The 72,089-nt window shown below is 39.8% G+C and overlaps 1 protein-coding gene and 2 non-coding genes across 3 annotated transcripts; 2 read left to right on the top strand and 1 right to left on the bottom strand.

Annotated features, from left to right (window-relative positions):
- Positions 1-40,236: 40,236 nt before the first annotated feature.
- Positions 40,237-40,340, top strand: LOC130958897 (small nucleolar RNA R71). The gene has a single exon (XR_009077999.1). It is a non-coding gene; the product is annotated as a small nucleolar RNA R71 (small nucleolar RNA).
- Positions 40,341-48,105: 7,765 nt separating this feature from the next.
- On the top strand, positions 48,106-48,209 carry LOC130958885 (small nucleolar RNA R71). The gene has a single exon (XR_009077988.1). It is a non-coding gene; the product is annotated as a small nucleolar RNA R71 (small nucleolar RNA).
- A 5,536-nt stretch (positions 48,210-53,745) lies between these two features.
- On the bottom strand, positions 53,746-56,396 carry LOC130956336 (WRKY DNA-binding transcription factor 70-like). Its single transcript, XM_057883373.1, has 3 exons — positions 55,825-56,396; positions 55,561-55,662; positions 53,746-54,285 (listed from the first exon to the last, which is right to left on the bottom strand). The coding sequence occupies exons 1-3, from the start codon at positions 56,235-56,237 to the stop codon at positions 53,874-53,876; spliced, it is 927 nt and encodes a 308-aa protein (XP_057739356.1). The 5' UTR covers positions 56,238-56,396; the 3' UTR covers positions 53,746-53,873.
- Between the last annotated feature and the right edge of the window lie 15,693 nt (positions 56,397-72,089).

The raw sequence follows: 72,089 nt of genomic DNA, 5'->3' as shown, positions 1-72,089 counted from the left end.
CTGTAGCTCAAGTTATGGTTGTTTGAGTACGAAGAGGTCAGGTTGGACAGCTTAGCAATTTCTTCAACTTCTTGTATTCCTTCCACTTTTGCATGCTTCCTTTCCTTCCTCTGAGCCATTCATGCCCTGTAATCCCTGAAATCACTTAACACACATATCACGGCATCTAATGGTAATAAAAGAGGATTAATATTAACAAATATAAGACCAAAGAAGCATGTTTTCAATCATAGCACAAAATCCGGAAGGAAAACGTAAACTCATGCAAATAGTATGAAAAAGTGGGTAAAGAGTTGATAAAAACCACTCAATTGAGCATAAGATAAACCATAAAATAGTGGTTTATCAGAAGCTTGCAAAAATGGAAGGAACACAAGAAATTGAGGAGATGACCAGCGAGAAGTGACGCATACGCGTCAGCAACGCGATCGCGCGGAAGAAAGGAATTCGTAGTGGCGCGGCTGCATGGCTCACGTGACCGCGTGGATTGGAAAAGCACAAGTGACGTGGAAGCATGAACGACGCGAACGCGTGGCAGGGAAAAACGCGAATGACGCGTCCGCATGGATGACGCGATCGCGTGACGTGCGCGATCTGTAGAATTACAAAAGTCACTGGCAAAGATTCTGGGCCGCATTTCAACCCAGATTTTCGGCCCAGAAACATAGATTAAAGTCAGAGAACTTGCAGAGACTCAAGAGGCTCTCATAATTCACGATTTTAGTTTTAGATATAGTTTTTAGAGAGAGAGGTTCTCTCCTCTCTCTTAGGTTTTAGGATTAGGATTCCTCTTAAAGGATTTACGATTTCTCTTAATCATTAGGATTGTTTCTTCAGCCACAGGTTCAATATTCCTTTTTCTATTTATTTTCTCTTCTATTTTTGTTTACTCTGAAGTTTTTATTTGTGTTTGGTTTATGTTGCCCAATTGGCTTATGGATATTGTCCATGTTAGAATTGACATTTTCATTCAATATAATTTGAGGGTTGTCAAACTCATTGTTGACCGAAAATTGGAATTCTTCAAGAATTAATTCGAGATCCAATAACTCTAACTTTTCCCAAGGAAAGACTGGGACTTGAGGATTCGAATTAATTCATTCACTTAACTTACCTTTATAGTTAGAGGTTAACAAAGTGGAAAAAAAATTCAATTCTTATCACAATTGATAAGGATAACTAGGATAGGACTTCCAGTTCTCATATCTTGCCAAGAGTTTATTTTATAGTTATTTATTTATTTTAATTGTCATTTGAATTACTTGTCATACTTCTTCCTTATTTCCAAAACCCCCAATTTTACCTTTTTCATAGCCAATAATAAGAACATACCTCCCTGCAATTCCTTGAGAAGACGACCCGAGGTTTAAATACTTTGGTTATCAATTTATTTAGGGGTTTGTTACTTGTGACAACCAAAACGTTTGTACGAAGGGATTTCTGTTGGTTCATAATCTATACTTACAATGCGACTTTATAAAATTCTTTACTAGCAAAAATCATAACGTCAAAATGGCGCCGTTGCTAAAGAGTTGCAAACGTGTCCCTTATTATTGGTTATTGTAAATATTTTTCAAAAATAAAAAATTTCCTTTTTTGTTAGTTTTTGTTTTTATTATCTCTCACTACTATGAACTCTCACCCCTTTGGCTATGAGTCTGGTTATAATTATGTTGCAGGAAGAGGAGATTACAATGAGAACATGCATCAAGATTGGGACAATCAAAGATGGGAGGAGCCACAAGGATTTGATCAACCCTCATGGCAACAACCACCTCCAATGGACTATCAACAACCATTCTGTGATGCATATCAAGGCAATGGCTATGGTGAGCGCTCTTTTGATTATCAACAACCACCATCATCAAGGAAACAGTGGAAAAATTTCATGCAACCCTTCACCAATTAAATCAAGCGATAAGTCAATTAGCTTCCCGACGTTCGGCACTCAAGGAACCCCCATGGCTTCATGTGGACAATCTAATGAAGAACGCAGCACGAAGGAGATACTAGAAACTCCAGTGGACAGTACGGAGCATGACTTTGTACTGGAACAAGTGGAGGAAGCTGGAATTATTGAAGATGAAGAAGTGGTTGAAGATTTAGGAGATGTAGAACCTGATGAGCGGATAATTTATACGCTTTTTGGCATTGTTTTTAGGAAGTTTTTAATAAGTTTAAGCTACTTTTAGGGATGTTTTCATTAGTTTTTATGTTAAATTCACATTTCTGGACTTTACTATGAGTTTGTGTGTTTTTCTGTGATTTCAGGTAAATTCTGACTGAAATTGAGGGACTTGAGCAAAACTCTGAAAAAGGCTGACAAAAGGACTGCTGATGCTGTTGGAATCTGACCTCCCTGCACTCGAAATGGATTTTCTGGAGCTACAGAACTCCAATTGGCGCGCTCTCAACGGCGTTGGAAAGTAGACATCCAGAGCTTTTCAGCAATATATAATAGTCCATACTTTGTTCAGAAATTGATGACGTAACTTGGCGTTGAACTCCAAGTACATGCTGCTGTCTGGAGTTAAACGCCAGAAAAACGTCATGATCCGGAGTTGAACGCCCAAAACACGTAATAACTCGGAGTTCAACTCCAAGAGAAGCCTCAGCTCGTGGATAGATCAAGCTCAGCCCAAACATACACCAAGTGGGCCCCGGAAGTGGATTTATGCATCAATTACTTACTCATGTAAACCCTAGGAGCTAGTTTATTATAAATAGAACATTTAACTAATGTATTTGACATCTTTTGATCACTTTAGATCTTAGGATCAGATCTTTGAACGCCTAGTCCTTAGACCTTGGGGGCTGGCCTCTCGGCCATGCCTGAACCTTTCACTTATGTATTTTCAACGGTGGAGTTTCTACACACCATAAATTAAGGGTGTGGAGCTCTGCTGTACCTCAAGTTTCAATGCCATTAAGATGATATCCTATTCAATTCTATTTATTCCTATTTCAAGATATACGTTGCACTTCAACCTGACGAATGTGATGATCCGTGACACTCATCATCATTCTCACCTATGAACGCGCGTGATTGACAACCACTTCCGTTCTACCTTAGGCCGGGCGCATATCTCTTAGATTCCCCAACAGAATCTTCGTGGTATAAGTTAGATTGATGGCGGCATTCATGAGAATCCGAAAAGTCTAAACCTTGTCTATGGTATTCCGAGTAGGATTCTGGGATTGAATGACTGTGACGAGCTTCAAACTCCTGAAGGCTGGGCGTGATGACAAACGCAAAAGAATCAATGGATTCTATTCCAACCTGATTGAGAACCGACAGATGATTAGCCATGCGAGTGACAGCCGCAGAGGACCATTTTCACTGAGAGGATGGGATGTAGCCACTGACAACGGTGATGCCCTACATACAGCTTGCCATGGAAAGGAGTAAGAAGGATTGAGTTGAAGCAGTAGGAGAGCAGGCGTCCTTGAGCCATACAGCATCTCCATGCACTTATCTGAAATTCCCACCAATGAATCTGCATAAGTATTCTATCCCTTTTATTATTTCTCTTTTATTATTAATTTTCGAAACCATAAACAAATCTAATCTGCCTAACTGAGATTTACAAGGTGACCATAGCTTGCTTCATACCAACAATCTCTGTGGGATCGACCCTTACTCACGTAAGGTTTATTACTTGGACGACCCAGTGCACTTGCTGGTTAGTTGTGCGGAGTTGTGAATTGAATTTTAGACACCGTAATATTGAGCACCAAGTTTTGGAGCCATTACCGGGGATTGTTTCGAGTTGGAAAAGAATGAATCACAATTTCGTCCACCAAGTTTTTGGCGCCGTTGCCGGGGATTGTTCGAGTATGGACAACTGACGGTTCATCTTGTTGCTCAGATTAGGTAATTTTTATTTTATTAAAAAAAATTTCGAAAATCTTTTCAAAATCTTCTCCCTATTTTCGAAAATTATTCAAAAAATTTTTTAATATGCATTCTAGAGTTTCATGAAGCATGTTGAAGCCTGGCTGGCTGTAAAGCCATGTCTAAATTCTTTTGGACTGAGGCTTCCAAACCATCAGCATAGAGGCAAGTTAATTTGATGATTTAGCTATTGTATGTCTGACCCAGATGCTAAAGCTTGGCTGGCCATTGGCCATGTCTAGTGTTTTGGACTGGAGCTTTCATTAAAAAGCTTGGCTGGCTATTGAGCCATGTCTAATTCCTGGACCGGAGCTTTAGTGTAACATTGCATGATTCCTGGAATTCTTGTTAAAAATTTTTTGAATTTCTTATTTTATTTTCTCTATAATTTTTTCGAAAAATCAAATAAAATACAAAAAAATTAGAAAATCATAAAAATAAAAAATATTTTGTGTTTCTTGTTTGAGTCTTGTGTCAAGTCATAAGTTTGGTGTCAATTGCATGTTCATATTCTTCTTGCATAAAATTTTCGAAAAATTCATGCATTCATAGTGTTCATCATGATCTTCATGTTGTTCTTGATGAACTTTCTTGTTTGATCTTCATATTTTCTTGTTTTGTGTTGTATGGTGTTTTTCATATGCATTCTTGCATTCATAGAGTCTAAACATGAAAAATTTCTAAGTTTGGTGTCTTGCATGTTTTCTTTTCTTGAAAATTTTTCAAAAATATGTTCTTGATGTTCATTATGATCTTCAAAGTGTTCTTGGTGTTCATCTTGACATTCATAGTGTTCTTGCATGCATCATGTGTTTTGATCCAAAATTTTCATGCATTGAGTATTTTTAGTGTTTTTCTCTCTCAAAAAAAAATTTCAAAAATAAAAAATATCTTATTTTTTAAATCTTATCTTTTTAAAATCTTTTTCAAAAATCATATCTTTTCCATTTTTTCATCATTTTCGAAAATTTCAAAAATCTTTTTCAAAATATTTTTCAAAAATCTTTTTCTTATATTTTATATCTAATTTTTGAAAATTAGCTAACAATTAATGTGATTGGTTTCAAAATTTTGAAGTTTGTTACTTTCTTGATAAGAAAGGTTCAATCTTTAAATTCTAGAATCTTATCTTGTAGTTTCTTGTTAGTTAAGTCATTTTAAAAATTAAATCTTTTTCAAAATATCTTTTTCTTAAAAATCTTATCTTTTTATCTTATCTTTTTCAAAATTTTATCTTTTTCAAAAATTTGATTTCAAAAAATATCTTCTCTAACTTCTTATCTTCTTATCTTTTCAAAATTGATTTTAATATTTTTTTTCAACTAACTAATTAACTTTTTGTTTGTTTCTTATCTTTTTCAAAACCACCTAACTACTTTTCCCTCTCTAATTTTCGAAAATACCTCCCTCTTTTTCAAAAATTCTTTTTAATTAATTAATTGTTTCAAATTTTAGTTTTAATTTTCGAAAATTACTAACCCAGTTTTCAAAATTATTTTCGAATTTCTCTCCCCCTCATCTCTTTCTATTTATTTTATTTATTTACTAACACTTCTCTTCACCTCTCTTCATCTCCAATCACTGCCTCTATCCTCACCATTGTGATTGGATTCTCCACTTTTATTTCTTTCTTCTTCTACTAACAATAAGGAACCTCTTTACTGTGACATAGAGGATTCCTCTTTCTTTTCTTGTTCTCTTCTTCCCTATATGAACAGGAACAAGGAAAAAGGCTTGCAAAAAAAAAAAAAAAGCTTCCACCTCTGAGTCATGGGAGATGAAAAGACTAATATAAGCCGTCATAGCTCAGTGGTAGAACATGTGGCTACAAATCAAGAGATCCCTGAGATACCTCAGGGGATAAGTTGTCCTCCACAAAAATATTGGAAGCAACTAAGGGGAGTGTTCATACCCTGACCGAGCTCTCCAAACTCGGGAAGTTCGCAGAAGGTCCGACCTCGTCCCAAAGGCCCACGCCTGAGGTCGGACCTCGGACAAATAAAGAAGAAGGCCCATCAAAAGGAACGAAGCCCAAAACCTAAAGGCCGAAAAAGGCCTAGGAAAGGCGGTTCCACAAAAGATAGAGATAAGACTCCCAAAGATAAGATAAGATAAGAATATCTTATCCAGGGAAGATCACGGCCAACTACTATAAATACACTGGAGCACCCAGGTATAACATACATTCTACATTCTACACATATCTGCTTGGACCCATGCTAACTTAAGCATCGGAGTGTCATTGCAGGTACAACCACCCGCCGCTCAGCGCATCAAGCTCGGGCCACGGAACCCTCACCTCGGGTCTCACCAAGACGACCGAGCTCCACGTTTCAGGTAACCCTCGGAACATTGGCGCCGTTGCCGGGGACCTGGAAGTCATCCCTTTACCATGGCGGACGATCCTCTCAACAATGACCACGCTGCTTCGGAACAAGAGAGGAAATTGACACCGGAGAACGACCGGACAGCCCTCTATCACCACGCACTCCAGGAGGAAACAAACAGAATCGCCCAAGTACATCACTCCCAAACAAAGATCCACAAAATCCCGAAAGAGAAAAGAGCTCGGAAATTCTAGAAGCAGTCCGGGCACAACAAAACCGACTGAAACAACTCGAAGAGGACATAAAGAAGCAAAAAGAAACCGAACAAGATCTGAGAAGGGAGGCTCGCAAGCGCAGAGAATTAGAAGAAAAACTACGGAAAATAGAGGCCAACCTGAAAGATCGAACAGAACGCGACACCACCCCCGAAGGCAATCATGATCCCTTCACAAAAGAGATCATGAAGGAGAAGGTACCGTGAAACTTCAAACCACCCGATATGGATCTCTACGACGGCACCACCGATCCAAGTCACCACCTCAGCAACTTCAGAAGCAGAATGTACTTAGTCGACGCCTCCGACGCGATTCGGTGCAAAGCCTTCCCCACCACTCTCACCAAGTCAGCCATGAGGTGGTTCGACAACCTGCCACCGAGATCAATCACCAGCTTCGAAGACCTAACTAAGAAATTCCTAACAAGGTTCTCCATTCAAAAGGACAAGGCAAAACATGCCCCCAGTCTACTCGGGATCAAACAAGGTAACCAAGAAACTCTCCGAGAATACATGGAGCGATTCAACAAAGCCTGCCTGGACATACAACACTTGCCCACTGAAGCAGCTATCATGGGATTGGCAAACGGCCTAAAGGAAGGACCGTTTAGCCAATCCCTCTCCAACGATACCCGACCTCCCTATACGAGGTGCAGGAGCGGGCAGAAAAATATATCAATATGGAGGAAACCTCCCAGCTAAGAGACTCTTCTAGGAAGGAATCAACCTACCCACTCCGAGATCGAGATCGAGAACAGAAGAAGAAAGAAGAACCCAACTCGGACAAGCCACGGAAGTACCACAACTATACCCCCCTCCGAGTCTCCCTGGTAGACATCTACAGAGAAGTATGCCACACCGAAAAGATCCCACCACCCCGACCTCTAAACACAAAAGAGCGGGGAGAGATCGGTCCGAATACTGCGAATATCACAAGCTCTACGGTCATTCTACCAACGACTGCCACGACCTAAAGAATGTTATAGAAAAGCTAGCCAGAGAAGGAAAGCTCGACAGATACATAGCAGAGAAAGGAGAAGAGACCAGGAAGAGAAGACGAGGAGACAATGAAGGTCGGGCCGAACAAGTCCCGCGAACCCCTGAAAGACACGTTCACATGATAATGGAGGTTTCGCAGGCGAGGAGCATCCAGATCCTCGCGAAAAAGACACCTCAAAGAAATCTATCATGTCCGAGAAGACAGTCCCCTGCCCGAGTTACCCACTATCTCATTTACCCGAGAGGATGCTCAAGGGATAATACCCGGGCACGACGATCCAATGGTGATCACCGTTATTCTAGCAAACGCCAACTTACATCGAACCCTGATTGACCAGGGAAGCTCAGCAGATATCCTATTCAAAGCGGCCTTCGACAAGCTCGGACTTGAGGAAAAAGAGCTAAAAGCCTATCCCACCGACCTATTTGGGCTAGGGGACACCCCGATCCATCCCTTAGGATACATCTCGCTACACACTACCTTTGGAAGAGGCGAGCAATCTAAAACATTAAGCATCGACTACATTGTAGTCGACGTCATTTCAGCATACAATGCCCTCATTGGGCGACCAACCTTAAACAGACTGGCAGCTATAGTCTCGACCCCACACCTCTGTATGAAGTTCCCTACCGCAAAAGGAATCGCTACCCTAAAGGGCGACCAAAAGCTAGCACGGCGATGCTACAACGAAAGCCTAAGCCTAAAAGGGAAAGAGATCAACACGATAGAACTCGGACGAGTTCAAGCCCGAGAAGATCTTCGGCCACAACCAGAGGGAGAAACCGAAAAAGTCCAGATTGGGAGCACACCTGAAAAAATAACAAACATAGGGGCAAATCTCGAGGCAGGCCTAAAAGAGAACTCCTAAACCTCTTAAGGGAGAATTCCGACCTCTTCGCCTGGAAAGCCTCCGACATGCCAGGCATAAACCCCGATCTGATATGCCACAAGCTATCAGTGTACCCGGGATCCCGACCTGTCCAACAAAGACGCAGGAAGCTCGGGCCCGAACGCATGCAAGCAATAGAAGAACAAGTACAAGCACTACTAGATGCAGGGTTCATTAGGGAAGTAAAATACCCCCTATGGCTCGCAAACGTGGTCCTAGTAAAAAAGCCAAATGGAAAATGGAGGATGTGCGTTGACTACACGGATCTCAACAAAGCCTGCCCCAAAGATCCATATCCGCTACCAAACATCGACGCCTTAGTAGACGCAGCCTCAGGCTATAGATATCTCTCCTTCATGGACGCATACTCGGGATACAACCAAATCCCGATGTATGGACCTGACCAAGAAAAGACCTCGTTCATAACCCCAAGGGCAAACTACTGCTACGTAGTAATGCCCTTCGGGTTGAAGAACGCAGGAGCAACCTACCAGAGGCTAATGAACAAAGTGTTCTCAGAGCACATCGGACTACAACTGGAGGTGTACGTAGACGACATGCTGGTAAAGACACAAGAAGACAGAAACTTGCTGACCGACCTCACCAGTGTCTTCGGCACCCTCAGAAAACAACATGAGACTTAACCCGACAAAGTGCACCTTCGCCGCAGAAGCCGGAAAGTTCTTAGGCTTCATGCTGACTCAAAGGGGCATCGAAGCAAACCCGGACAAATGCCAAGCAATACTCAATATGAAGAGTCCGACGTCTGTCAAAGAAGTACAACAACTGAATGGAAGGCTGGCCGCCCTATCAAGATTCTTGGCAGGATCAGCAATAAAATCACTACCTCTCTACTCACTCCTAAAGAAAGGGAAACCCTTCTCATGGACCCCGGAGTGCGAAAAGCCTTTCAAGAATTCAAGGAATTCCTCGGGCAGCCACCATCCTAACCCGACCTCTAAAAGGAGAAGAGCTCGTACTATACCTCTCGGTCGGACATCGAGCAATCGCTTCAGCATTAATACGAGAAAATGACCAAGGACAACACCCCATATACTTTGTAAGCAAAGCACTACAAGGGGCCGATTAAACTATCAGAAAATAGAAAAATTCGCCTACGCCCTAGTATTCACAGCTCGGAGGCTCCGCCCCTACTTTCAAGCCCACACCATCAAAGTCCGGACAAACCAACCCATGAGACACATCCTACAAAAACAGACCTGGCAGACGAATCCTACAATGGGCGGTGGAACTGTCCGAGTTCGACCTCCACTATGAAGCCCGGACTGCGATAAAATCTCAGTATCTAGCCGACTTCGTCGCGGAATACACTGAGACCCCTGGAACCCCACTCTCATGGAACCTGTACGTTGACGGGTCCTCAAACAAAACAGGAAGTGGAGCAGGGGTTATACTCGAAAGCGACCAAGGAACGCGGATAGAACTATCCCTAAAATTCGAGTTCCAGGCTTCGAACAACCAAGCCGAATACGAGGCCCTACTAGCAGGCCTAAAACTAGCCGAAGAGGTCGGAGCCCAGAAAATCACAATCTTCAGCGACTCCCAGGTCGTCACATCACAAGTCAATGGAAGCTACCAGGCCAAAGACCCGACTATGAAGAAATACCTGGACCAAACACAGGCACAATTACGCCACTTTCAGAAATACAGATCCAGCACATACCTCGGAACAAAATGCCCGGGCAGACGCCCTCTCAAAGCTTGCCAGCACCAAGCCCGGAGGCAACACAGAAGTCTCCTCCAGGAAACCTTACGATCTCCCTCCGTGCTAAGAGGGGAAGAAACGCTAAATATATCCGACCAACAGCAAGGATGGATGACCCCCATACTCAGCTACCTGAAGTCAGGAACTCTCCCCGCCGAAAGAAGGAAGCTAAAAGACTCACGAAAGACGCCCAGAATTATACACTAATTCACGACGTATATACAGAAGAGATTCGCAAACCCCCTCCTTAGGTGCGTCCCGACCTCAGAAACGAAGAGCGTCCTCGAAGAAGTCCACGAAGGCATGTGCGGGAACCATCTCGGAGCTCGGGCACTGTCCAAAAAAGTAGTCAGAGCCGGGTTCTACTGGCCGACCTTGCAAAGAGACGCAACAGAGTTTGTGAAAATATGCCCCCCTGCCAAAAACACGCCAATTTTCACAAGGCACCACCCGAAGACCTTATCAGCATCACTGCACCATGGCCCTTCGCAAAATGGGGACTCGACCTACTCGGCCCGTTCCCACAAGGACCGGGCAAGTCAATACCTCATAGTAGGGGTCGACTACTTCACGAAGTGGATCGAAGCTGAACCCTTAGCCGCCATTACGGCTCAGAAAAGCCGCAAATTCCTATACAAAAACATTGTCACAAGGTTCGGAGTCCCCTACTCCATCACAACAGACAATGGAACACAATTCACGGACACAAGTTTTCAGAAATTGGTGGCCGAACTAAAAATCAAACAGCAATTCACATCAGTCGAGCACCCACAAGCCAATGGGCAAGCAGAAGCTGCAAATAAAATCATCTTGGCCGGGTTAAAACGAAGACTCCAAGAGGCCAAAGGGGCATGGGCCGAAGAGCTCCCCCAGGTGCTATGGGCATATCGGACAACCCCACACTCTACAACGGGAGAATCGCCATTCCGACTAGCTTATGGAATGGAGGCAATGATTCCTATTGAAATAGAGGAAGGGTCACCTAGAACCATCTTCTACAACGAAAAAGATAACCCGCAGGCACAAAGGGAAGAACTCGACCTCCTCCCCGAGGTCCGAGAAAGAGCTCGGATTCGAGAAGAAGCCTTAAAACGGCGAACGGCCCTCAGATACAATCAAAAGGTAATAAAGCGAAGCTTCTCCATTCACGACCTGATTCTAATCCGAAATGACATCGGAACACAAAAGTCGGGAGAAGGAAAGCTAGCCGCAAATTGGAAAGGGCCCTACAAGGTAACAGAAGTCTTAGGGACAGGCTACTACAAAATATCCGACCTAGAAGGCAATGAGCTGCCCAGGACCTGGCACGCCTGTAATCTAAGACGGTACTACAGCTAGAAAAACTTAACCCGAGGTGTACTCTTTTTCCCTACAAGGGTTTTTTAATGAGACACCCGGTTAAGCAGGATACCCGACCTAAAGGGTAAACACTTTTGTAAATATTCTTTCTTTTTTAATACTAATCAAATCTCTCTATTTTCTCTTCCTCATGATGAAGCAAATCCTAGAAAGTACCCCACCAAGGCGCATTAATTTATGCTCGGCAAAACGCAAAAAATCATTTGCCAAAAGACCATACAAGGTCGGCAAAGATAAAGCGACGAGGTTCAAATTAATGTGAGAAGTTATAAAGTAACCCTGAAAATGGCTCGAAAAGCCAAATAAAAAAGAGGTTACAAAAATAACTTAAAAAGGCCGACCAAACGACGAAGTCGGACCCAACAAAGGGAAAAGTTATAAAGTAACTCTAAAATGGCTCAAAAAGCCAAATAAAAAGAGATTACAGAAATAACTCAGAAGAACCGACCAACGACAAAGTCGGACCTAACAAAAAGGAGGTACTCGAGCACCCGATGTCCGAGAAAAAGCTCGGCCCAAGAAAGAAGCCTTAAAACGGCAAGAACCAAGATTTCGAAAAACGCTTACTAAAAAGTTGCTTTACAAAAGCAACTAAAAAGTACAAGCGAAAAGAACGAAATCGAAAGAAGTTTCAAAACGCTAGCTAAAAAGTTGTTAATCGAAAACAACTAAAAGCACAAAAGCGAAAGTAAGAAGTCAAAACGCTAGCTAAAAGTTGTTAATCAAAAACAACTAAAAAGCACAAAGCGAAAGTAAGAAGTCAAAACGCTAGCTAAAAAGTTGTTAATCGAAAACAACTAAAAAGCACAAAAGCGAAAACAAGAAGTCAAAACGCTAGCTAAAAAGTTGTTATCCGAAACGACTAAAAAGCACAAAAGCGGAAACAAAAAGTCAGCGCGAACAAAAACACCGCATAATAAAGTTACTACAAGTAGCTAATAAAATAAAAGGTGTCCAAAGTGTTCAACAGAAACCATCCAAAACAAAGAGCCCATAGATCGGGCAAAACACCAAGAAGTACAAGACTACAGAGGATCGAGGCCCTTTCCGGACTCCACATCGACAGCAGCTGAAACATAGATATCGGGACTGCATCGACGGCAACGTCATCCCGGTTTGAAACCTCCACACCAGATCTATCCTCAGCCAAAGGTGAAGTCGGGTTCACAACCGGAACCTCGGGGTCGGACATCGGAGCCTTGTGGTCGGACACCGGAACCTCATCCTCGGCAGGAGCAGGAACAATCTTTCCCTCCACAACAATGTTTTCCGTACTGAATAAGCTCAGATCCAGGTCGGGAGCAAGAACCCGGACCTGATCCCTCAAATTCACAAACATAGCATCCATACCCTTGGCCACATTATCTTCCAGCTCGTAAAAATCATCCCGAGCATACTACAACTTCTCCTTCGTCTCCACAAGCTCGGCATACAGCTTAGTATAGTTCTCCGTCGCCACCCTCGCCATCTCCTCAGATGTCTTCGCCGCCGCCACAGCCGCGGTGGCCCTAGTTTTCTCTTCCTCCAAAGAGGCCTCCAGCTCAGTAATCCTGGCAGCCTTCAGTTGACTAATCTTATCAAACTCAGACCGTGCCTTCTCAAGTCGGGAGCTGGTCGCCCCAAGGGGAGCTTTCTTGAACTCCCGAGCAATAGCGGCATGAAGACTAGCCATCCGAACACAGCTCCGCGCCATATACTGAAAGTGATGCTCCATAGACGCATCATCAGTAGAAATAAAGGTCTGGGGGAGAATGTGCTGCTCAATCCAACCAAGAGCGTCAAAATCCTTATCATTGAAACCAGCAAGCTCTTGAGAGGTCTTCTGTTTCTTGGGGGAGGACCCGAGGTCGAAGACGGGGAAAGGTGACCGGGTCCGGAGGTCGGAGGATCTTGAGTTATAGCTCGGAACTGAGGAGTCGGAATGGTCTTCGACCGAGTCTGAACACCCACGGTAGTCTTCTGCGGAGAAGATCGGGCAGAAACCTCAGCCTCGATATTCCGAGCAGCCACAGACTTCTTCGACCGACGAAGAAACTTCATGGAATCCGCCTGAGAAGACATCTCTGCAGAAACAAAAAGAAAGGGATTATCACAAACAGGAATTCCACCAAAACAGGCAAAATACTAAAAGGATGAAGCTCGGAGAGGTCGGGAACTACCTAACTCGGAACGGAGAAGGCTTGGATCTCCCAACATTTTCTTCGTGTCCAAGTGAGGTGCCCGACCCCATAAACTGCTCAACACACCCGCAAAAGCCTGCTCTACCTCATCTAGACTCTCAAAAGTATACTTAACCGACACTACATTCTCCTGCCAACAAAGAGGAAAAGAAGGCTCCCCACTCTCATCTAGAAAGAAAGGTCGGACATCTCCAGCAGCCCGGACCTTGAAATAGTAGTTCATGAAATCATGAAACGACTCATCATACAAGGTACAAAACTTCTTCCCCTGGTTAGCCCTAAAAGAGACCCAAGACACCTTCCCAGCACCCGACCCCGGCTTCGTCAACGCGAACAGATAGGAAAAAAGAGAAACAGAAGGGGAGACGCCCAAAAACTGACACAAAAGTTGAAACAGCTTTAAAGACGCCCAAGAATTTGGATGGAGTTGCGTAGGGGCAAGGTTACAAGACCAAAGGACCTCGGACTCCAAGTCGGTAAAAGGAAGTCGTACACCCAGCTTAGAGAAAAAACAATCGTAAGCATAAAAGAATAGCTTCTCGGAACTTTCTAAAGGCGGGAAGCACACTCTCTCCTCGGACTCTGGGGCTACTAGCTCATAATCCCGTTCAGACTCCCTGTTCTCACAAATACTACACTCCCTACGGAACCTAACTAGATACTCAGAATCTACAACAGAAGGGACCCTTAGAGGAACAGGATCTACCCAACCAAGACCACTCGGAATCTTGGTCGACATTGCTTGAAACACCTTTCGAGACATAAAAATCTTGCCTACAAAGAAGAATACAACAGCAAGCCAAAAATCACATAAATAGGCAGACAGCAAAAAACCCATTCAGCAGAAGCAAGAAAACAAAAGTTCTTTTAGAAGAAAAATGCAGTAAACCCGAAAACAAAGTACCAAGAGAAAAGAGCCCCCCCCACATACAAACAACCAAGCAATGGCGGCGCCTCTTTCCGGGGCAACCCCAGCATATGTGCACAGCAAAAGTAAAGACAAGAAACAAACCTGGGAGAAAGGAAGAAGACGACGAGCTCCGATGCAAGAAGAACGAAAACAGCGGCGCAGAGGAAACCCCGAAAACAACGCACAGAAAGAATCGGAGAAGAAGAACAGAGAGAAAGAAGGAAGATGCTCGAAAGAGAGGCGGCGAAAAACCCAGAAAAAGGGAAAGGGAACAGAATAAACAAGAAAATGAGGAAAGGGGCAAATAAATAATGCCTTCACAGAGCCCGAACGGAAATCGAGGAGAAACGGTAAAAAGCAATAAATGCTGAAACGGCCATTTTCAAATTTTGAAAAGAACGACTATGCCCGAGCTCGACCTCTCAAAAGGACGAACTCGGACAGGGGCACTGTTCATACCCTGACCGAGCTCTCCAAACTCGGGAAGTTCGCAGAAGGTCCGACCTCGTCCCAAAGGCCCACGCCTGAGGTCGGACCTCGGACAAATAAAGAAGAAGGCCCATCAAAAGGAACGAAGCCCAAAACCTAAAGGCCGAAAAAGGCCTAGGAAAGGCGGTTCCACAAAAGATAGAGATAAGACTCCCAAAGATAAGATAAGATAAGAATATCTTATCCAGGGAAGATCACGGCCAACTACTATAAATACACTGGAGCACCCAGGTATAACATACATTCTACATTCTACACATATCTGCTTGGACCCATGCTAACTTAAGCATCGGAGTGTCATTGCAGGTACAACCACCCGCCGCTCAGCGCATCAAGCTCGGGCCACGGAACCCTCACCTCGGGTCTCACCAAGACGACCGAGCTCCACGTTTCAGGTAACCCTCGGAACAGGGAGGAACACCAAAATTACTATGAATCATTCAACAGAAGCAAGGAAGAGACATAGAGGAGCTCAAAGAGCACCATTGGACCTTCAAGAAGGCGCCACCCTCACTCAGGTGGATTCATTCCTTGTTCTTATTTCTTTCTGTTTTTCGGTTTTTAGTATTATGTTTATCTATGTTTTGTGTCTTTATTTTATGATCATTAGTATGTAGTAACTATGCCTTAAAGATTATGAATAAAATCCATTAATCCTTCACCTCTCTTAAATGAAAAATGTTTTAATTCAAAAGAACAAGAAGTACATGAATTTTGAATTTATCCTTGAATTTAGTTTAATTATATTGATGTGGTGACAATACTTTTTGTTTTCTGAATGAATGCTTGAACAGTGCATATGTCTTTTGATCTTGTTGTTTATGAATGTTAAAATTGTTGGCTCTTGAAAGAATGATGAACAAAGAGAAATGTTATTGAGGATCTGAAAAATCATGAAATTGATTCTTGAAGCAAGAAAAAGCAGTGAAAAAGAAGAAGCATTCGAAAAAAAAAGAAAAAAAAAGAGTATATAGAAAAAGAAGGAGCAGTAGAAAAAGCCAATAGCCCTTAAAACCAAAAGGCAAGGGTAAAAAGGATCCAAGGCTTTGAGCATCAATGGATAGGAGGGCCCAAGGAAATAAAATCCAGGCCTAAGCGGCTAAATCAAGCTGTCCCTAACCATGTGCTTGTGTCATGAAGGTCCAAGTAAAAAGCTTGAGACTAAGTGGTTAAAGTCGTGATCCAAGGCAAAAGAGTGTGCTTAAGAGCTCTGGACACCACTAACTGGGGACTTTAGCAAAGCTAAGTCACAATCTGAAAAGGTTCACCCAGTTATGTGTCTGTGGCATTTATGTATCCGGTGGTAATACTGGAAAACAAAGGGCTTAGGGCCACAGCCAAGACTCATAAGTAGCTGTGTTCAAGAATCAACATGCTTAACTAGGAAAGTCAATAACACTATCCGAAATTCTAAGTTCCTAGAGAAGCCAATCATTCTAAACTTCAAAGGAAAAAGTGAGATGCCAAAACTATTCAGAAGCAAAAAGCTACAAGTCCCGCTCATCTAATTATAATTAATATTCATTGATATTTCTGAATTTATAGTATATTCTCTTCTTTTTATCCTAATTGATTTTCAGTTGCTTGGGGACAAGCAACAATTTAAGTTTGGTGTTGTGATGAGCGGATAATTTATACGCTTTTTGGCATTGTTTTTAGGAAGTTTTTAATAAGTTTAAGCTACTTTTAGGGATGTTTTCATTAGTTTTTATGTTAAATTCACATTTTTGGACTTTACTATGAGTTTGTGTGTTTTTCTGTGATTTCAGGTAAATTCTGACTGAAATTGAGGGACTTGAGCAAAACTCTGAAAAAGGCTGACAAAAGGACTGCTGATGCTGTTGGAATCTGACCTCCCTGCACTCGAAATGGATTTTCTGGAGCTACAGAACTCCAATTGGCGCGCTCTCAACGGCGTTGGAAAGTAGACATCCAGAACTTTCCAGCAATATATAATAGTTTATACTTTGTTCGGAAATTGACGACGTAACTTGGCGTTGAACGCCAAGTACATGCTGCTGTCTGGAGTTAAACGCCAGAAAAACGTCATGATCCGGAGTTGAACGCCCAAAACACGTCATAACTCGGAGTTCAACTCCAAGAGAAGCCTCAGCTCGTGGATAGATCAAGCTCAGCCCAAACATACACCAAGTGGGCCCCGGAAGTGGATTTATGCATCAATTACTTACTCATGTAAACCCTAGGAGCTAGTTTATTATAAATAGAACATTTAACTAATGTATTTGACATCTTTTGATCACTTTAGATCTTAGGATCAGATCTTTGAACGCCTAGTCCTTAGACCTTGGGGGCTGGCCTCTCGGCCATGCCTGAACCTTTCACTTATGTATTTTCAACGGTGGAGTTTCTACATACCATAGATTAAGGGTGTGGAGCTCTGCTGTACCTCAAGTTTCAATGCCATTAAGATGATATCCTATTCAATTCTATTTATTCCTATTTCAAGATATACGTTGCACTTCAACCTGACGAATGTGATGATCCGTGACACTCATCATCATTCTCACCTATGAACGCGCGTGATTGACAACCACTTCCGTTCTACCTTAGGCCGGGCGCATATCTTTTAGATTCCCCAACAGAATCTTCGTGGTATAAGTTAGATTGATGGCGGCATTCATGAGAATCCGGAAAGTCTAAACCTTGTCTATGGTATTCCGAGTAGGATTCTGGGATTGAATGACTGTGACGAGCTTCAAACTCCTGAAGGCTGGGCGTGATGACAAACGCAAAAGAATCAATGGATTCTATTCCAACCTGATTGAGAACCGACAGATGATTAGCCATGCGAGTGACAGCCGCAGAGGACCATTTTCACTGAGAGGATGGGATGTAGCCACTGACAACGGTGATGCCCTACATACAGCTTGCCATGGAAAGGAGTAAGAAGGATTGAGTTGAAGCAGTAGGAGAGCAGGCGTCCTTGAGCCATACAGCATCTCCATGCACTTATCTGAAATTCCCACCAATGAATCTGCATAAGTATTCTATCCCTTTTATTATTTCTCTTTTATTATTAATTTTTGAAACCATAAACAAATCTAATCTGCCTAACTGAGATTTACAAGGTGACCATAGCTTGCTTCATACCAACAATCTCTGTGGGATCGACCCTTACTCACGTAAGGTTTATTACTTGGACGACCCAGTGCACTTGCTGGTTAGTTGTGCGGAGTTGTGAATTGAATTTTAGACACCGTAATATTGAGCACCAAGTTTTGGAGCCATTACCGGGGATTGTTTCGAGTTGGAAAAGAATGAATCACAATTTCGTCCACCAGAACCTCCATGGGAAAGTCCAGTCATAGAACCCCCTTCCAAGACATTTGAAATTGATGCTGAGGAGGGTGTACAACCTCCAAGGCATATCACAGTTGAAGACTTGGAAAAGGTTGATCAAGAGATGGAGATTCAAGAAGAAGAAGCACAACCTCCCATGCCCTTGGAAAGCAATGAAGAGGAGATTGAATTGGAAGAAAGCTACCAAGAGGAAGAGGTTGAAATTGAAGAAGCTTGCAAAGAGGTGGTAATTATCAGAGAAGAGCACAAGGGAGTGGAGCTTGCAATTTCATTAAAAATACCTCCCCCTAAGTTGCCATCATCCTTCACAACATTCAAGTGGGTAAAATTCATATCCCTTAGCTTTCTAATTTCACTTGAATATGGGCTACTGGAGATGGATGGTCAACTTAGAGCTCTTTGTGACATTAAGAGTAAGCGGAAGATGGCTAGTGGTAAGAATTGTCCTGCAAGGTTCATTATGGTTGGAAGCTTTAAGTTTAAACGCAAAGGTTGGTGTAAAGCTCAACTGAATGGGTCTAGGAAGCTGTTTAGTCGCTGCAGTAAGAATTCAGATCACTTTTCACCCGGCTGGAAAAATGCAGATCGAGACAAAAACGGGTGTAAAAGTAAGGTTTGGGATCCTGGAATTTGTTCTGACATTTGTCACCCCGGGAGCCTAAGAATCTGTTTGAAGCTTCTTAAGGGCTTTACATGCTTAGTTTGGGACCCCGGAGGCTACTGGAAGTACAAACATTGGTGGGGATTCCTGGATCAGTACAAGCATAAACCACCATAACAGGGAGCTCACCAAAGGTCCAACTTAAGGACTTTAACTAAAAGTGCTAGGTGGGAGACAACCCACCATGGTATGATCGTTCTTTTTCAATTTTATTTTGTGTTGTTTATTTATTTTATTTTATTTTATTTTCATTGAACCTGGAAGTTTTCATAGCATCTACATTAACACTGCATATTGCATACTGCATAATTGCATAAAAAAAGAAAGGAAAAACACGCACGCGACGCGGTAGCGTCGCTGACGCATCCGCGTCACTAGTGCGTTGGGAAGAAAAGAATTGAACAGAGAGTCACGCGAGAGCGTGGCTGGAGGCGCGCCATTAGCATATTTGACCCCACGCGACCGCGTCATGTGGAACTTTGGCCTCCCATGCGACCGCGTCACCCACGCGGCCGCGTGCCATGAAAATCAACGTCAAAAAGGTGCATGGCCGAAAGTTGTGCTGGAATTGGGCTGGACTCATGCTAGAAGCCCAAGCCCTCCCACGCGAACGCGTCCCCCACGCGGCCGCGTCGTCTTTTAAAAATGGCCATCCACGCGATCGCATCACCCACGCGACCGCGTCACCCAGATTTTTGGCAAAATGCAATTCCAACAGAGAGTTGTGCGAATGCGAGGCTGCACTCGCGCCACTAGCACAAATCAAGTGACGCGATCGCGTGACCCATGCGTCCGTGTCACCTGACCTTATTGCGCACCACGCGGCCGCGTCACCCCCGCGACCGCGTCGCCAGCGTCGCACACCTTAACCTAATATGCCAAAATATTTTATCTTTTCTTCCCCATTCCTAATTTTTTCTCCCTCCTTTCTTACTTACTTCTTCTTCCCTTCTTCCCCTTCTCATTCTTCTTATCTTTCATTTTCTTTTACTTAATTGCATACTTTCATTTATTGCATTATTTTCATTGGTGTTGGAATTTTATTTGGGTCATTGTTTTTTCTATATTTTTGTGGATTATTTGACAATTATATATTACTTTTTAAAGGGTTGCGTGTGGAAAGCGATCCAACACAAAACTCACCGGCAAGTGTACCGGGTCGCATCAAGTAATAATAACTCACATGAGTGAGGTCGATCCCACAGGGATTGAAGGATTGAGCAATTTTAGTTTAGTGGGTGATTTAGTCAAGCGAATCAAGTGTTGATTGGGTGATTTGTGTTTAACAGAAAGTAAATGACAGTAAATGTAAAGGGGAGAGGGAAAATTTCAGTAAAATAAAGAACAGAAGAGTAAAAGTGCAGAAACTTAAAGAGCAAGAAAGTAAATGACTGAAACTTAAAGTGCAAGAAACTTAAATTGCAGTAACTTAAATGGCAAGAAAGATAAATTGCTAGAAGATAAAAGGGAATTAAGGAGTGGGATTGCAAGACCTTAACAAAAGAAAAGTAAATTGCAATAATGAAGATAGCAGAAATTGAATTGGATGCAAACAGAAATTTAAACAGCAAGGAAATTAAAGTGCAGTAAAAGTTCACAGAAGAACCAAAAGTGATCTCAGGATCCCAAGGGCTTAGGTAGCAGAGCCTAAAACCCAATTTCCTTCCCAGATCTGAATTCACTAAACAATTGACAGAAAAATGAAAGAAGAAGCAAGAGAAGAATAGAATTTGGATTGAATTATGCAGAAAATTAAAGGCAAAGAGCTTGAATGGGAATTGGGACAGAATTTCCCCAATTTCACACACCCAATACTCAGGAAACAGAAGAGTAGAATTGCCCAAGAGAATTGAGGAAGGAGATTTTCCTTTGATCCTCTTAGTTCTCGGTCAAGTCTCTCAAGGAAGCTTGAAAGTAAAATTTCAAAGCCAAGGTAAAAGTGAAATTCAAAAGTGAGCATAAAGGTCCTAATTACATCAAACTAAGTCCTATTTATACACTTTCTATTCTTGGCTAATGGGATTTGGATGGGCTTTTGGGTTGGTGAAGAAATGAATTCAAATTAATTTTCAATTTGAATTTTTGGCCCAAAAGATTGCTTCCAGGAGGCTGCCCTGCCCTTGTGGAGGGCAGGGCAGAAAATTGATGCTAGGCACAAGAAGTTGGTGCGGCCATAGTGCGCATGGTGAAGAAATTGGTGCGCCAGAAGCTGCGTGGTGCGCATGAGGAGGAAATTTGGTGCGCCAGAGGCTGCCCTGCGCGCGCCAAGGGCAGGGCGGGAAGGTTGGTGCGCCAGAACGTGATGCGTGCGTGCGCTTGGTGCTGCCAGAATTGAGAAGCGCGCGTGCGCGTGCTGCATGCTGGTGCGTGGATGATGCCTGCCCGCGCCAAGGGCAGGGCAGGAATGGTTTTGTGCGCCAGGAAAGGAATGTTGCGCGCGGTTGGTGCGCCAGGAAGCAAATTTGGTGCGCCAACTTCAAATGCTGCCCTGCCCGCGCCAAGGGCAGGGCAAGGTTCCTTCCTTCAAGTCGTGGGTTCGATCCTGGGAGGAAGCAAACACGCTAGTTTTTCTTTTGATTTCTTGGCATGCTATTTGGTCTCAAGGCTTGGCTTCCTCATGGTTCTTGGTTCGACCCTTGTGGCTTGCATGGGAGCTATTTTCTCCTTGATTTTCTTCCTCATGGAGCCCGATCCTGCTCTCCACAAGGGCAGGGCAGATTTTGCTTCTCCTTGCTCCAAGGCACCATTTTGTGCTCTGCCCTTAGAGTGGGCAGGGCAGGGTTGCCTATGCTTGCTTGGTCACTTGATTCTGCCCTTGTGGAGGGCATTCTGCCCTTGTGGAGGGCAAGATTGCTTCCATTATGAGTTGCGGCACGCTTCTCCCTTGATTCGGCCACGCTTTTCTTTCCTCGGCTACACTTTCTTAGGCCACGCTTTTCATTTTCTTTTCTTTTCTTCACCTATAATAAACCAAACAACCACTCAAAGTATCACTAAATTCAAGAAGCTTATAAATCAATTATAATGCAATTAAAATTAGCTTAAACCTCATGATTTAACATTAATTTCATAGTGGTTGCTTGATTTAGAGAAGTTGTGCATTTTCACTCCAAATCACTTCCTTAGGATGCAAGAAAGTGTATAAATGCTAACAAAACAAGTGAAATTAGCTTGAAAAATGGGTATATGATGACTTGTCATCACAACACCAAACTTAAACCTTGCTTGTCCCCAAGCAAGCATCAAAACTAAGAGTAAATGATATGAATAAGAAAAGAACACAAATCCTTATTATGCAGATAGCAGAACTTCAATTTATGGAGCATTTATGCAGACAATGATACTCACTTATTGTTGTTGCTGCATAATATACATTTTGCATCAAAGGTTTGCTAAACTTGCTGTCATAAGACTCACCTTTTGATTACTCCCTTGGTAACTTTTCTTGGCTTACAATGCTTTAACAAGCTTTTATTCTTTAAGAGGTTTGGTGTTAAATGTTGCAGCTTAGCCTTTGGCTTCATTTTCTTTTATTTTGCTCAACATCTTTCCACCACAGACACTTAGCTCACTAATTCTTCTTAGGATCATTGATGCCCAGCATCTCTTTGGATCACTAAGTGCTTTGTATCTAAGTTGCTCTTTATTGTGGATTTTCAATTGGCCATCCCAAATCAGTTGATCTAAGTGACCGGGTTTCAAGATACCCCTTAGAATTTACTCATCCAAGCAGATCTCAGTACAAGAACACCACAGGCATTTGTCCTAAGGTTCAAACCATTGGTGTCCAACCTTTATTCTTTGTTTTTCTTGCCATTTTGGCTTTTTCTTTCTCTTTCTCTTTCTGTTTTTGTTACCAAGGGTGCTTCATTATAGATAGGAGTCTTTGTAACAGCAAGCTAACTTACAATTGAATGGGAATGATATTATGCAACATTTATTTCATGAGGTATGCATTTAATCATACACATGTGCCACCACCAACTTCCATTCATACTCATGCAACATTGGATTTTTTTACTTTTCAATTCAAACCAAACTCTTTTATTCAAGCATATGGGAAACAAAGCAATATTTAAAGCTAAGTGATGGATACAAGCATTGTGCAGATTTAGCATTTTTCACAAACAATTTCACTTGTGGCTAAATGAACACTTTAGCAAGAAATACAATGGCTTCCAGATTTGAAACATCACACAGCAGCAAGGATTAGGTTCAGATACAACCTTTGAAGTTGCATCCCTTTGATTTTTCTTTCTGCTATGTCCTCTTTGAGTTATAATGCATAATGTCTTCAAATGTTGGCTTCTATCCTGCATAGTTCTCAAAGTTGCTTGATTCTCAAGCCCTTAATTACATGGTTAGTAAGCATAGTACTGAGTGTGGCTCTTGGATTGATTTTTGGTGTATGAACACCAAACTTAATTGTTTTGCCACTGTCTCAGATGTACCAAATTAACCATTAAGTGAAACCATGTATTCTTGCTGAAGGTTAATGGAATTAAAGCTAGAAAACAATTTAACAGTTGAATAATTTGTTTAATTGCTTGGAGCTGGAATCATGCAAGAGGTGAGAATGTGTTTTTAAATGATATTTTTGGTGGAACACCAAACTTAGAAGTTTTCATTCCCCCTCAATTTGTTTTGGTGTGCAACACCAAACTTAGCTCCTTGCAATGCACAACAATTACTCAACATTTTTATTGAAAAACTATGAAAAGCAATTACCTCAGGTTGGGTTGCCTCCCAACAAGCGCTCTTTATTGTCATTAGCTTGACATCTTCATTGTTGTTTCAAGAGGGATTCAGGTTCTGGACCTCCTTCTCTTTGTTCCATTGCCCTCCTAGGTACAATTTTGTTCTATGACCATTTGCAGTGAATTGATTCTTTGTTGCTTCATCTAATAATTCGATGCTCCCATAAGGAAAAACCTTAGTTACCAAATATGGACCAGTCCATTTAGACTTAAGCTTGCCAGGGAATATCTTGAGCCGTGAGTTATACAAGAGAACTCGTTGTCCAGGTTTGAATTCTTTCTTCAAAATCTTCCTGTCATGCCATCTCTTAGCTTTCTCCTTGTATATCTTGGTATTTTCATAAGCTTCTAGCCTAAACTCATCTAGCTCATTCAGCTGTAACAATCTTTTCTCTCCTGCTGCTTCAGAATCCAAATTTAGAAGTTTGGTGGCCCAAAAGGCTTTGTGCTCAAGCTCTACAGGGAGATGACAAGCTTTGCCATATAACAGTTGGAATGGAGACTTCCCTATAGGAGTTTTAAAAGCTGTTCTGTATGCCCAAAGTGCATCTTCCAACTTCCTAGCCCAGTCCTTTCTTGTGCTACCAACTGTTTTTTCCAGGATCTTCTTTAGTTCCCTGTTTGCCAATTCTGCTTGACCATTAGTTTGGGGATGGTATGGTGTGGCTACCTTATGAATAACTCCATATTTGTGGAGGAGTTTCTCCATCTGTCTATTACAAAAATGGCCACCACCATCACTGATGAGACCCTTGGGTACTCCATATCTAGTAAAGATATGCTTCTTCAAAAATTGAAGAACAACTTGTGCATCACAGGTAGTTGTGGCTATGGCTTCCACCCATTTTGAAACATACTCCACTGCTACTAAGATATATCTAAATGAATAGGAGGGAGGAAAGGGTCCCATGAAATCAATGCCCCAAAGATCAAACAATTCTACTTCCAAAATGAAGTTTTGTGGCATTTCGTTCCTTCTTGTTAGTCCTCCTGCTCTTTGACATTCATTACATTGGTGGACAAACTCCCTTGCATCTTTGAAGATGGTTGGCCAATAGAAACCACTTTGTAGAATCTTTGCTGCTGTTCTGTCTGGACCAAAGTGTCCACCATAAGCTGAGCCATGGCAATGCCATAATATATCTTTTGTTTCACTTTCAGGAATACATCTCCTGATTATTCCATCAGAGCATCTTCTGAACAAATAGGGTTCATCCCACAAGAACTTCTTTGCTTCATTGATTAGTTTCCTCACTTGTTGCTTAGTGAATCCTTGTGGTATCTTTCTCCCTACTTTGTAGTTTGCTATATCAGCAAACCATGGTGTTTGTTGGATTTGCATGAGATGTTCATCTGGAAAGCTTTCATTCACAGGTAATGAAGCTTTTTGAATTGTCTCTGGTGGCAGCCTTGACAAATGATCAGCAACTAGATTCTCAGTGCCTTTTCTGTCCCTCACCTCAATGTCAAATTCCTGTAAGAGCAGAATCCATCTGATAAGCCTTGGTTTAGCGTCCTGTTTTGACATCAAATACTTGAGGGCAGCATGATCAGTATAAACCACAATTTTAGATCCTATCAAGTATGATCTAAACTTATCAAATGCATAAACCACAGCTAACAATTCCTTCTCTGTTGTGGTGTAATTTTTTGGGCTTCATTTAATACTTTACTTGCATAATATATGACATGATGCAAGTTTCCCTTTTTTTGTCCAAGTACAGCACCAATTGCAATTTCACTTGCATCACACATGAGTTCAAATGGTAAGTTCCAATCAGGAGGTGTGATAATTGGTGCTGTTATGAGTTTCTGTTTTAAAGTTTCAAAGGCATGCTGGCAATCTTTACCAAAAACAAAAGGTTGATCAATCATCAAAAGATTACTCAAAGGTTTGGCTATTTTAGAAAAATCTTTGATGAACCTTCTATAAAAACCTGCATGCCCCAAGAAACTTCTGACAGATTTCACATTAGTTGGTGGGGGGAGTTTTTCTATTATTTCCACTTTTGCCTTGTCAACCTCTATTCCTCTTCTTGAAACTTTATGACCAAGAACAATCCCCTCAGGTACCATGAAATGGCACTTCTCCCAATTCAAAACCAAATTAGTTTCTTGGCACCGTTTTAAGACAAGCGTTAGATGGTTTAAACAAGTATTGAAAGTGTCACCAAAAACAGAGAAGTCATCCATGAAAACCTCTAAAAATTTTTCAACCATATCTGAGAAAATGGAAAGCATACACCTTTGAAAAGTGGCTGGGGCGTTGCATAATCCGAATGGCATTCTTCTATAAGCAAAACTCCAACAGGGCATGTGAATGAAGTCTTCTCTTGGTCTTTTGGATCCACCACTATCTGATTATACCCAGAATAGCCATCAAGGAAGCAATAGTAAGCATGGCCAGCCAACCTCTCAAGCATTTGATCAATGAAAGGAAGTGGGAAGTGATCTTTGCGTGTGGCATCATTCAATCTTCGATAGTCAATACACATCCTCCATCCTGTCACTGTTCTGGTGGGAATGAGTTCATTCTTCTCATTAGTAATGACTGTCATCCCTCCTTTCTTTGGTACCACTTGGACTGGGCTTATCCATGAGCTATCGGAAATGGGATATATGATTCCTGCATTCCATAACTTCATCACTTCCTTTTGGACAACTTCCTTCATTGCAGGGTTTAGTCTTCTTTGAGGTTGAATTACAGCTTTAGAATTGTCCTCCAAAAGAATCTTATGCATGCATACTGTGGGGCTAATGCCTTTCAAGTCGTCAATGGTCCACCCTAAGGCATCCTTGTGGGCTCTGAGAACATCAAGAAGCTCTCCTTCTTCTTTCTTTGTCAAGGATGAATTGATGATAACCGGGAGGTTTTCTGAAGTCCCAAGAAATGCATATTTGAGATGAGAAGGTAATGGCTTCAATTCTTGCTTTTGCACCTCTTCTTTCTTGCTTGGTTCCACTCCTGTGTTTATGAAAGCTTCAGCCACATGTTCCTCTATTGTTTCTTGACTGTCTTTTTCTTGCTCATGTTGACCAATGTCTAACATTTCTTCCACCAAGCTTTCTATCATATCCACCCTTAAATGATCTTCCTTCTCTGAGGGATGCTGCATTGACTTAAAAACATTGATGATCATTTGCTCATTGTGTACTCTGAAAATCATTTCTCCTTTTTCCACATCAATAATGGCTCTTGCAGTTGCTAGAAATGGTCTGCCCAAGATAATTGAATTGTTGCCTTCCTCATCGGTGTCAAGGACTACAAAGTCTGCAGGGAAGATAAACTCTCCAACTTTTACTAGCAAATTCTCCACAATCCCATTTGGTACCTTGATTGATCTATCTGCCATGACTAGTGACATCTTGGTGGGTTTGAGTTCTTTTATGGCGAGCTTTTTCATCATGGATAAAGGCATCAAGTTGATACTAGCTCCAAGATCACAAAGGGCTTTATCCAAGGATAGTTTGCCTATAGTGCATGACACTACAAAACTCCCTGGATCCTTGAGTTTTGGTGGGATTCCCTTTTGGAGCACGGCACTACATTCCTCATTAAGCATCACAGTTTCCTTCTCATTCCAATCCCTTTTCTTATTGATGAGCTCCTTTAGAAACTTAGCATACAGGGGCATTTGCTCCAAAGCCTCTGCCAAAGGTATGTTGATCTCCAACTTCTTGAAAGTTTCAAGAAATTTGTGGAAGTGCTGGTCCTTTGTTTCCTTGTGAAATCTTTGTGGGTAAGGCAGTGGTGGTGTTGAGCTCTTCACCACTTGATGCTGTTCTGGAATTGATCCCTCCATGATTTGCTTGCCTTTCTTTAAATTCTGTGGCTTGTTATCTTCCTCTGTGACCTTTTCAGAAGCACTCTTGCTTATCTTATCTTGGTTGATGGTTTCATCCTTCTTTGTTGGCTCAGTGTCATTCTCCATAAGCTTCTTTGTTGCTTCTTGGTCACCATCTGTCAACACCCTTCCACTTCTCAGTTGCACCACCTTGCATTCTTCCTTTGGGTTGGGAATGGTATCACTAGGTAGTGAACTTGATGGTTTCTCAACAGAGATCTTCTTAGAGATTTGGCCAATTTGCCTCTCTAAGTTCTTCATGGTAGCTTCTTGATTCTTGGTGGTCAGTTCTTGGTTTTTCATCAGTTTTTCCATGAGCTGTTCTAGATGGGTGATTCTCTGTGAGTCTTGTGAGGTGGGTTGATTTTGGGGTGTTGATGGCTGAAGATAAGTGTTTTGGTTAGCAGGGTGGTTATTGGGTGGATATTGGTTAGAATTTGGGTAGTTGTTTTGTGGTTTTCTATATGAGTTTTGGTTAGTGTTTGGCTGAGGGTTATGGTTTGTGTTTTTCCAATTGTTTTGGCTTGTGTTTCTTTGCCATGGTTGTTGGTTTTGATTATGGTTGTCTCCCCATCTAAGGTTGGGGTGGTTCTTCCAAGATGGATTGTAGGTATCTCCATAGACTTCATTTGTTCCAGGATTTTGGGTGTGCATGTATTGAACCTGCTCTTGTTGTTGTTCCTCTTGAGTTTCTTCACTTTGCACCCAAGTGGTTGGAGGTTGGCTTGTGGTGCTCACTGCTGCCACTTGCAAGCCATCAATTCTCTTAGCCATTTGCTCAAATTGTTGTTGAATCTGTTGCTGCATCATTTTGTTTTGAGCTAAGATTGAATCAACTCCTTCCAACTCCATGACTCCTCTTCTCTGTGATGGTTGGCGTTGTCTTTGATGAGCAAAGAAATATTGATTGTTGGCCACCATATCAATGAGGTTTCGAGCTTCCTCTGTGGTTTTCATGAGTTGTAAAGAGCCTCCGGCAGAGTGATCAAGAGCCTCTTGAGCTTTAAGAGTGAGGCCTTCATAGAAGTTTTGTAGCTTGTCCCACTCAGTGAACATCTCTGGTGGACACTTCCTCAATAGAGCCTTGTATCTCTCCCATGCTTCATATAAGCTCTCGGCCTCCAATTGAGTGAATGTTTGAACCTCTGTCTTCAACCTTAGGACTCTTTGAGGGGGGTAGAATTTGGCAAGAAACTTGCTCACCAAGTCATCCCAAGTGTTGATGCTTTCTTTTGGAAAGGTCTCTAGCCATTGAGTTGCTTTATCCCTGAGAGAGAATGGGAAGAGTAGCAACTTGTAGCTATCAGGGGGCACACCATTTGTCTTCACTGTGTCACAGATTCTCAAAAAGGTGGACAAATGCTGGTTTGGATCCTCCAAAGGCCCTCCTCCAAAAGAACAATTGTTTTGCACCAGAGTAATGAGTTGTGGCTTGAGTTCAAAGTTGTTTGCATTGACATTGGGAGGAAGAATGCTACTCCCACAATGCTTAGCATTTGCAAATGTGTATGAGGCCAGGACTCTTCTCTGATGTTGATTGTTGTTGGCTCCTTCTTCAGGTTGAGTGGTATCTCTCTCCATGTCTTGGAATTCCTCCTCAGATTCTTCTTCTTCTCCAACAATGTTCTTCCCTCTTTCTGCTCTTCTGATTCTCCTAAGAGTTCTTTGATCAATTTCGGAGATAATGGGGGAAGCTCTTCCTATACCTGACATACAAACACACAACAATAAACACACAAACCCAGAAAATTGACAGAACTTCAATCTATTGCTAGAATGAGGTTTTGGTTAGTTTAAGCAAAGTTTCAAACAGTTAGTGTGTTAGTGAAAGTTAGAATAACAGAAAAGAAAAAGTGCTTAATCTAGACCTCCACTTCACTTAATCATTGTCAATCTATTTCAATCCCCGGCAACGGCGCCAAAAACTTGATGTGTGGAAAGCGATCCAACACAAAACTCACCGGCAAGTGTACCGGGTCGCATCAAGTAATAATAACTCACATGAGTGAGGTCGATCCCACAGGGATTGAAGGATTGAGCAATTTTAGTTTAGTGGGTGATTTAGTCAAGCGAATCAAGTGTTGATTGGGTGATTTGTGTTTAACAGAAAGTAAATGACAGTAAATGTAAAGGGGAGAGGGAAAATTTCAGTAAAATAAAGAACAGAAGAGTAAAAGTGCAGAAACTTAAAGAGCAAGAAAGTAAATGACTGAAACTTAAAGTGCAAGAAACTTAAATTGCAGTAACTTAAATGGCAAGAAAGATAAATTGCTAGAAGATAAAAGGGAATTAAGGAGTGGGATTGCAAGACCTTAACAAAAGAAAAGTAAATTGCAATAATGAAGATAGCAGAAATTGAATTGGATGCAAACAGAAATTTAAACAGCAAGGAAATTAAAGTGCAGTAAAAGTTCACAGAAGAACCAAAAGTGATCTCAGGATCCCAAGGGCTTAGGTAGCAGAGCCTAAAACCCAATTTCCTTCCCAGATCTGAATTCACTAAACAATTGACAGAAAAATGAAAGAAGAAGCAAGAGAAGAATAGAATTTGGATTGAATTATGCAGAAAATTAAAGGCAAAGAGCTTGAATGGGAATTGGGACAGAATTTCCCCAATTTCACACACCCAATACTCAGGAAACAGAAGAGTAGAATTGCCCAAGAGAATTGAGGAAGGAGATTTTCCTTTGATCCTCTTAGTTCTCGGTCAAGTCTCTCAAGGAAGCTTGAAAGTAAAATTTCAAAGCCAAGGTAAAAGTGAAAATTCAAAAGTGAGCATAAAGGTCCTAATTACATCAAACTAAGTCCTATTTATACACTTTCTATTCTTGGCTAATGGGATTTGGATGGGCTTTTGGGTTGGTGAAGAAATGAATTCAAATTAATTTTCAATTTGAATTTTTGGCCCAAAAGATTGCTTCCAGGAGGCTGCCCTGCCCTTGTGGAGGGCAGGGCAGAAAATTGATGCTAGGCACAAGAAGTTGGTGCGGCCATAGTGCGCATGGTGAAGAAATTGGTGCGCCAGAAGCTGCGTGGTGCGCATGAGGAGGAAATTTGGTGCGCCAGAGGCTGCCCTGCGCGCGCCAAGGGCAGGGCGGGAAGGTTGGTGCGCCAGAACGTGATGCGTGCGTGCGCTTGGTGCTGCCAGAATTGAGAAGCGCGCGTGCGCGTGCTGCATGCTGGTGCGTGGATGATGCCTGCCCGCGCCAAGGGCAGGGCAGGAATGGTTTTGTGCGCCAGGAAAGGAATGTTGCGCGCGGTTGGTGCGCCAGGAAGCAAATTTGGTGCGCCAACTTCAAATGCTGCCCTGCCCGCGCCAAGGGCAGGGCAAGGTTCCTTCCTTCAAGTCGTGGGTTCGATCCTGGGAGGAAGCAAACACGCTAGTTTTTCTTTTGATTTCTTGGCATGCTATTTGGTCTCAAGGCTTGGCTTCCTCATGGTTCTTGGTTCGACCCTTGTGGCTTGCATGGGAGCTATTTTCTCCTTGATTTTCTTCCTCATGGAGCCCGATCCTGCTCTCCACAAGGGCAGGGCAGATTTTGCTTCTCCTTGCTCCAAGGCACCATTTTGTGCTCTGCCCTTAGAGTGGGCAGGGCAGGGTTGCCTATGCTTGCTTGGTCACTTGATTCTGCCCTTGTGGAGGGCATTCTGCCCTTGTGGAGGGCAAGATTGCTTCCATTATGAGTTGCGGCACGCTTCTCCCTTGATTCGGCCACGCTTTTCTTTCCTCGGCTACACTTTCTTAGGCCACGCTTTTCATTTTCTTTTCTTTTCTTCACCTATAATAAACCAAACAACCACTCAAAGTATCACTAAATTCAAGAAGCTTATAAATCAATTATAATGCAATTAAAATTAGCTTAAACCTCATGATTTAACATTAATTTCATAGTGGTTGCTTGATTTAGAGAAGTTGTGCATTTTCACTCCAAATCACTTCCTTAGGATGCAAGAAAGTGTATAAATGCTAACAAAACAAGTGAAATTAGCTTGAAAAATGGGTATATGATGACTTGTCATCACATGCATGTTCAATTTAATACTTTTAAATAGCTTATTTACCGTGCATGCTATGTGTTTGTGAAAATGCTCGTATGGCATTGTGCACTATTTTTAAGATTTCTTTTAATCTACTACTATAAATGCCTGCTTTTCACGAATTCCCTTTACTATTTTATTAATTAAATATAATTGTTAATACAAACGTTATTGTTAGTTTCTCATGACTAACAATACATTAAAGCTTTTGATGCTTGATCTATGCTACTCATGCCCTTGCCGGCATGCTAATAAACATCTTGCATCCAATACTCCCCCCTGCCTTGCTATATTTCCATTGATGAACTGATCACATGGAATCGCGACCATGTCTTTCATTCACTATTTTTTACTTGGCATGATTATCACTCGTACCGCCCTCCTCTTTGCTCCATCCCTTTGACTTCATGTCCCTTTCTCTTCTCCCTTTTTCAGGCTGGCCACCAGAACAGGTAAAGAGAAAGCTTCTACAACGAGCAACAGCTGAGGAACCACAACACCCACCCACCTATACCTCTCAGCATGCACCGAGGATGGTGCAATCTTTAAGTGTAGGGAGGTCGATATCGATCTCCACGGGTTAGTTAGTCCCTTCTCAACACCAATTTTTGTTTTTCATTGTTGCATTTGCATGTTTGATTGCATGTTTGTTTTTTGTGCATATTTTACCACTTGGTTAAAGTAATATTTTCTTTTTCAAGAAATTTTTATAGTATTTCACTAATTTGAATAAAACTTTTTGAAAAACTTGTTTGAAGAAATATTATTTTGAAACATAGTTTAGAGCTCGAACACACAAAACCAGTGAGATTTTGAGCCTATTTGATTGGATGCATTTTATCAACCAATATTTTATTTTTGGTGTGTGTTTTTCTCTCTAAAATTGTGATATTTGTCTTGCTTAATTCTATATTTCCATTGTTTGATGTATGCATGCACTGATATGATTGAGGTCTTTGTTTCACTAAGCTTACATACCCATATGGCCTTACCCTTTCATTATCCTTTGCAAACCAATTTGAGCCTAATATACCCATTTGTTCTTTACTCTAGCTCATTACTGACTCTAAGCGGAAAACAATAATGTCCTTAATTTGAATCTTTGGTTAGGTTAGACTAGTAAAAGTGCTTATGATTTAAGTGTGGGGAAGTTGGGTTTGAAAATATTTGGTTTAAATAATTGGGTGTTGTATATTTTAGTGAAAATGTGCAAAATAATGGTTGAGCACATGTTATTGCACTCAATACTTTAATTATATGCATTGAGAAAAAAAAATGAAAAAGAAAAAAAAAGAGCAATTAATAAAAGGGGACAAAATGCCCCAAAATAAATCAATGCATATGAGTTGTACTCAAAACTTGGAATGCATAAATATGTAGTAAACACAGTTGATGGGAAGTTTGATTTTGTATTTTAATTAAATGGATTGTCTTGAGTTAGGTGAAAAGTTTATGTTAATTAAGGATTCAGATTTTAGTCCACTTGGCCAAATACAATCCTACCTTGACCCTAACCCCATTACAACCCTTAAAAGACCTCTTGATTTGTGTATTGGTGCATTAAATTTTTTGTTGATTGTTAGATGAAGAGCAAGCTATAGAAAGCAAGATTAGTAGAGAATTGAGAGAATTGACACTAGACACTTGAGAGTTAGAATGATATACACTACTAGTAAGGGTTCAGTGCTTAATTCTATGTTCCCTGCTTTTATGAGCTATCTTCTTCTTGCAAGTTATTTATATTGTATTTTGTGATTTGAATTAGTGAAATTCAGTTCATATTTATTCTTGAAAGATTTATTTACTTTTTCACCAAGTAGGTAGAATCATTTTATCATGTAGTTGCATTCACATTCATAGGTTGCATTGCATGAGTCTTGCCTTTCCCTACTCATTTATTTGGTCTCCTTGAGTTTAGCATGAGGACATGCTAATGTTTAAGTGTGGGGAGGTTGATAAACCACTATTTTATGGTCTACAATGTGTTTAATTGTGTGGTTTTATCATGGTCTTTACCCACTTATTCATATAATTAGCATGCATTTATATTTCCTTCCTAAAATTATTACATGATTGAAAACATGCTTCTTTGGTCTTAATTTAGCTAATCTTAATCCTTTCTTATTACCATTCGATGTCTTGATCTGTGTGTTAAGTGTTTCAGGCTTTATAGGGCATGAATGAGTGAGAGATTGGGAAGGAAGCTTGAAAAAATGGAAGGAACACAAGAAATTGAGGAGATAACCAGCGAGAAGTGACGCGTACGCGTCAGCGACGCGACCGCACGGAAGAAAGGAATTCGCAGTGATGCGGCTGCATGGCTCACGCGACCGCGCGGATTGGAAAAGCACAAGTGACATGGAAGCATGGACGACGCGAACGCGTGGCAGGGAAAAACGCGAATGACGCATCCGCATGGATGACGTGATCGCGTGACGTGCGCGATCTGCAGAATTACAAAAGTCGCTGGCAAAGATTCTGGGCCGCATTTCAACCCAGTTTTTTGGCCCAGAAACACAGATTAAAGTCAGGGAACTTGCAGAGACTCAAGAGGCTCTCATAATTCACGATTTTAGTTTTAGATGTACTTTTTAGAGAGAGAGGTTCTCTCCTCTCTCTTAGGTTTTAGGATTAGGATTCCTCTTAAAGGATTTAGGATTTCTCTTAATCATTGGGATTGTTTCTTCAGCCACAGGTTCAATATTCCTTTTACTATTTATTTTCTCTTCTATTTTTGTTTACTCTGAAGCTTTCATTTGTGTTTGGTTTATGTTGCCCAATTGGCTTATGAATATTGTCCGTGTTAGAATTGACATTTTCATTCAATATAATTTGAGGTATTCCAGATATTTATGATTTCAGTTTAGCTTTCTGGTGGGCGAAATCGTGATCACTACAACTTCGCACAACTAACCAGCAAGTGCACTGGGTCGTCCAAGTAATAAACCTTACGCGAGTAAGGGTCGATCCCACGGAGATTGTTGGTATGAAGCAAGCTATGGTCACCTTGTAAATCTTAGTCAGGCAAACTCAAATGGTTATGGGTGATATGCGAATAAAACATAAAGATAAAGATAAAGGTACTTATGCAATTCATTGGTAAGAACTTCAGATAAGCGAATTGAGATGCTTTGTCCCTTCCGTCTCTCTGCTTTCCTACTGTCTTCATCCAATCCTTCTTACTCCTTTCCATGGCAAGCTGTATGCAAGGGTTTCACCGTTGTCAGTGGCTACCTCTCATCCTCTCAGTGGAAATGTTCAACGCACCCTGTCACGGCACGGCTATCCATCTGTCGGTTCTCAATCAGGCCGGAATAGAATCCAGTGATTCTTTTGCGTCTGTCACTAACGCCCCGCCCTCAGGAGTTTGAAGCACGTCACAGTCATTCAATCATTGAATCCTACTAAGAATACCACAGACAAGGTTAGACCTTCCGGATTCTCTTGAATGCCGCCATCAGTTCTAGCCTATACCACGAAGACTCTGATCTCACGGAATGGCTGGCTCGGTTGTCAGGCGAGCAACCATGCATCGTGTATCAGGAATCCAAGAGATATTCACCCAATCTAAGGTAGAACGGAGGTGGTTGTCAGTCACACGTTCATAGGTGAGAATGATGATGAGTGTCACGGATCATCACATTCATCAAGTTGAAGAACAAGTGATATCTTGGAACAAGAACAAGCGGAATTGAATAGAAGAACAATAGTAATTGCATTAATACTCGAGGTACAGCAGAGCTCCACACCTTAATCTATGGTGTGTAGAAACTCCACCGTTGAAAATACATAAGAACAAGGTCTAGGCATGGCTGTGAAGCCAGCCCCCAAATGATCTAAGAACTAGATGTCCAAAGATCAGAAGATGAAAATATAATAGTAAAAGGTCCTATATATAGAGAACTAGTAGCCTAGAGTGTACAGAGATGAGTAAATGACATAAAAATCCACTTCCGGGCCCACTTGGTGTGTGCTTGGGCTGAGCATTGAAGCATTTTCGTGTAGAGACTCTTCTTGGAGTTAAACGCCAGCTTTTGTGCCAGTTTGGGCGTTTAACTCCCACTTTGGTGCCAGTTCCGGCGTTTAACGCTGGAAATTCTGAGGGTGACTTTGGACGCCGGTTTGGGCCATCAAATCTTGGTCAAAGTATGGACTATCATATATTGCTGGAAAACCCAGGATGTCTACTTTCCAACGCCGTTGAGAGCGCGCCAATTAGGCTTTTGTAGCTCCAGAAAATCCACATCGAGTGCAGGGAGGTCAGAATCCAACAGCATTTGCAGTCCTTTTCAGTCTCTGGATCAGATTTTTGCTCAGGTCCCTCAATTTCAGCCAGAAAATACCTGAAATCACAGAAAAACACACAAACTCATAGTAAAGTTCAGAAAAGTGAATTTTAACTAAAAACTAATAAAAATATACTAAAAACTAACTAGATCATACTAAAAACATACTAAAAACAATGCCAAAAAGCGTATAAATTATCCACTCATCACAACACCAAACTTAAATTGTTGCTTGTCCTCAAGCAACTGAAAATCAAATAAGATAAAAAGAAGAGAATATGCAATGAATTCCAAAAACATCTATGAAGATAAGTATTAATTAGATGAGCGGGGCTTTTAGCTTTTTGCCTCTGAACAGTTTGGCATCTCACTCTATCCTTTGAAATTCAGAATGATTGGCATCTTTAGGAACTCAGAATCTAGATAGTGTCATTGATTCTCCTAGTTAAGTATGATGATTCTTGAACACAGCTACTTATTGAGTCTTGGCCGTGGCCCAAAGCACTCTGTCTTCCAGTATTACCACCGGATACATACATGCCACAGACACATAATTGGGTGAACCTTTTCAGATTGTGACTTAGCTTTGCTAGAGTCCCCAATTAGAGGTGTCCATGGTTCTTAAGCATACTCTTTTTGCCTTGGATCACAACCTTATTTCTTTCTTTTTTTTCTTTCTTTTTCTCTTTCTCCCTTTTTTTTTTCTTTTCGTTTTTTTTTTTGTATTCACTGCTTTTTCTTGCTTCAAGAATCATTTTAATAATTTTTCAGATCCTCAGTAACATGTCTCCTTTTTCATCATTCTTTCAAGAGCCAACATTCATGAACCACAAATTCAAAAGACATATGCACTGTGCAAGCATACATTCAGAAAACAAAAAGTATTGCCACCACATCAAAATAATTAAACTGTTATAAAATTCAAAATTCATGCAATTCTTCTCTTTTTCAATTAAGAACATTGTTTATTTAAGAAAGGTGATGGATTCATAGGACATTCATAACTTTAAGGCATAGACACTAAGACACTAATGATCATAAGACACAAACATGGATAAACATAAGCATGAAAATTCGAAAAACAGAAAAATAAAGAACAAGGAAATTAAAGAACGGGTCCACCTTAATGATGGCGGCTTGTTCTTCCTCTTGAAGATCCTATGGAGTGCTTGAGCTCCTCAATGTCTCTTCCTTGTCTTTGTTGCTCCTCTCTCATGATTCTTTGATCTTCTCTAATTTCATGGAGGAGGATGGAATGTTCTTGGTGCTCCACCCTTAGTTGTCCCATGTTGGAACTCAATTCTCCTAGGGAGGTGTTGATTTGCTCCCAATAGTTTTGTGGAGGAAAGTGAATCCCTTGAGGCATCTCAGGGATTTCATGATGAGTGGGATCTCTTGTTTGCTCCATCCTTTTCTTAGTGATGGGCTTGAGGTCATGCCTTCTCAGTTGAACCGGCTTCCCTCTTGAATCTCTCTTCCATTGAGCGTCCTCTTCACAAATGTCTATGAGGACTTGGTCCAACCTTTGATCAAAGTTGACCCTTTTTGAGTTTGAAAGGAACCTCAGGGATCACCTTCTTCATGGCCATGACTTCATAGAAGTGGTCTTGATGCACCCTTGAGATGAATCTCTCCATCTCTCCTGACTCGGAGGTGGAAGCTTTTGCCTTCCCTTTCCTCTTTCTAGAGGTTTCTCCGGCCTTGGATGCCATAAATGGTTATAGAAAAACAAAAAGCAATGCTTTTACCACACCAAACTTAAAAGGTTTGCTCGTCCTCGAGCAAAAGAAGAAGGAGTAGAAGAAGAAGAAAATGGAGGAGATGGAGGAGGCTAAGTGGTTCGGCCAAAGGGGGAAGAAGTAGTGTTTAGGGTGTGTGAAAATGAAGGAGTGAAGATGGGTTTATATAGGGGTGAGGGGAGGGGTAGGGTTCGGCCATTATGGGTGGGTTTGGGAGGGAAAGTGGTTTGAATTTGAATGGTGAGGTAGGTGGGGTTTTATGAAGGATGGATGTGAGTGGTGAAGAGAAAGATGGGATTTGATAGGTGAAGGGTTTTTGGGGAAGAGGTATTGAGGTGATTGGTGAATGGGTGAAGAAGAATGAGGGTGGTGGGGTTGGTGGGGATCCTGTGGGGTCCACAGATCCTGAGGTGTGAAGGAAAAGTCATCCCTACACCAAATGGCATGCAAAAATGCGTTTTGAGCCAATTCTGGCGTTAAACGCCGGGCTGGTGCCCATTTCTGGCGTTTAACGCCAAGTGCTTGCCCTTTTCTGGCGTTTAACGCCAGTCTGGTGCCCCTTTCTGGCGTTAAACGCCCAGAATGGTGCCAGACTGGGCGTTAAACGCCCATCTGCTAGCCTTACTGGCGTTTAAACGCCAGTAGGTTCTTCCTCCAGGGTGTGCTGTTTTTCTTCCTGTTTTTCATTCTGTTTTTGCTTTTTCAATTGATTTTGTGACTTCTCATGATCATCAACCTACAGAAAACATAAAATAACAAAAGAAGATAGATAAAATATAACATTGGGTTGCCTCCCAACAAGCGCTTCTTTAATGTCAGTAGCTTGACAGAGGGCCCTCATGGAGCCTCACAGATACTCAGAGCAATGTTGGAACCTCCCAACACCAAACTCAGAGTTTGAATGTGGGGGTTCAACACCAAACTTAGAGTTTGGTTGTGGCCTCCCAACACCAAACTTAGAGTTTGACTGAGGGGGCTCTGTTTGACTCTGTCTTGAGAGAAGCTCTTCATGCTTCCTCTCCATGGTGACAGAGGGATATCCTTGAGCCTTAAACACAAAGGATTCTTCATTCACTTGAATGATCAATTCACCTCTGTCCACATCAATCACAGCCTTAGCTGTGGCTAGGAAGGGTCTGCCAAGGATGATGGATTCATCCATGCACTTCCCAGTCTCTAGGACTATGAAATCAGCAGGGATGTAATGGTCTTCAATCTTCACCAAAACATCCTCTACAAGTCCATAAGCTTGTTTTCTTGAATTGTCTGCCATCTCTAGTGAGATTCTTGCAGCTTGCACCTCAAAGATCCCTAGCTTCTCCATTACAGAGAGAGGCATGAGGTTTACACTTGACCCTAAGTCACACAGAGCCTTCTTGAAGGTCATGGTGCCTATGGTACAAGGTAGTGAAAACTTCCCAGGATCTTGTCTCTTTTGAGGTAATTTCTGCCTAGACAAGTCATCCAGTTCTTTGGTGAGCAAAGGAGGTTCGTTCTCCCAAGTCTCATTTCCAAATAACTTGTCATTTAGCTTCATGATTGCTCCAAGGTATTTAGCAACTTGCTCTTCAGTGACATACTCATCCTCTTCAGAGGAGGAATACTCATCAGAGCTCATGAAAGGCAGAAGTAAGTCCAATGGAATCTCTATGGTCTCATTTTGAGCCTCAGATTCCCATGGTTCCTCATTGGGGAACTCAGTGGAGGCCAGTGGACGTCCATTGAGGTCTTCCTCAGTGGCGTTCACTGCCTCTCCCTCCTCTCCAAATTCGGCCATGTTGATGGCCTTGCACTCTCCTTTTGGATTTTCTTCTGTGTTGCTTGGAAGAGTACTATGAGGGAGTTCAGTAACTTTCTTGCTCAGCTGTCCCACTTGTGCCTCCAAATTCCTAATGGAGGACCTTGTTTCAGTCATGAAACTTTGAGTGGTTTTGATTAGATCAGAGACCATGGTTGCTAAGTCAGAGTGGTTCTGCTTAGAATTCTCTGTCTGTTGCTGAGAAGATGATGGAAAAGGCTTGCCATTGCTAAACCTGTTTCTTCCACCATTATTGTTGTTGAAACCTTGTTGAGGTCTCTGTTGATCCTTCCATGAGAAATTTGGATGATTTCTCCATGAAGAATTATAGGTGTTTCCATAGGGTTCTCCTAGGTAATTCACCTCTTCCATTGAAGGGTTCTCAGGATCATAGGCTTCTTCTTCAGATGAAGCATCCTTAGTACTGCTTGGTGCATTTTGCATTCCAGACAGACTTTGAGAAATCAAATTGACTTGCTGAGTCAATATTTTGTTCTGAGCCAGAATGGCATTCAGAGTATCAATCTCAAGAACTCCTTTCTTCTGATTAGTCCCATTGTTCACAGGATTCCTTTCAGAAGTGTACATGAATTGGTTATTTGCAACCATTTCAATTAGTTCTTGAGCTTCTGTAGGCGTCTTCTTCAGATGAAGAGATCCTCCAGCAGAGCTATCCAAAGACATCTTGGATAGTTCAGAGAGACCATCATAGAAAATACCTATGATGCTCCATTCAGAAAGCATGTCAGAAGGACATTTTCTGATCAATTGTTTGTATCTTTCCCAAGCTTCATAGAGGGATTCACCTTCCTTCTGTCTGAAGGTTTGGACTTCCACTCTGAGCTTACTCAATTTTTGAGGTGGAAAGAACTTTGCCAAGAAGGCATTGACTAGCTTTTCCCAAGAGTTCAGGTTGTCTTTAGGTTGTAAGTCCAACCATATTCTAGCTCTGTCTCTTACAGCAAAAGGGAATAGCATAAGGCTGTAGACCTCAGGGTCAACCCCATTAGTCTTGACAGTGTCACAAATTTGCAAGAATTCAGCTAAGAACTGATGAGGATCTTCCAATGGAAGTCCATAGAACTTGCAATTCTGTTGCATTAGAGAAACTAATTGAGGCTTAAGCTCAAAGTTGTTTGCTCCAATGGCAGGGATAGAGATGCTTCTCCCATAGAAGTCGGGAGTAGGTGCAGTAAAGTCACCCAGCACCTTCCTTGCATTGTTTGCATTGTTGTTGTTTTCGGCTGCCATGTCTTCTTCTTTGAAGATTTCTGTTAGGTCCTCTACAGAGAGTTGTGCCTTAGCTTCTCTTAGCTTTCGCTTCAAGGTCCTTTCAGGTTCAGGGTCAGCTTCAACAAGAATGCCTTTGTCTTTGTTCCTGCTCATATGAAAGAAAAGAGAACAAGAAAATATGGAATCCTCTATGTCACAGTATAGAGATTCCTTGAGGTGTCAGAGAAAAAGAAAATTAGAAGGAAGAGGTAGAAGAATTCGAACTTAGTCAGATAGAGTTCGAATTGTGCATTGAGGAGGAGGATTGGTACTCCATGAATAGAAGGATGTGAGAAGAGGGGAAGAAATTTTCGAAAATTAGGTAAAAGATTTTAAAAACATTTTGAAAAACTTGAATTGATTTTCGAAAACTAAGAATGGAGAAGAAATCAAGTAATTTTAGAAAAAGATTTTGAAATTAGAATTTAAAAAGATATGATTGAAAACTATTTTGAAAAAGATGTGATTAAAAAATATGATTGAAAAGTTATGCTTTTAAAAAGATATGATTGAAAAGATATGATTTGAAAAAAATTTTAAAAAGATTTGATTTTAAAAATTAATGACTTGGCTAACAAGAAAAGATATGATTCAAACATTAAATCTTTCTCAACAGAAAAGGCAACATACTTAAAATGTTCAATCAAATCATTAATTGTTAGCAAGTATCTTTGAAAAAGGAAAGAAATTGATTTTGAAAAAGGTTTGACTGAAAAGATATGATTTGAAAAAGATTTGATTTTGAAAAACTTTGAAAACTTGAAAAAAAATTGATTTGAAAACAAAATCTTCCCTCTTGTGCCATCCTGGCGTTAAACGCCCAGAATGGTGCACATTCTGGCGTTTAACGCCCAATGCACTACCTTTTTGGGCGTTAAACGCCCAGCCAGGCACCCTGGCTGGCGTTTAAACGCCAGTTTGCCTTCTTCACTGGGCGTTTTGAACGCCCAGCTTTTTCTGTATAATTCCTCTGCTGTATGTTTTGAATCTTCAATTCTCTGTATTATTGACTTGAAAAGACACAAATTAAAATATTTTTGGATTTTTAATAATGAGGAATAATCAAAATGCAACTAAAATCAAATAACAATGCATGCAAGACACCAAACTTAGCAGTTTGTATACTACTGACACTAACAAAATGAGAATGCATATGACAAACAACAAAAATACTCAAGACAAGAGAATTTAAAGATCAGAGCAAGGAAATCATCAAGAACATCTTGAAGATCACTTAAGACACATGAATGAATGTAAGAAGAACAGAAACATGCAATTGACACCAAACTTAATATGAGATACAAGACTCATACAATATTTTTGGTTTTTATGATTTTGTAATTTTTTTTTGGTTTTTTTTTTTCGAAAATTAAGTGGAAAAGAAAATAAAGATATCAAAATTCTTAATGAGAATTCCAGGAATCATGCAATGTTAGTCTAAAGCTTTAGTCTAAAGAAATTAGACATGGCTAGCCAAGCTTCAGCAGGACATTGCATTCAAGAGCTAAATTGATGAGAATCAATCAGCTTTGGTGATGATAAGAACATCACCTTGAAACACTAGAATTCATTCTTAAGAACTCTGAAAAATACCTAATCTAAGCAACAAGATGAACCGTCAGTTGTCCATACACGAAACAATCCCCGGCAACGGCGCCAAAAACTTGGTGGGCGAAATCGTGATCACTACAACTTCGCACAACTAACCAGCAAGTGCACTGGGTCATCCAAGTAATAAACCTTACGCGAGTAAGGGTCGATCCCACGGAGATTGTTGGTATGAAGCAAGCTATGGTCACCTTGTAAATCTTAGTCAGGCAAACTCAAATGGTTATGGGTGATATGCCAATAAAACATAAAGATAAAGATAAAGGTACTTATGCAATTCATTGGTAAGAACTTCAGATAAGCGAATTGAGATGCTTTGTCCCTTCCGTCTCTCTGCTTTCCTACTGTCTTCATCCAATCCTTCTTACTCCTTTCCATGGCAAGCTGTATGCAAGGGTTTCACCGTTGTCAGTGGCTACCTCCCATCCTCTCAGTGGAAATGTTCAACGCACCCTGTCACGGCACGGCTATCCATCTGTCGGTTCTCAATCAGGCCGGAATAGAATCCAGTGATTCTTTTGCGTCTGTCACTAACGCCCCGCCCTCAGGAGTTTGAAGCACGTCACAGTCATTCAATCATTGAATCCTACTCAGAATACCACAGACAAGGTTAGACCTTCCGGATTCTCTTGAATGCCGCCATCAGTTCTAGCCTATACCACGAAGACTCTGATCTCACGGAATGGCTGGCTCGGTTGTCAGGCGAGCAACCATGCATCGTGTATCAGGAATCCAAGAGATATTCACCCAATCTAAGGTAGAACGGAGGTGGTTGTCAGTCACACGTTCATAGGTGAGAATGATGATGAGTGTCACGGATCATCACATTCATCAAGTTGAAGAACAAGTGATATCTTGGAACAAGAACAAGCGGAATTGAATAGAAGAACAATAGTAATTGCATTAATACTCGAGGTACAGCAGAGCTCCACACCTTAATCTATGGTGTGTAGAAACTCCACCGTTGAAAATACATAAGAACAAGGTCTAGGCATGGCCGTGAAGCCAGCCCCCAAATGATCTAAGAACTAGATGTCCAAAGATCAGAAGATGAAAATATAATAGTAAAAGGTCCTATATATAGAGAACTAGTAGCCTAGAGTGTACAGAGATGAGTAAATGACATAAAAATCCACTTCCGGGCCCACTTGGTGTGTGCTTGGGCTGAGCATTGAAGCATTTTCGTGTAGAGACTCTTCTTGGAGTTAAACGCCAGCTTTTGTGCCAGTTTGGGCGTTTAACTCCCACTTTGGTGCCAGTTCCGGCGTTTAACGCTGGAAATTCTGAGGGTGACTTTGGACGCCGGTTTGGGCCATCAAATCTTGGTCAAAGTATGGACTATCATATATTGCTGGAAAGCCCAGGATGTCTACTTTCCAACGCCGTTGAGAGCGCGCCAATTGGGCTTTTGTATCTCCAGAAAATCCACTTCGAGTGCAGGAAGGTCAGAATCCAACAGCATTTGCAGTCCTTTTCAGTCTCTGGATCAGATTTTTGCTCAGGTCCCTCAATTTCAGCCAGAAAATACCTGAAATCACAGAAAAACATACAAACTCATAGTAAAGTTCAGAAAAGTGAATTTTAACTAAAAACTAATAAAAATATACTAAAAACTAACTAGATCATACTAAAAACATACTAAAAACAATGCCAAAAAGCGTATAAATTATCCGCTCATCACAACACCAAACTTAAATTGTTGCTTGTCCTCAAGCAACTGAAAATCAAATAAGATAAAAAGAAGAGAATATGCAATGAATTCCAAAAACATCTATGAAGATCAGTATTAATTAGATGAGCGGGGCTTTTAGCTTTTTGCCTCTGAACAGTTTTGGCATCTCACTCTATCCTTTGAAATTCAGAATGATTGGCCTCTTTAGGAACTCAGAATCTAGATAGTGTCATTGATTCTCCTAGTTAAGTATGATGATTCTTGAACACAGCTACTTATTGAGTCTTGGCCGTGGCCCAAAGCACTCTGTCTTCCAGTATTACCACCGGATACATACATGCCACAGACACATAATTGGGTGAACCTTTTCAGATTGTGACTTAGCTTTGCTAGAGTCCCCAATTAGAGGTGTCCAGGGTTCTTAAGCACACTCTTTTTGCCTTGGATCACAACCTTATTTCTTTCTTTTTTTCTTTCTTTTTCTCTTTCTCCCTTTTTTTTTTCTTTTTGTTTTTTTTTTTGCTTCAAGAATCATTTTAATAATTTTTCAGATCCTCAGTAACATGTCTCCTTTTTCATCATTCTTTCAAGAGCCAACATTCATGAACCACAAATTCAAAAGACATATGCACTGTGCAAGCATACATTCAGAAAACAAAAAGTATTGCCACCACATCAAAATAATTAAACTGTTATAAAATTCAAAATTCATGCAATTCTTCTCTTTTTCAATTAAGAACATTGTTTATTTAAGAAAGGTGATGGATTCATAGGACATTCATAACTTTAAGGCATAGACACTAAGACACTAATGATCATAAGACACAAACATGGATAAACATAAGCATGAAAATTCGAAAAACAGAAAAATAAAAAACAAGGAAATTAAAGAACGGGTCCACCTTAATGATGGCGGCTTGTTCTTCCTCTTGAAGATCCTATGGAGTGCTTGAGCTCCTCAATGTCTCTTCCTTGTCTTTGTTGCTCCTCTCTCATGATTCTTTGATCTTCTCTAATTTCATGGAGGAGGATGGAATGTTCTTGGTGCTCCACCCTTAGTTGTCCCATGTTGGAACTCAATTCTCCTAGGGAGGTGTTGATTTGCTCCCAATAGTTTTGTGGAGGAAAGTGCATCCCTTGAGGCATCTCAGGGATTTCATGATGAGTGGGATCTCTTGTTTGCTCCATCCTTTTCTTAGTGATGGGCTTGAGGTCATGCCTTCTCAGTTGAACCGGCTTCCCTCTTGAATCTCTCTTCTATTGAGCGTCCTCTTCACAAATGTCTATGAGGACTTGGTCCAACCTTTGATCAAAGTTGACCCTTTTTGAGTTTGAAAGGAACCTCAGGGATCACCTTCTTCATGGCCACGACTTCATAGAAGTGGTCTTGATGCACCCTTGAGATGAATCTCTCCATCTCTCCTGACTCGGAGGTGGAAGCTTTTGCCTTCCCTTTCCTCTTTCTAGAGGTTTCTCCGGCCTTGGATGCCATAAATGGTTATAGAAAAACAAAAAGCAATGCTTTTACCACACCAAACTTAAAAGGTTTGCTCGTCCTCGAGCAAAAGAAGAAGGAGTAGAAGAAGAAGAAAATGGAGGAGATGGAGGAGGCTAAGTGGTTCGGCCAAAGGGGGAAGAAGTAGTGTTTAGGGTGTGTGAAAATGAAGGAGTGAAGATGGGTTTATATAGGGGTGAGGGGAGGGGTAGGGTTCGGCCATTATGGGTGGGTTTGGGAGGGAAAGTGGTTTGAATTTGAATGGTGAGGTAGGTGGGGTTTTATGAAGGATGGATGTGAGTGGTGAAGAGAAAGATGGGATTTGATAGGTGAAGGGTTTTTGGGGAAGAGGTATTGAGGTGATTGGTGAATGGGTGAAGAAGAATGAGGGTGGTGGGGTTGGTGGGGATCCTGTGGGGTCCACAGATCCTGAGGTGTCAAGGAAAAGTCATCCCTGCACCAAATGGCATGCAAAAATGCGTTTTGAGCCAATTCTGGCGTTAAACGCCGGGCTGGTGCCCATTTCTGGCGTTTAATGCCAAGTGCTTGCCCTTTTCTGGCGTTTAACGCCAGTCTGGTGCCCCTTTCTGGCGTTAAACGCCCAGAATGGTGCCAGACTGGGCGTTAAACGCCCATCTGCTAGCCTTACTGGCGTTTAAACGCCAGTAGGTTCTTCCTCCAGGGTGTGCTGTTTTTCTTCCTGTTTTTCATTCTGTTTTTGCTTTTTCAATTGATTTTGTGACTTCTCATGATCATCAACCTACAGAAAACATAAAATAACAAAAGAAGATAGATAAAATATAACATTGGGTTGCCTCCCAACAAGCGCTTCTTTAATGTTAGTAGCTTAACAGAGGGCCCTCATGGAGCCTCACAGATACTCAGAGCAATGTTGGAACCTCCCAACACCAAACTCAGAGTTTGAATGTGGGGGTTCAACACCAAACTTAGAGTTTGGTTGTGGCCTCCCAACACCAAACTTAGAGTTTGACTGAGGGGGCTCTGTTTGACTCTGTCTTGAGAGAAGCTCTTCATGCTTCCTCTCCATGGTGACAGAGGGATATCCTTGAGCCTTAAACACAAAGGATTCTTCATTCACTTGAATGATCAATTCACCTCTGTCCACATCAATCACAGCCTTAGCTGTGGCTAGGAAGGGTCTGCCAAGGATGATGGATTCATCCATGCACTTCCCAGTCTCTAGGACTATGAAATCAGCAGGGATGTAATGGTCTTCAATCTTCACCAAAACATCCTCTACAAGTCCATAAGCTTGTTTTCTTGAATTGTCTGCCATCTCTAGTGAGATTCTTGCAGCTTGCACCTCAAAGATCCCTAGCTTCTCCATTACAGAGAGAGGCATGAGGTTTACACTTGACCCTAAGTCACACAGAGCCTTCTTGAAGGTCATGGTGCCTATGGTACAAGGTAGTGAAAACTTCCCAGGATCTTGTCTCTTTTGATGTAATTTCTGCCTAGACAAGTCATCCAGTTCTTTGGTGAGCAAAGGAGGTTCGTTCTCCCAAGTCTCATTTCCAAATAACTTGTCATTTAGCTTCATGATTGCTCTAAGGTATTTAGCAACTTGCTCTTCAGTGACATACTCATCCTCTTCAGAGGAGGAATACTCATCAGAGCTCATGAAAGGCAGAAGTAAGTCCAATGGAATCTCTATGGTCTCATTTTGAGCCTCAGATTCCCATGGTTCCTCATTGGGGAACTCAGTGGAGGCCAGTGGACGTCCATTGAGGTCTTCCTCAGTGGCGTTCACTGCCTCTCCCTCCTCTCCAAATTCGGCCATGTTGATGGCCTTGCACTCTCCTTTTGGATTTTCTTCTGTGTTGCTTGGAAGAGTACTATGAGGGAGTTCAGTAACTTTCTTGCTCAGCTGTCCCACTTGTGCCTCCAAATTCCTAATGGAGGACCTTGTTTCAGTCATGAAACTTTGAGTGGTTTTGATTAGATCAGAGACCATGGTTGCTAAGTCAGAGTGGTTCTGCTTAGAATTCTCTGTCTGTTGCTGAGAAGATGATGGAAAAGGCTTGCCATTGCTAAACCTGTTTCTTCCACCATTATTGTTGTTGAAACCTTGTTGAGGTCTCTGTTGATCCTTCCATGAGAAATTTGGATGATTTCTCCATGAAGAATTATAGGTGTTTCCATAGGGTTCTCCTAGGTAATTCACCTCTTCCATTGAAGGGTTCTCAGGATCATAGGCTTCTTCTTCAGATGAAGCATCCTTAGTACTGCTTGGTGCATTTTGCATTCCAGACAGACTTTGAGAAATCAAATTGACTTGCTGAGTCAATATTTTGTTCTGAGCCAGAATGGCATTCAGAGTATCAATCTCAAGAACTCCTTTCTTCTGATTAGTCCCATTGTTCACAGGATTCCTTTCAGAAGTGTACATGAATTGGTTATTTGCAACCATTTCAATTAGTTCTTGAGCTTCTGTAGGCGTCTTCTTCAGATGAAGAGATCCTCCAGCAGAGCTATCCAAAGACATCTTGGATAGTTCAGAGAGACCATCATAGAAAATACCTATGATGCTCCATTCAGAAAGCATGTCAGAAGGACATTTTCTGATCAATTGTTTGTATCTTTCCCAAGCTTCATAGAGGGATTCACCTTCCTTCTGTCTGAAGGTTTGGACTTCCACTCTGAGCTTACTCAATTTTTGAGGTGGAAAGAACTTTGCCAAGAAGGCATTGACTAGCTTTTCCCAAGAGTTCAGGCTGTCTTTAGGTTGTAAGTCCAACCATATTCTAGCTCTGTCTCTTACAGCAAAAGGGAATAGCATAAGTCTGTAGACCTCAGGGTCAACCCCATTAGTCTTGACAATGTCACAGATTTGCAAGAATTCAGCTAAGAACTGATGAGGATCTTCCAATGGAAGTCCATAGAACTTGCAATTCTGTTGCATTAGAGAAACTAATTGAGGCTTAAGCTCAAAGTTGTTTGCTCCAATGGCAGGGATAGAGATGCTTCTCCCATAGAAGTCGGAAGTAGGTGCAGTAAAGTCACCCAGCACCTTCCTTGCATTGTTTGCATTGTTGTTGTTTTCGGCTGCCATGTCTTCTTCTTTGAAGATTTCTGTTAGGTCCTCTACAGAGAGTTGTGCCTTAGCTTCTCTTAGCTTTCGCTTCAAGGTCCTTTCAGGTTCAGGGTCAGCTTCAACAAGAATGCCTTTGTCTTTGTTCCTGCTCATATGAAAGAAAAGAGAACAAGAAAATATGGAATCCTCTATGTCACAGTATAAAGATTCCTTGAGATGTTAGAGAAAAAGAAAATTAGAAGGAAGAGGTAGAAGAATTCGAACTTAGTCAGATAGAGTTCGAATTGTGCATTGAGGAGGAGGATTGGTACTCCATGAATAGAAGGATGTGAGAAGAGGGGAAGAAATTTTCGAAAATTAGGTAAAAGATTTTAAAAACATTTTGAAAAACTTGAATTGATTTTCGAAAACTAAGAATGGAGAAGAAATCAAGTAATTTTAGAAAAAGATTTTGAAATTAGAATTTAAAAAGATATGATTGAAAACTATTTTGAAAAAGATGTGATTAAAAAGATATGATTGAAAAGTTATGCTTTTAAAAAGATATGATTGAAAAGATATGATTTGAAAAAATTTTTAAAAAGATTTGATTTTAAAAATTAATGACTTGGCTAACAAGAAAAGATATGATTCAAACATTAAATCTTTCTCAACAGAAAATGCAACATACTTAAAATGTTCAATCAAATCATTAATTGTTAGCAAGTATCTTTGAAAAAGGAAAGAAATTGATTTTGAAAAAGGTTTGACTGAAAAGATATGATTTGAAAAAGATTTGATTTTGAAAAACTTTGAAAACTTGAAAAAAAATTGATTTGAAAACAAAATCTTCCCTCTTGTGCCATCCTGGCGTTAAACGCCCAGAATGGTGCACATTCTGGCGTTTAACGCCCAATGCACTACCTTTTTGGGCGTTAAACGCCCAGCCAGGCACCCTGGCTGGCGTTTAAACGCCAGTTTGCCTTCTTCACTGGGCGTTTTGAACGCCCAGCTTTTTCTGTATAATTCCTCTGCTGTATGTTTTGAATCTTCAATTCTCTGTATTATTGACTTGAAAAGACACAAATTAAAAATATTTTTGGATTTTTAATAATGAGGAATAATCAAAATGCAACTAAAATCAAATAACAATGCATGCAAGACACCAAACTTAGCAGTTTGTATACTACTGACACTAACAAAATGAGAATGCATATGACAAACAACAAAAATACTCAAGACAAGAGAATTTAAAGATCAGAGCAAGGAAATCATCAAGAACATCTTGAAGATCACTTAAGACACATGAATGAATGTAAGAAGAACAGAAACATGCAATTGACACCAAACTTAATATGAGATACCAGACTCATACAATATTTTTGGTTTTTATGATTTTGTAATTTTTTTTTGGTTTTTTTTTTCGAAAATTAAGTGGAAAAGAAAATAAAGATATCAAAATTCTTAATGAAAATTCCAGGAATCATGCAATGTTAGTCTAAAGCTTTAGTCTAAAGAAATTAGACATGGCTAGCCAAGCTTCAGCAGGACATTGCATTCAAGAGCTAAATTGATGAGAATCAATCAGCTTTGGTGATGATAAGAACATCACCTTGAAACACTAGAATTCATTCTTAAGAACTCTGAAAAATACCTAATCTAAGCAACAAGATGAACCGTCAGTTGTCCATACACGAAACAATCCCTGGCAACGGCGCCAAAAACTTGGTGGGTGAAATCGTGATCACTACAACTTCGCACAACTAACCAGCAAGTGCACTGGGTCGTCCAAGTAATAAACCTTACGCGAGTAAGGGTCGATCCCACGGAGATTGTTGGTATGAAGCAAGCTATGGTCACCTTGTAAATCTTAGTCAGGCAAACTCAAATGGTTATGGGTGATATGCCAATAAAACATAAAGATAAAGATAAAGGTACTTATGCAATTCATTGGTAAGAACTTCAGATAAGCGAATGGAGATGCTTTGTCCCTTCTGTCTCTCTGCTTTCCTACTGTCTTCATCCAATCCTTCTTACTCCTTTCCATGGCAAGCTGTATGCAAGGGTTTCACCGTTGTCAGTGGCTACCTCCCATCCTCTCAGTGGAAATGTTCAACGCACCCTGTCACGGCACGGCTATCCATCTGTCGGTTCTCAATCAGGCCGGAATAGAATCCAGTGATTCTTTTGCGTCTGTCACTAACGCCCCGCCCTCAGGAGTTTGAAGCACGTCACAGTCATTCAATCATTGAATCCTACTCAGAATACCACAGACAAGGTTAGACCTTCCGGATTCTCTTGAATGCCGCCATCAGTTCTAGCCTATACCACGAAGACTCTGATCTCACGGAATGGCTGGCTCGGTTGTCAGGCGAGCAACCATGCATCGTGTATCAGGAATCCAAGAGATATTCACCCAATCTAAGGTAGAACGGAGGTGGTTGTCAGTCACACGTTCATAGGTGAGAATGATGATGAGTGTCACGGATCATCACATTCATCAAGTTGAAGAACAAGTGATATCTTGGAACAAGAACAAGCGGAATTGAATAGAAGAACAATAGTAATTGCATTAATACTCGAGGTACAGCAGAGCTCCACACCTTAATCTATGGTGTGTAGAAACTCCACCGTTGAAAATACATAAGAACAAGGTCTAGGCATGGCCGTGAGGCCAGCCCCCAAATGATCTAAGAACTAGATGTCCAAAGATCAGAAGATGAAAATACAATAGTAAAAGGTCCTATATATAGAGAACTAGTAGCCTAGGGTGTACAAAGATGAGTAAATGACATAAAAATCCACTTTCGGGCCCACTTGGTGTGTGCTTGGGCTGAGCATTGAAGCATTTTCGTGTAGAGACTCTTCTTGGAGTTAAACGCCAGCTTTTGTGCCAGTTTGGGCGTTTAACTCCCACTTTGGTGCCAGTTCCGGCGTTTAACGCTGGGAATTCTGAGGGTGACTTTGGACGCCGGTTTGGGCCATCAAATCTTGGGCAAAGTATGAACTATCATATATTGCTGGAAAGCCCAGGATGTCTACTTTCCAACGCCGTTAAGAGCGCGCCAATTGGGCTTTTGTAGCTCCAGAAAATCCACTTCGAGTGCAGGGAGGTCAGAATCCAACAGCATCTGCAGTCCTTTTCAGTCTCTGGATCAGATTTTTGCTCAGGTCCCTCAATTTCAGCCAGAAAATACATGAAATCACAGAAAAACACACAAACTCATAGTAAAGTCCAGAAAAGTGAATTTTAACTAAAAACTAATAAAAATATACTAAAAACTAACTAGATCATACTAAAAACATATTAAAAACAATGCCAAAAAGCGTATAAATTATCCGCTCATCACTTTCTATATTCTTGGCTTTGGTTGATTAATTGGTAACTCTTGAGTTGTCAAACTCATTGTTGACCGAAAATTAGAATTCTTCAAGAATTAATTCGAGATCCAATAACTCTAACTTTTCCCAAGGAAAGACTGGGACTTGAGGATTCGAATTAATTCATTCACTTAACTTACCTTCATAGTTAGAGGTTAACAAAGTGGGAGAAAAATTCAATTCTCATCACAATTGATAAGGATAACTAGAATAGGACTTTCAGTTCTCATATCATGCCAAGAGTTTATTTTATAGTTATTTATTTATTTTGATTGTCATTTAAATTACTTGTCATACTTCTTCCTTATTTCCAAAACCCCCCATTTTTACCTTTTTCATAGCCAATAATAAGAACATACCTCCTTGCAATTCCTTGAGAAGACGACCCGAGGTTTAAATACTTCGGTTATCAATTTATTTAGGGGTTTGTTACTTGTGACAACCAAAACGTTTGTACGAAGGGATTTCTGTTGGTTCAGAATCTATACTTACAACGTGACTTTATAAAATTCTTTACTAGCAAAAATCCTAACGTCAGATACTCAGACAGTGATTGGGGGACATGTTCGGATAGTAGAAGATCAATATCTGGGTATTATTTTTTTTGGGAACTTCAATTGTATCTTGGAAGAGTAAAAAACAAAATACAGTTGCAAGTTCATCATGCGAAGCGGAGTACAGGGCATTAGCAATGGCAACTAGGAAAGCTCAGTGGCTGACCTACATCTTGCAAGACTTGAAAGTGAAGTTGGAGAAGCCAATAGCCATATATTGCGACAACCAATAAGCATTACAAATTGCAGCAAACCCAGTCTTCCATGAGAGAATAAAGCACATTGAGATGGATTGTCATGTAGTTAGAGATAAATGGCAAAAAAATGTTATCAAATTACTTCCAATCTCCACTGCAAACCAAACTTCAGACATATTTTCAAAGGTCCTAGCTCCAAACATTTTTGAGAGATGTCATAGCAAGCTTGGAATGGTTGATTCTGCCAATTCCAGCTTGAGAGGGGCTATCACATGAGGAGTCAGATTAATTAGCAAGTTAGTTACACACTTTGCAGTTTGAAAAAGTTTGTTATACAGCTGTTAATAGTGGTGAACGGTTAGTTAGCAGATTTAGCTAAGAAAGTATATATAGTAGATAGAGTAATTAGAATTTTGAGTTTTTGCTCTTGTAAGTCTCATTTTTCTTGCCCTAGTTAGAAGTAATTTGCTTTTGACTTAGGCCTTTCCTCTGTAAACTTTCCTCTGTTCTTGAACCTTCTCTCTCTCTGAACTAACATTTCCACAATGCTGTACGTGAAAATGAGAGCGCGATACAGAATTTAGGATAAACTGATTTACAATAAAGTGAAAGTCATTAAAGAGATATAGTATACTTGATTTAGGAAAAGAAATTTCTTTCTCTATGTTAGGAAAATAATAATTTGGAAAGAGAAAATTTTTTATTAATATTTTTAAAAATTATACAATTATCTATTTTAAATAATAACTCAATTACAAAATGATTTTATTACTATGGTTAAAATATTAATTCTAATTAAATTGAAGTAACTCAAGTTATTAGTATAGTTAATAATCAGATTAAAAAAGTAAATTACATGTTAATTTAAAGATGATTAGGTAGAATTTATCAAAAAAAAAAAGAAAAAAAAGAAAATGTCATTTCTAAAATTAGAAATGCACGGGTAAAGTAGGTAAAAAAGCTTTCGATATAGTAATAATTATTTAATAATAGATCTTTCTTCAAATAAAGTGACGACATATATTATATCATCTTGCATTGAAACTGATTGATGTGGGAATGATCAAATTAAAATGACTGTCGTATATAGTACATGCACGAAACTTGAAGCTTAAAGCTTAATAATACACATATATAGTCAAGATTAGGAAATAAAATATAACTAATTATAGCATATGACTTTCATCATGATGATGATCATCAAAGTGGAACCCGGTGGTGCAAAAATTATAAGAAAATGCGCCAAAGTTAGCATAAGTAGGAGGGTTGGTTATCTCGATATCCTTCAACTCAGACCAAAGGTTTGCATCCAATTTTTCTGCAATGATTATTTCACCACTCGGAGTGTCCTCTTGTTTGGGATATTCTTGTTTGATTATAGCATTCGTTGGTGGGGTTTGATGATGGTCTTGTGGATTCAAAAGATATGCTGTCATTTGTGGAGCTTTGAGAGTTTCTTTGCAAGTGTGACGACCAATGCAGGTAATTTGATACAAAACTGGATTATCTTGAATCTTTTGAACTTGTTTTGTTGCTTTGCAACCTTGATCATACTTCCGAGTGCACCTATAATAACTCCTGCATATTATTATATCACAACTGAAATATTTAGAATTTTGGGATATTAAGAGGCAAGTTAAGTTTTTGTAACAAAAATATGAGATAATTAATTAAAAAAAGGATTTAATTAATAATCTATTTTATGTTAAACAATATTCATTTGGGCAGTGTGGAATTGCCAAATCAAGGACCAAGCCAATTAAGTAAACTGAAAAACGAAAATAATTAACAATTGAAATGTGCAACAAGTTGATTTCCTATGTCTGCTTTTCCTGCAATGGTAGGCCTCCTCATCAAGCTCCATTATTGGTTGTAGGCTTGTAGCTTAACCATTTTGTAATCGATTTTGTTAGATGGACAATTTCGCAAATAATATGAATAATAGATTTTAAAATTAGTTCAATAAAATAAAAATCACACTACATCCCTACAAAAATCACAAAAATCACAAATAGAGGAGGGAGATTACTGTATGCGTAACTGTATTGTTTATTAAATTCATTGTCTATCTATACTTTTCCTTTTGTAATTTACATTGAGAAGACTAAAGAGAAAACTTTTAAACACCCAAAAAATAAAAATAGAAAGATAAAGAAAGAAAGCAACAAAGATAAACTTTTTGGCTAAGTTTCAAAGTCTCTCTAAGATTAGTGGCATTTTTAACATAGTCTATGAAGTTCTAATCCTACAGTCACATTTTGAAAATTGGTAAAAGTATAACAAATTAGTTTTTCAATCTTTTCATATTATGAATTAACATAGGGTATTCTTGTCAATTTTAAACTAATTGATGCATTAAAATTTTAAAGACTATTTTAGTGCACACAAACTCTGTCTATGTTACACTTGCGGTACATAGCCGGTCTCAAGCCCAGATAAAGAAGGAGGGTTGTGTTAGATCTTCGACAACCAACATAAAAATATAGCCAAACTCCCATGACATGACATTTTAGTGCACACAATTAATTTGAAAAACTATTTTAAAATTTAACTCTAAATTTTTTGCTCTTTATTTAGTTTATACATTTGAGAAAAGAGCATGTGAATTGTAATTAACTAATCATAAAATGAACATTGAAATGTGTTTTGTTTTAGAATAAGGAAACATATATTTCTATATACTTAAATTGTACAGTTGTATTTTATTAGAGATATTATATATGAAAAGAAGAGTTTTAGTAGTAGCAGGAATGCATTGTATCTGTCTACAATATATATCTCAAAACATTGGTCCTTATCCTTAAGTTAAAGATTAAAATAGAAAAGAAAAAGAAAATTATTACTATATATTACCTGGGGAATTTAGAATTGAGTATGTCCTTCTGTCCATACTTTCTCCAGGCAAGATTATCCTCAGTGGTGGGAGATACATTGCTCCATGTCTCTTCCGTTTTCCTACGCATCAACTCAGTCTATTAGTTAATAATACTTTCAAGTCAAACCCTAAACCCCAAACTGTCAATTTTTATTTTTTTTATTATGTATATAAAATTGTAAACATATAGTGTCCGTACATATTCTGGTAAAGTGAGATCAAAGATGAGATTAGAAAGAGACCTTCTTTTGTATGTGCCTCTTCGATCCTTAGGGACTGATGAAGAGAATCTTTTGCTACTCTCACTGGAACCTTCTTCAGACCTCAGATCATTAATGGTGGAGTTTGCAGCAATAACAAGCTGGGACCCACTGTTATTCTCGTTAAGGAAGAAGGAAGCAGAAGAAGAAGAAGAAGAATCTAGAACGGAGAGAGTCTCCGCGAAAGATCTCAGAATCTTGGTTATTAATAGCGCCTCAGCTGATGAACCGCCGCCGTGATGAATAGTAGCCGGAGGATTCTGATTCTGATTCTGAAGGAGAAGCTTCAGCTCAGTGGCATGTTTATGCCCCTCCACAAGCTTATTCATAAGCCTCTCCCTCTTCTCTGAAAAACCAATATTACCCTCACTACCGCAGCTTACAATACTACTCATTCTTTGTTTTCTTAGAAATTTTCTTAGATTGGTAGATAGATGTTAGGGTGGTGTGTGTGTGAGAGAGAGAGAGAATGGGTAAAAGAGAGGAAATGGGTGGGTTTTTTCTAGGAAAGACGGGAATTGAAAATGAGGAGGAAGCTAAGGAAGTTGATGATGATGATAATGAAAATGAAAATTGAATAATAATGATGGCTAAGTGTGATTAAATTTTCCACACATTAGAACAACTTTCCGAAGCAAAAAAACAAAAAAAAAATTGTGGCTTGGCTTATAAAGCTAAACATGACGTTATCATTGTGATGCAATCTTGACGCTTAAAATCAAACATCCTTTTCTATTAAAAGAAAAAGATGAGTAAAAAATTTTGTCGACTGTATAAGGAGAAAGAAAGGTAAGAAATTACTGTTGATTACATTGATAATAATAAAGAGTGAAATTTATTGTGATCAGCGGCGTTGCCCCTTCTGTCTGCAAAAATAAAGCACTCCACCATCCGCTTGTTATTAAGGGTATTAATAAAGGTTTTAAATATATAAAAATAAAAAAAAAATGGTCAACTTTATCTTAAAAAATTATTCATTCTTTAAATTAATTTTTAAAAATTTTTTAAAATTAAATTCATTTTTAAAGATTTTAAATTAATACCATTAATTTTTCTATCATTTTTTTTTGTTGACGACGCTAAAATGTGTTAATGTGGCATATTAAGTGATACTATAACACAGAGAAAAATCTTAATTGACTATTAGTATGATAAATTTATAAAATTAGATCAAATCAAAATCTAATTGAGAAAAAAACATGAGATATTAGAATTCCTCAATTTAGAATTGATTTGATTTAATTTCATAAATTTATCATTTTAGTCGCCAATTAAAACTACTAGGTGTGTGTTGTGGTGTTACTTAACGTATTATCACATCAACAAATTTTGACGTCATTAGCAATGGAAGACGGAATGACTAAAATAACTAACTTAAAATATTTAAAGGACAACGAATTTGATTAAAAAAAATCTTTCAGAGACTAATTTGGAGAATAAAAAATTTTTAAACTATTTTTTATTTAGGATTCTAAATTTTAACTATTAAATATTAAATATAAATCTCTCATTACAAGAAAAACATAGAGTACTGTCGGATATACCGTTGAATTTTAATGGCATAGAGTAGTTGCAGATTTACCGTCGGATTTACCGTTTGAAACGGCTTCGAATTCACAAGGTTATATAATTAACGTTGGATTTAAGTTTCCGACAGTAACTTCGTCGGTAATATTTAGAGGAAAACAAAAATATATTGGCGCGTCTTTTAGGGGCGGATTTACTATTGAAAAAATCCAACGGTAACCTAACTTAGTGAAACGATGCATTTTGGTGACCCGTAATGGTTTACCGTCATATTTTTTTAATGGTAAATCCGACATTAACTGGGACGTAAATTAAAAGCGCAAACCCTTTTTTCCTCATTTGAATTTCAGCATTTCTCTCACTTTTCCCACTCTTTCTATCACCACCGTCGATACCACCACCATCACAACCCCCTCTCTGTTGCACCCACCGTCACCTCCCACCATCATTGCGCTGCTGCTACCCTGCTTTGCCATGAGTCCAACCTTCAGCGCAGTAGAACAAGGAAGCCCTTGTCCCAGTCTTCCGGTGAGTTCCCCAGCCTACGACGACCACCCTTCCGCCACCTCTAGCTCCGGAAACATCATAGTGCCATTGCATCTTCACCTCTTTTCTGTTCTCTCCTTGTTCCACATTCAAAGTTTCTCTAACTTCTGTTTTTCTTTCTTCTTCAAATTCTATTTTGGTTAGGTTATTTCATTAGTCTAATTTTAGTTAGTTAATTTATTTAGAGCTAATTTTAGTGGATTTTAGGTGGTTAAGATAAGTTAGTTTTAGGATTATTAGTTTGTGTTATATTGCTGAAAGTGTTGAAAACTGACTGAATTGATAGATAATGCTGCTGATTTTGTGTGAATTGATGTTAATAGACTATTTGTTTTATTGAACAATTGCTGAAATTTGGTTGAATAGCATTGACTTGAATTTGAATTGTCAACTACTACTTAGTTGCGTTGATTTTACATCTTTGATGTATGTGCACACCAAGTGTTCATTTATATGCCTCTATGTCTATTGTCCATTTTAAATTGCATGTTATAACTACCATGTGATTTAGGATGTATGATTTTTGCTTGGCATAGTTAATTAAATCTCTTTGTGATAAAGGATTGTAATGTGTTGGAAATTATTTGCTAATTGAGTTTTGATTATGTATGTTGTGTGTAAATGCCAATTTGGTTTCTTCAGAAAAAATAGAACTTCAATCACACCAAAACATTATTCAACTTACCTATATTTAGTGTATGCTACCTTCACAACATTGCTTTCTTGATTTGTTACCTTGCTTGATTGAAGTATTTTTCATACTTAGTATCTGATTTAGATTCAATAATGCACATTATGGTTGAAATGGTTGTATTCTAAGATACTTGTTTAGATTATCTAATGTTGAGCTTAATGTTGTGGTATTAGTTATAAGAATTACATTGGTATCATTATAATGTATTGTTGATTTGTTATTCTGAATTTCTGGTAATTGGTATGATATTTGCAGACATGAGGACAGGTGGATAGATGTTCAGCGGATCAGGCTACTGGTTGTGGACGTAGTTGTGGTCACGGTAGAGGGAGGGTTTCTTTTGGGACCCCTGGAAATTCTGGATCCTCTCCCTCTACTCTGACTACCCCAGTGACGTCACAGGTTGCAGGTTTAGCGGACTAGCCGTTCATCATGGTCCCTAACCCCTAATTACATCTCTCTGTCTACGGTGATGACGCCGCCTCTAACTGCTCAGTAGCCCGCTACCACGGTGATGCTGCCTCCAGCGATGGAAACCGTGGCCCCGGAGTCTTCTCACAGAAGTGAGGCAACTAATGCCCCTTATCACCACCTCCCATTATATGATTGATGATTTGGTTTGATGGCAGCATGGGGTAAATATCACTTTAAGTCTTCTATATTTCCTGATTATTGAATTGCTAAAACTGTCTGATTATTGATTCTAGTTTAGTGGATTTAGGATTGTAGGTTTGAATAATTGAAATTATGTCATGTTTCCTGATTATTGAATTGCTAAAAGTGTTTGATTATTGATTCTAGTTTAATAACTTTAGGGCTGTAGGTTTGAATAGCTAAAAGTATTTCATGTTTCATGATTATTAAATTGCTGAAAGTGTCTAATTCTTAATTCTAGTTTAGTGTAGTAGATTTATGGATGTTGATTCTTGATTATTGCCTGTTGCTCATTGATTGTTGACATTTGGTGCTATTTAAGTTAATTGTTGATTAAAAGAGTTTGTGCTATTCCGTGGGTTAGTTACTTTCTTCTCAACACCAATTTTTGTTTTTCATTGTTGCATTTGCATGTTTGATTGCATGTTTGTTTGATTTTGTGAATATATTACCATTACTTGGTTGAAGTAATATTTTCTTTTTCAAGAAACTTTTTATAATATTTCACTAATTTAAATTGAAAAATTTTTTTAAACTTGTCTGAAGAAATATTATTTTGGAACATGGTTTACAGCTCGAACACATAAAACCAGTGAGATTTTGAGCCTATTTGAATTGGTTGCATTCTATCAACCAATATTTTATTTTTGGTGTGTATTTTTCTCTCTAAAATTGTAATCTTTATCTTGCTTAATTCTATATTTTCATTGTTTGATGTATGCATGCACTTATATGATTGAAGCCTTGTTTCACTAAGCTTACATACCCATATGGCCTTACCCTTTTGCTATCCTTTGCAAACCAATTTGAGTCTATTTACCCATTTGTTCTTTACTTTAGCTCATTACTAACTCTAAGTGAAAAATAATAATGTCCTTAATTTGAATCCTTGGTTAGCTTAGACTAGTAAAAGTGCTCATGATTTAAGTATGGGAAAGTTGGGTTTGAAAATATTTGGTTTGAGTAATTGGGTGTTGTATATTTTTGTGAAAATGTGCAAAATAATAGTGAACACATATTATTGCATTCAATACTTTTTTCATATGCATTGAATATATATATATATATATATATATATATATATATATATATATATATATATATATAGAAAAAATAATAAAGAAAAGAAAAAAAAGAGTGAAAAAGAAAAGAAAAAGAGCAATTAATAAAAGGGGACAAAATGTCCCAAAGTAAGTGTTGGTATCAATGCATATGTGCTGTACTCAAATTTAGGATGCATGAATATGTGAAAAACGCAGTTAATGGGTAGTTATTGATTTTATATTACATGGATTGTCCTAAGTTAGGTGGAAAGTTTATGTTAATTATGGATTCAAATTTTAGTCCACTTGGCCAAATACAATCCTACCTTGACCCTAACCCCATTACAACCCTTAAAAGACCTCTTGAATTGTGTATTGATGCATTAAATTTTTTTGTTGATTGTTAGATGAAAAGCAAGCTATAGAAAGCAAGATTAGTAGAAAATTGAGAGAATTGACCCTAGACACTTGAGAGTTAGAATGATGTACACTACTAGTAAGGGTTCAGTGCTTAATTCTATGTTCCCTGCTTTCATAAGCTATCTTCCTACAAGTTTACTTGCTTTTTATTGTATGATTTGAATTAGTGGAATTTGGTTTATGTTTGTCTTGGAAAACTTATTTATTTTTAACCAAGTAGGTAGAATCATTTTAGCATATAGTTGCATTCACATTCATAGGTTGCATTGCACGAGTCTTGCTTTTTCCTACTCATTTATTTTATCTCCTTGAGCTTAGCATGAGGACATGCTAATGTTTAAGTGTGGGGAGGTTGATAAACCGCTATTTTATGGTTTATATTGTATTTAATTGAGTGGTTTTATCAAGCTTTTCACCCACTTATTCATATGATTTGCATGATTTTACAATTCCTTCCTAGTTTAGTTCTATGATTGAAAACATGCTTCTTTGGTCTTAATTTAGCTAATCTTAATCCTCTCTTATAACCATTCGATGCCTTGATCTGTGTGTTAAGTGTTTCAGGCTTCATAGGGCAGGAATGGCTTAGAGAATGAAGAGGAAGCGTGCAAAAATGGAAGGAACACAAGAAATTGAGGAGATGACCAACGAGAAGTCACATGGTCGCATGGCTCACGCGACCGCGCGAAATGGAAGAAATCAGAGTGACGCGTTCACGAGCCTGACGCGACCGCGCGGATTGGAAGCTGCACGAATGACGCGAATGCGTGGTCGACGCGCACGCGTGGTACGAAAAATGCTGTGTGACGCGAACGCGTGGACGACGCGGCTGTGTGACGTGCGCAATCTGCAGAATTACAGAAGTCGCTGGCACAGATTCTGGGCCGCATTTCAACCCAGTTTTCGGCCCAGAAACACAGATTAAAGTCAGGGAACATGCAGAGAATCAAATGATCACTTCAGATTCAATCATTCATTCATAATACACACTTTTCATATTTTAGATGTAGTTTTTAGAGAGAGAGGTCCTCTCCTCCCTCTTAGGTTTTAGGATTAGGATTTCTTTTAGTCATTTGGATTGTTTCTTCGTACCAGGTTCAATAATTTATGTTTCTCTTCTATTTTTGTTTACTCTGGAGCTTTTATTTGTATTTGATTTATGCTGCCCAATTGGCTTATGAACTTTTCCATGTTAGAATTGACATCTTCATTCAATTTGAGGTATTCCAGATATTTATGATTTTAATTTAGCTTTCTATATTCTTGGTTCTGGTTGATTAATTGGTGACTCTTGAGTTGTCAAACTCATCGTGATTGATAATTGTTATCTTTGCTGATTAATTTAGATTCCTATAACTCTAGTCTTTTTTTAGGAGTTGACTAGGACTTTAGGTTTTAAATTGATTTGTCCACTTAACTTACCTTCATAGTTAGAGGTTGACTGAGTGGTAGAAAAAATATAATTCTCATCACCATTGATAAGGATAACTAGGATAGGACTTCTAGTTTTCATACCTTCCAAGAGTTTTATTAGTTATTAATTTATTAATTCCTGCAATTCATTTCTCCTGTTCAAAATCCTTTTTTCAAAACCCAAAACACTGTGTTCCATAACCAATAATAAAAAATACTTCCCTGCAATTCTTTGAGAAGACGACCCGAGGTTTGAATACTTCGGTTTATAAATTTATTGGGTTTGTTACTTGTGACAACCAAAACGTTTGTAAGAAAGGTTGATTGCTTGGTTTAGAAACTATATTTACAACGAGAATTTATTGTAACTTCTAAACCATCAATCTTCAGTTCTTCAGCGACATACACGTGTGGATGAGCAAATGTTGATGCCCAACGTTGGGTCCAACATCGAGTCCAACGTTGGGTCAAACTTAAGGGCCAACGTCCCAGCCTTATTTTGCAAAGTTTGACCCAACGTTTGTGCTCAAACATTGAACCCCAACGTGAACTCCAACATCAATTCCAACTTTAATACAAAATGGCACCCATGCAGAGTATGAAGGCTAATGTGAAAACGTCCTCATCAACGTCACTAAGGGCCACTTCCAACTAGCTTCAACAAAGGCTAAAGCCCACATCCAAAGACTTAAAGACTGAATGAAGAAAGTGTATAAATAGATAGAATGGAAGTTAGTTAAAGGACTTTTACTTTTACTTTTGGATTTTTGCACTTTTGGGAAGACTGAAAGGGGAAACCCTGAGTCTCTTTTCTCTGTACTTTTTTTTTCTAGTTCATGTACTTTCTTTCCTTTTCATTTTTCTATTTTAATTGAGCTATGAAAAACTAAACCCCTTTTTATTGGGTTAGGGAGCTCTGTTGTAATTTAATGGATCAATATTAATTTTCATTCTTCTTATTCTTTATTTTCTCTTGATTTTGCTAGAAAGCTTTCAATCTTCATCCAATTGGGTAGTTGTCTTGGAAGAGAGGCTATTCATAATTGGATCTCCTCTCAACCTTGGAAGAGGAATGAGGAGATCATGCTAGAAATGCTTTCTCATGTTGGACCGGATTGGGATTTGGATGGATATAGTGACATATAATCCTACCAATACTTTGATTTAGAAATACATGTGGTATAATCAGTGACCATACTTCATCTCTTCCCATGAGCAATTAAATCAAGGAATTGGACAATTGTTCAAGCTTAGAGAGATTAGATTGCCAAGGAATTGGAATTCAATTACCTAAGATTGCCAAGGAGATCAATGAATGTATTGATTGAGGAAAAGATGAGAATGAACTTGATCCGGAGAATGCAACATCTCCTAAGCCCAATGAACTCCCCATCTCTAATCTTCCCATTCTCTTTACTTTCTGTTGTTTACTTTTATGCTTAATCACCACATTCCCATTTATTTTTCTGCACTTTAATTTCTGCTCTTTACATTCTGCCATTTACATTCCACCATTTACTTTCCTTGCTATTTACTTTTTCCGCCATTTAATTTTCTGCACTTCCAAATTCAAATCTACTTAGTTCAACTAGAATACTCCTCCAATTAAAGTTGCTCAACCAATAAATCTTTGTGGGATTCGACCTCACTCTATTGTGAGTTTTTACTTGATGACAATTTGGTATACTTGCCGAAGAAAATTTGTTGAGAGATAAATTTTCGTGCATCAAGTTTATGGCGCTGTTGCCAGGGATTGATTTTGCATTGACAATGATTAAATTGGAGGATAACTAGATTGAGCATTTTTCTTTTCTTTTGTTAATCAGTTTCAATTCCAGTTGTTACTGTTAATTTCTGCAATTTTTGCTGTTTTTCTTTGATCATTTACTTCCCAGCTCAACTAATCCACTAACTCCACTAACTGTTTGATTAATTTCCTTAACCACTCTAACCATAATTTTTTTGAGTAACTCCTCCACTTGATGTTGTTTGCTTTGTTGAGTGTATGACAGGTAGAAGAGGAGAAACATCAACCTCTTTTGATAGTGAATCTAAGAGAACCTTTCTTAGACTAAGGAGGGAATCAAGAGGAAAGAAGGTTGTTGGTGCAGAGGAAGAAGAGGACTTAGATATGAATATGGAGAATGATATGGAGAACCATCATGAGGAAGAGGTGCATAATCATGCCAGAGAGGGTACAGCCAATCATGCTGGGCAGGAGAGAAGAGTTTTAGGCTCTTACATCAACCCAAACCCAGGAAATTATGGAAGCAGCAATCTAAAACCAACCATCCATGCCAATAATTTCGAATTAAAATCTCAACTCATCACCCTTGTCCAAAATAATTGCTCATTTGGAGGGAGTGCTAACCGGCAAGTGCACCGGGTCGTACCAAGTAATACCTTACGTGAGTAAGGGTCGATCCCACGAGGATTGATGGATCAAGCAACAATGATTGATTGATTGGCTTAGTTAGGCAAGCAGAAATTGGTTTTGAGATGTTCAAAAGGTTTAAGTTCGAATTCAGAATATCAAAAGTATAGACAATTAAATAAATTGGGAATAAAATATGGATAAGAGATATTCAAAAAGCATTAAACAATACTTTAAAAATTTTAGAAAGCAAGCAGCAATGAGTTGGGAATAAAATATTTGAGAAAGCAGTTAAGGTTTCAGAGTTATCTAATTTCTGGATTAACTTTTATTACTAATTAATTTAATCATGCAAGATTTAATTTCATGACAAACTATATGTGACTAGATCCTAATTCCTTAGACCTTCCTAGTCTCCTCTAAAATTCATTAATTGCCAATTTCTTGGTCAATTAATTCCAATTAGAGGGTGATGGTCAATGTCTAGTTTATATGCCAAAAGAATCCTAATTATCCACAAATAAGGGGATTATATGTCACGTATCCCGTTAAATACAAACAATTAAAAATTCAGTATAATATGTTTTCAAGCTGTTGTTCAAGTAAAGAGCTTTTCCAAGTTTTACAAGAACTCAATTAGAACATGGGTCATACTTCCGTTCCACCCATATTCATAAAATAAAGAACGAAAACAATTATTGAAATATAAATCAAGACATGAATTAAATTAAAAAGATCAAACGAATCAATCCACGAAAATAGACAGAGCTCCTAACCTTAACAATGAAGGATTAGTTGCTCATGGTTCAGAGAGGAAAAATAAGGGTTCTGGTAACAATCTGTGTACCATGTCTAAATGTACAGAGTTCTTATTTATAACTAATCCTAATAGATTTAAAATCTAATTTATCTAAAAATAAAAATAATATCTTTTCCTAAAAGATAAGATTTGAATTTAAATTCGAATTAATTAACTACTCCGCGTCTTATAGCGTGGGGACCACTTGGCTTCACTGGATCTACACCTAACTTGGGTGCTAAAAATAGGGCCCAGAATTCACCTTTCAGCGTTTCCTGCATTTTCTGCACGTGGCGCATGTCACGCGTACGCGTCGCTGGTCTTCTTCACGAGTCACACGGACGCGTCGGTCACGCGCACGCTTTGTGGAGCAAATCTTCAAATCATGCGTATGCGTCAGTCATGCGTACACGTCGCCATGGATACCTCCAATTCACGCGCACGCGTCAGGCATGCGTGCGCGTCGATCCTCGCAACCATCTCCTTTGATTCTTGTGCTGCAGAAACTCCATTAAATTCTGCCGAATGCTACCTAAAATAAATAAAATTGCCCAGAACTCAAAATAGCATCCATATTGGCTAAAATATAATTAATTCTTAGTTAAACTCAGCAATTTAAGTGCAAATTCACTAGAAAAAGATAGACAAGATGCTCACGCATCAAGTGCCCAAGAAGACCCCAATCAACATCTCACTACTTTCTTGAGAATTTGTGATACAGTGAAGTCCAATGGTGTCCAACCGGATACCTACAAAGTGGCTAGAATCCTTCCTAAGGAGAGTTTGACAACTTGGGAGGATGTGGTGAACAAGTTCTTGGCAAGATTTTACCCTCCACAAAGAGTCAACAGATTAAGGGCTGAGATCCAAACATTCAGGCAACAAGATGGTGAAACTCTCTATGAAGCATGGGAGAGATATAAGGAGCTAACAAGGAAGTGCCCTCCGGACATGTTCAATGAATGGGTGCAGCTGCACATTTTTTATGAAGGTATGTTACAAGAGTCAAAGAAGGCCTTAGATCACTCTTCCGGAGGTCATGAAGCTGTGGCAAAAGGAGGTCATGAAGCTGTAGCAAGCAGGGGTGATCTACCCAATCTCAGATAGCCCCTGGGTATGTCCTATTCAATCAGTTCCTAAAAGGGGAGGAATCACTATTGTGCCAAATGAAAGAAATAAATTGATACCAACAAGAACAGTAACTGGATGGCTCATGTGCATAGATTATAGGAAGCTCAATGAAGCTACAAGGAAGGACCATTTTCCCTTATCCTTCATGGATCAAATGTTGGAGAGGCTTGCTGGACATGAATATTGCTGGACATCAAAGCCAAGGCATCTTAGGCTAGTTTTACTAGCCTTTTTCTTTATTTTTATTAGGTTTTATGCACTTTCTTGAGCAATAAGAAAGTATTTGGATGGAAGTTTCATACATACCTTGATTCATTCAAGCATGATTACTTTGATGTATTTTCATGAGTTTTTGCTATAATTACTTGTGTGTTAAGATTGATGCAAACTCTTATGAATCTAGCAAAGCTTTGATGCATATATTTGTTGATGATAGGTGAAGAGAAGCATAGAAAATCAAGGAAAATGGCCATGGAATGAAAAAAAGGAAGCAACGTTGGTGGCCAAGTTGGCTCACCAACGTTGCCTCAAACATGGGGTAAAGGGCTGCAATATCTAAACTTGCTGGTGCCGTCATTGGAGGGAGCGTTGGATCACCAACGTTACCTCCAACGTCTTCAAGAGGATTCAATTCTGAACTTGTTAAAATCACCTTGTGTGCGTACGCACAAGAAGAAAAATTCAGAGTGTGCGCACGCACAAGGCAGTGTGCGCACGCACAAAAAGCAACGTTGGAGGCAATGTTGCCAACCCAACGCTGGGTCAAGCGTTTGTGACAGAAGATAAAAAAATGGAGTTGGGAAGTGTACTATGTGTGCGTACGCACAGCATGGTGTGCACACGCACAAGGAGAAAAAGGGAAATTGTGCGCACGCACAAGGAAGTTTGCGTACGCACAAGTCCCAGCGTTTGAAGAAACGTTTGCACCCCAACGCTTGGTCCAACGTCTTTGATAGCTCTTCAAAATTCAAGCTGCCCAAAAAGCCTAGTGTACATACGCACAACATGATGTCCGTACGCACAGGAAGAAAAACTTAAAGGTGTGCGCACGCACAAGGCAGCATGCGTACGCACAAGTCAGCAGCGTTGAATGTAACGTTGGATCCCCAATGTTGAAGCAAACATCACTACCAGCAACACTCATTTTTTGCACAATGCAAAGCAGAAATGTTAATTGACCAAATGTCCATCCTCAACACCAAGGCGAGCCACTTGAATCTGCTTCAACAAAAGGCCAAGGCCCACATCCAAGACTGGGAGACCAATTGAAGAAAGTGTATAAATAGCTTAGAGTTTAAGATAGAAGGAGGTTAGATAGGGAGAAACCCAATTGGGAAAATACCACAATCTTCTTTGTACTTCCTTTGCTTTTCTGCACATTTTCTTTCTTTGTAATTTGAATAAAGCTATGATGAACTAAACCCTCTTTCATTAGGTTAGGGAGCTCTGTGTAATTCAATGAATCAATATTAGTTTTCATTCTTCTTCTTCTATCTTTTCTCTTGATTTACTAGAGAGATTTCGTTATTCATTCAATAATTCAATTGTCTTGGAAGAGAAATTGAATATAATTGGGTTCTGTGAAAAGCTTGGAAGAGAAATCACATAACCATGCTTGAAATCTTTCTCACATTGGATTAGATTGGGGTTTGGATGGATATAGTGACATGTAATCCTATCAATACTTTGATCTATGAATGTGTGTGGTATAATCAGTGACCAACCTTCATCTCTTCCTATGAGCACTTAAATCAAGGAATTGGGCAATTGTTCATGCTTAGAGAGATTAAATTGCTAAGAAATTGGGATCTAATCACTTAAGATTGCCAAGGAGATTAATGAATATATTGATTGAGGAAGAGATGAACATGAATTTGATTTGAAGAACTATCACATCTCCTGACCCCGATGAGCTTTTCCACTTCTGATATTACCCATTCTTTTAATTTTGCAATTTACTTTGATGCTCAACAACCCCATTCCCATTTAATTTCTTGCAATTTAAGCTTCTGCACTTTAATTTCCTGCAACTTCCTTTCTGCCATTTAATTTTTGTTATTTACCTTTAGTTATTTACATTTCTTGTACTTTAAGTTTCCCGCCAATTTAAATTCTGCAATCCTTAATTCAATCTGATTCAGCTCAACTAGAACAACTCTCCAATTAACGTTGATCAACCAACCAATCCCTGTGGGATTCGACCTCACTCTATAGTGAGTTTTTACTTGACGACAATCTGGTGCACTTGCTGGTAGGAAATTTGTTGAGAGACAAGTTTTCGTGTATCAAGTTTATGGCGCCGTTACTGGGGATTGGTTTTGTATTGACAGTTACTAAATTGGAGGATAACTAGATTGAGCAATTTTCTTTTCTTTTGTTAATTCAATTTTAATTTCAGTTGTTTACTTTTACCTTCTGCAATTTTAAGTTGTTTTCTTCTATTTCTTTACTTTCCAGCAAAACTAATCCACTGACTCACTAACTGTTTGATTAATTGCCTTAATTGCTCTAACCACACTTTTTCATTAACTGTGAAATTCTTACTTGCTATTTGTTGTTTGTTTCCCAATTGTATGACAGGTAGAAAAGGGGTTTCAACCTCTTTTGACAGTAAACCGGAGAGAACCTTCCTTAGCTTAAGGAGGAAAGCAAGAGGTAAGGGAATAACTAGAGAAGAAGAGTTGAAGGAGGATCTGAACGTCACAATAGAGGAAGAGGTCCATAACCATGCTGGAGAAGGTGTAGCTAATCATGCACCACAAGAGAGAAGAGTGTTAGGCTCCTACATTTTTGGGAAGAAACTCAAGTTAGAGGGTAGCTCGAAAAGTTGAGGCAGAAATTTGAGGAGTTTAAGGAAGCTTCTGCCAAAGGTTTGGACAAAACTGTTGTTCCGAGGGTTACCTGAAACTGTAGGTCGATCTCGGACAAAATCTGCGGTGGTGGTCGGAGCTGACGTGTCTGACTTGTTGGACTTGGTGGTGCTGCTAATCCTTCGTCACCGGAGGGTGGTGGTACCTGCAAGAGACTCCGATGCTTAAGTCAGCACGTGCTTTAGGCAGGTTTTTTGTACAATCAGAGTATGAGTTATACATGGGTGCTCCAGTGTATTTATAATAGCGTGGAGTGACCTTTCTGGAGATAAGACAGTTATCTTATCTTATCTTTGAGTAAAGTCATCTTATCATTAAGAGGAACCACCTCATCCTTCTTTAGGCTTTGCTGCCTTTAGATTTAGGATGTGTCCCTTCGTTTGGCCCTGTTTGGGCCTTTTAGTCGATTTGGCCGAACTCTTTTTAGAACAGATCGGGGAGCCTGACTTTGAAGAGGTTGGTCGACTTATCTTTGACCAGCCCGGGTCGTACAGCTCGACCCAGGGCATGAACAGTGCCCCTGCTTGAGCGCGGTCTTTCTTTTCGAGGTCATGTCCTTTTGGACTTTTGATCTCTTTTTGGAGAAGCCGAGCTCGAGCATTTCGTTGACCTTCATAGACCTTCCCTTTAGTGACTTTTGAATGCGGAACGTTTCTTTTTTAATTACAACGTGCATTTTACGCTTTTCTTAGGAATGTGTGAAGGTTAAAAACTCATTGACTCTTTGCCGTTTCCTTTGTTTCCCTCTTCGTATCTTATTTTTGAATTTCAAAGCTTCTTTCAGTTCCTCGTCTCCTTGCTCGCTGCAATTTCTTCTTTGCCCTTACCCTTCTATTTTTTGCATCTTCGTGCCTCCCTTTTCTTTACCCGAAAAGCGTTTGTAGGTGTCGTTTTGGTTGTTTGCTTCAATCCTTGATCAGCTATTGTCCTCTCTCCTCTGCAGGTTAGTTTTCTTCTTCTCTTTCTTTTTTTATTTTCCATACTATTTTCTCTGCATGCTGGTGTTGTTTGTGCTTAAATGTTTTGACCTTGTTTGGATTCGTGTTAGAAAGTTTGAATCTTTCTGCGTTGTTGTGCCTGATTGTTGCTTGTAATGTGTGCCTTGATGCCATTCTAGGGTTTTTTTATTTATCGCTTGTCCCTATGACTTTTTTTATGCGTAGATCTTTCGGTTGAACCATGTTTGAAGCTTTGAATGGTAACTGTTAGTTTGAAAAAAGTTGTATCTTTTTTATGATGATCGTGCGATTCATTTGATGACGGTGGTTTTCTTGCCGTTTCTGTGTGAAGGTGTTTTAGGGCTTAAACTGTCGATTCTCTCCCTTCCGGGTTCTTGTCTTGTTGCTGCCTCCAAAGGGTGCCCCTGGGCTTTGGTGTGAGTCCTGGGGTTTCCCTTTTTTATTGTCATTTCTGATTCTTGATGTTCGCATGTTTGTTGTCCGAGTTGTTTCCCTGCTTTCCCGAGTTGTATGATGGTAGCCTCCCCTTTTTCTTTTTTATAGGAATAGTTGACCTATGTCTTCTCGCCAAAACATTGTCGCAATGTCTACTAAGGTTCCGGAGGGCATGTCTGACTGGCTGGATTCTATTGTTTTAATGTGCATCTCTGTAGTTGATTCTAAATATTGTGTGCGTCTTAGGAGGCATCATAGGATTTGTAGTGATAGGGATCAAGAGAAAAATTACGAGCTGGTGTTTCCCGATCCCGAGGAGAGGGTTAGCTTTCCTTCTTTGACAAAGAGAGAGCGGCCTTTCTTCTATGCCTATGACTACTTCTTTAGCCAACTGAATATCACCATTCCCTTTACCCCTTTTGAAACCGGCTTGTTGTGGGCCTGTAATGTAGCTCCTTCTCAACTCAATCCGAACTCATGGAGTTTCATAAAAATATTTCAATTGTTGTGTCAAGAACTAGATGTCCAACATTCTCAAGCCCTCTTCCTTTATCTTTTTGTTCTGACCAAACCTAGGGTAGCTAAGAAAAAAGCTTCCTGGATTTCTTTCCGAGCTTCCCAAGGAAAGAAAGTGTTCTCCATGTATGATGAATCTTTTAGGCATTTTAAGAACTACTACTTCAAGGTCCGAGGTGTTGAGGGAGCTCGGCCCTTCTTTTTGCATGAGAATGATGAACCTGCCTTCCCTCTATGCTGGCAAAAGGATGTAGTAGTGACCAGATATTCCTGGGAAAGTCTGCATGAGGTTGAGCAGGCCTTTGTGCATGTATTAGAGGAGAATTAGGGGAACCCTCCTCATCTCGATATGAAGAAGTTCTTGGGGGATCCTTCCCTTCTTCGAGCTGAATTGGGTAGTTGCCGACTTCTTTTCAGTTCTTCTTTGTTTACTTGTTTGTTTTGCCGATCTATACCTTTCTTTCTTGTGACTTGATTTTGCTGTTTTCCTTGTTTCAGAGATGGTGAAGTCTACAGATTCAATGGAACATGTTCGTAAGGCCAAGAAGGCGACTGCTGCTCAGAATATTTTGGCCAAGGCTGCTGGGGAAGGATCTTCTCAAGCTTCTCTAAAGAAGCCGATCGTGGACACTACTGGGTCGAGGAAAGTTAACCAACTCTCCAAGTTCGAGTGGTTCCCTCTGACCCTCCCCATTCAACCTCTGGTGCTGGTGATTCTCCTATTGCTGGTCCATGTAACACCCTAACTATCAAAATATCACGCTTTCGGCTGCGCCACTTTATTAGCTCGGGTATTACGATGTCTTTTAAAATATTTAATACTAAAATATGAGCCTGTTTAAAAATTTAAACCGTATAACCGCTCA

This window comes from Arachis stenosperma, chromosome 10 (assembly GCF_014773155.1).
Source record: "Arachis stenosperma cultivar V10309 chromosome 10, arast.V10309.gnm1.PFL2, whole genome shotgun sequence".
NCBI lineage: Eukaryota > Viridiplantae > Streptophyta > Magnoliopsida > Fabales > Fabaceae > Arachis > Arachis stenosperma.
Note: the sequence above shows the minus strand (reverse complement) of the source record. Positions and strands in the feature narration are given on the sequence as shown.

Bases quoted from the DNA above. Each gene is read 5' to 3' on its own strand.
- LOC130956336 (XM_057883373.1), bottom strand. From the start codon at position 56,237: ATGAGTAGTATTGTAAGCTGCGGTAGTGAGGGTAATATTGGTTTTTCA. The intron at 55,663-55,824 runs GTCTCTTTCTAA...GTTGATGCGTAG, and splicing joins AGAGGCACATACAAAAGAAG to GAAAACGGAAGAGACATGGA. The intron at 54,286-55,560 runs GTAATATATAGT...AATAATATGCAG, and splicing joins CTCAATTCTAAATTCCCCAG to GAGTTATTATAGGTGCACTC.